At 35.9% G+C, this 54,140-nt stretch overlaps 1 protein-coding gene across 1 annotated transcript; it reads left to right on the top strand.

The window, feature by feature from the left end:
- Positions 1 to 5,152: 5,152 nt before the first annotated feature.
- ppl (glycine cleavage system H protein, mitochondrial) lies at positions 5,153 to 32,684 on the top strand. The gene is made up of 5 exons (XM_081764557.1): positions 5,153 to 5,411; positions 12,511 to 12,590; positions 19,068 to 19,131; positions 24,116 to 24,247; positions 31,031 to 32,684. Exons 1-5 carry the CDS (start codon positions 5,252 to 5,254, stop codon positions 31,126 to 31,128), a joined length of 534 nt encoding a protein of 177 aa, XP_081620683.1. The 5' UTR covers positions 5,153 to 5,251; the 3' UTR covers positions 31,129 to 32,684.
- The last annotated feature ends 21,456 nt before the right edge of the window (positions 32,685 to 54,140 follow it).

Here is a 54,140-nt window from a genome sequence, read left to right as displayed (position 1 = left end):
ATAAAGAAAATCATATTTCTAATTGGCATGTTAGTGTTTCTGTTGTGTAATCGGGGAGACATAGATTGGATTCAGGCTTCTAGTTGAGACAAATACAGAGACAGTACTTCAAATATATGCTTTATCTTCTATCTGATATAGGCCTATAAAATGAAATATACATTTGTTTATTTGTTCACTATCAAATCCACCCCGTTACTTTGACATACTTCTAGCTAACTGTAGAGAAGAGACCGTAGGGTTTTTGACTTTTTTTCTTTTAATTTCCAAACTATATTATGCATAAGTACTGAAAGACCTATAGAACATCAACGTCCAGGGGCGTAAATAAGGGCCCCGCATCGCGGGGGGCCTCAAGCCATCAGGGGCCCCAAATCGTGAAGTTGGACGTAGAGAAGGGGCCCCACTCCATGCTGGCTGCGGGGAGGCCCCCAAACCTTTAGTTACGCCACTGCCTACATCCATCCGTCTGTCTATATGTCGGCAAGTATCCGAGAGAAAACTGTAAGAAATATCGACAATATTTTTTAAAAATCGATTCAGCGTCACAGGAATAGGTCCCATCTCCTAGATTAACTCTTTTTTTAAATTAGAAATTGTAATTAACCATTTCAGATTTCAACGTTAATCACCACAAAATGAAAAATCGGTAGCACATAGTGACAAGCGCTTTTTTGAAATCAGTTCAGTGTCTGAAGAAGAGATACTCATCTTTAACCTTACCTCTCTACTAAAATCGGAAGTATTATAAATTTACTACTACTTTGCGTTTCAATACCCAGATATCTCCAGAGAGAAAAAACGTACCAACGAGGTACTGGAATCGGTTCAGTTCCAAACAATAGGTTCTATCTACTCCGTTAACCCTCTATACACACCGTAAGTGTTAGAAATTAACGATTTCCAGTTTCAACGTTGACCGCCACAGAGCAAAAACGGTAAGACGTTGTGGGAAATGGTTTCCTGTAAATGATTAAGTGTCCCACGATCACGAACATTTTCCATCTGCACCTAATTTTCTCTACTCAAATCGGAAGTGGTAGAAGTTTAACATTACATGTAATTTAATCTCCTTAATCCAGTTTGAACGTTATTTGTTTATATAGCTAAAACGTTAAGAGATAGCGAGAAGTGTTTCTGGGAAACGATTCATGGTTCTATGAATAGACCCTGTCACCTCCACCCTGTCACTCTATTCAAACCGGAAGTAGTAGGCACCAGCCATTTTCGGTTTTGACGAAGTTTCCTAGGATGAATTCACTATCGCAAAAATACGTTTTATCTTTGACTTTTAGTGCAACCGAAACTTGTCGAAATCTATTCGAACTTTTGGTTCTAATATTATTATTCTTAAAGCAGAAACGGGGGCCGCGGTGGCTCAGTGGTAGAGCATTCCCTTACGATTCCAGCTCGCGCCAAGTGAACTTTCTTGTGGACAAACACAGTGTGTGTTGGGGGGCGGAGTTCACCCGTTTCTTTTCATTTCATTTATGCCACTATTTCATTCATTCCCATCATCACAGTCTCCTTTAGCCAACACGGCTTAATCATAGCATAAAAAACTGAAAAATTTCATTTCATTTCATTTAAAGTAAAAACGTAAAAAGATAGCAATAAATGATTTTTTAAAACAAATATTGGATTGGATTTGAGTTTGGCGTGTCGTTGAGCAGCGAGGCTATATGAGACGTGGAACTATAACTTAACGTGGGATCCGAATCACACGAACTTCCGCCGGGAATCGAAATTTAGTCTCCCACGCCAAAGGCTTCAACGTTCCAAGAATAAAATCCATCTCTAACCTTACCCTTTTATTACAACTGGAAGTTACAGATCTATTACAACTTCTGTTTTTAGTATTGAGTTCGCATAGCTAGTAAGACTATCGAAGTTTCACTGTGGTGAAACGATACACACTTGTTTGTAAAACAAGTAAACAAAAAAAAGCACCAAGTCAATTAGGAGTGGAGAAATATTAAAGAAAATTCGAGGGGCACCATGAATCACGGGAAAATAGATACCCCAATTCGTAACCAAAGTTTAAGCTAAAGCTTCGAATCTTCAAAACTTTTGCGAATATTAGAATAAAGTTTAAAGCACTATCTTTAAAAATTTTCTTTTAATAATAATAATAATAATAATAATAATAATAATAATAATAATAATAATAATAATAATAATAATAATAATAATAATAATAATAATATATGTAAAAAATCTCTTTTTCGGGGAAAAACGGATATTTTGGAAATTTTGGCCTTTTTCGTTTTAATGATTTTTCTATCTAAATAGCTTTCCTAAAGTATACGCTATAGTTAAATAAGTTTTCATGACCTATGCGCCATATTTCTCTCTGGAATTCACCATCATGATGGATGGAGCACATGTTTTATGAATTAAAGTAAACATGAAGTACGTTGTAGGCTATTAGAGGGCAATTTTAGAGACTATTTACTTTATTTTAAGTTCTGTATTATCGACATTTTATCTTCTTTACATCATTTCATTTTAAGTCATCTGTGTTTCATTTCTTAGAGCTTAGTACTCTAGTTTCTAGCACATAGTTAAACTTATGTTGTTTTTTTATATATATCCGTCAGAGCGTGTGTTTTTTCATATATCCGTCAGAGCGTACTTCCACATTTCTGTTATAGTGTAGCTGTGCAATGATTATCAATAATCTTCCGGATACAGCCCTGAAGATCATTTCATACTGATAATCAGTGACGGATTTAGAAGAGTATTTTGGGAGGGTTTTCTTATTAATTAATGTTTAGTGTTTCTAAAAATTCCTAATTTTTATTTGAGGAGGACTTGAAGTTTATGAGCAAAATCATATTTCGTTTGTTTTAGAAATTCCGTAATTTCTAAAACAGGCTTCAGTTCCGAAAAATACCCACCCACCTAACTCCATTTGCAAATCGTCACTGGTGGTAATTAGTAACAATAAGAAAGGAAGTCGGCCAGGACCAGTGGCGCAACCATCTGTGAGCTTGGGGGGCCCAGGCCAGGGTTGCAGTCGAGGTACATGACGGTACACGCCGTATACCCTCTGGTTAATATTAGTCATTCGAGTGTATCTTCTGCTTCAAAGCGTGTAGTACTTTCTACTTCTGTTTTCTTTTATTTAATTGGGCTTTGGCTCCAATGATAACCCGGCGTCGGGTTGTTGTGACCCCATCGCTAGGGATGGGCATGCGGAAGAGTCGAGCTAAAACTCGACTCTACTCGAAACTCAAGTCGAGTCAAAGGTAATTTTCTCGAGGCGAGTTCCGAACCGAGTCGCTGTTTCTGAGATCAAGTTCCGAATCGAGTCGAGTTTGGTAAATGGCTCGCTCGTTCAGCTCGTTTTAACTAGTTTTGAAATCATTGCCTGATTAGACTAGAAAGCGAAATATAAGCAGTAATGTGGAATACTTTGTGTTGCTCACGAAAGGGGACACTGCTCGAGTGCTCGCATCTTGTATTGTCTCGATAACGAGACGACAATAGATTTTTTTTAACGAGACAGCCTCAAAATGTCGTGAATACCAATATAAGTATATACTGTAGCTCTTACCGTCAAGCCTGAGATCTACACGGTCGAATTTTTGAGCCCAAGCAGAAGCCCAACCAGGTAGTGATATCAACTGGCTCGGCTTGGTACAACTGAGCGAACAGCTCGAACCAGCTCGGTTGGGATGAGCCATGGGTACGGCTAAATTGTGCCCATGGTTGAGCCGGTTCGGTTGAGATGAGGCACAGACTGGGCTCTGGTGAATTATCGGCTCGAGCAGCTCGGTTGAAACGAATCCATCGGCTCGGGTCGACTTGACTCAACTGAGCCATGGTTCGAGCCGGCTTGGTTGGGGTGAGCAATCAGCTCGGTTCGATTCAGCTCAGGTGAGCCATCAACTTGAGCTGGCTCGGTTAGGATGAGCTACTGGCTCGGTTAGGCTCAATTCAGCTGAGAGCTCAAGCCGACTCGGTTGAGTGAGCTGTTGGATTGGCTCACTTCTCGGTTCGGCTCAATAGTGAATGAGATGTGAGCCGATGACAACGTTTTAAACGTTTTAACAATTTTTGGCTCGAGCCTGAATACTTGTTCCTCCGGAATTCAAACCCAGAACCCCACTTAGGAAGTGTGTCCTTGCCTCCTAGACTTCACGACTACCGAGGTCGGCAGTCAACTAGTATTTTGTATTCAACGTTCATACATGGTGTTATAATAATAATAATAATAATAATAATAATAATAATAATAATAATAATAATAATAATAATAATAATAATAATAATAATAATAATAATAATAATAATAATAATAATACTTATCCACTTCGTTGAAAGTGAGGTTGAAAAGACTAAAATGCGTTAATAAAGTGTTCTGAATAATGTGCTTTGCTCTTGCATTTTGCTAGGAAAGCTAACCCAGCTTAAACCTGTATAGGGCCTATAACACGGGAAATTAGTGATATTATTGTCGGGTGAAAGTCCAGCAGAAAAGTTAATGTACACGAAACATGTTTGACCTGTCTGACCTCCTGCATTGTTCTTTTGAGTTTGTATTAATCCAATATTCGAGAATATGCAAATATGTTGGTTTTGAACAAGAATTGTATGTAAACTGTATTCATAATTCAACTTAGTTTAATAATTATGAATCTTCAAATATGAGAACTCTCCATGTCGAAGCATTCCAATGAGATGTTTTTAACATATTATTATTTACATTCCCGTCTTCCTCTTCATCCCTTCGGATATGATGACTTCCCATCCAAACCTACAACTAATTCTAAATTCTAATACAGACTTTACTGGATTTTCAGTTGAGATTGAAATTTTCTTCCCGTATCTTATAGCGATAAAAATTTTAAAACTTTTTTTTATTTTTTTATTTATTTTTTTTAATGTGGCTTCTCTCAAACAGCTTACTTACTAGTTTTTGAGACATTAGCGGACTAAACATCGTACATGCATCATACAAAACCTACTCGATAAAGTTTTATTGAAGTAATTAGTTGCAGGATTGCAAGAAATTTCTGAATTATCTTCATTGTCCAGCAAGAAAGATTATAATATAATGGTGAGCCAATTATATTGTTCTATTGAAATAATTTTAGCCAATAACACGAGATTTAATTTGGCAACACTGAAACTGAGATCGAAGTTTGAACATTGGACGTGCGATCCGCGTGTTTGCGTGGAATCAGCTGTGTGGAGGGAGTGTGTGAAATCGGAGGAATTTGTAGTGAAGAAAATTTAGCAAAAAATGGCAGCTTGTGTTCGCTTATTTCAAAGTGTGACCCGTGTTTCTAATTTTTCTTCACATTTAGGGAGAATTACACGGACAAACAATAATTGTGCAACATTCGGTCGTGGACAATTACTAGTGCGGTATATTCATACGCCACTCAGGTCTTTGGCTACTGGTGCGTTAAAGCAATTAATTTTGTTGTTTGTGGAGAAATAACCCAACATCGTGATCATTGTAATGTACAAATCAATAGGATAAGGATTTTATTTTACCATAACATTTTAATACCAATTACTAGTATGGTAATAGTATACAACAGTGCCTCATGATCTGTGCGCGTGGATTCTTCCTACTGTTGCACTACGTATAAAAATGATTTTATTACATTTAGAAGTAGTAAGAAGCATCCACGTGCACGTGACATGCGATATGTGTTTCAAATCCCCCACATATACTCATACACTACGTACAAGGGCACATTATTATTCTTCGCATACCATAAAACACAACGAAACGCAACGCAAACCGACGTACATTTTATTTTATATTACTCAGTAATTAAATGAAAGTCGCATTTTTACCTCATTTTCAAGTTCCTATATCCTCAATGAATAATCCTTAAAAGACTGCACTTCGTGAGTCCTCGCTAAATGATGAGGCACTCTCGTATACTATATCCGTATGGGTATGTTACTTCTTAGAGCCAAGGTCGCCCAAGTTGCAAGATAAAAGGTTACTAAAAATTTTCAACAAAAACTGTATAAAAGGCACGAGACAAGTGGAGATAGCCATTGGCACCACTGAACACTAAAATAGCACATATTTTTAGAATAAATATATATAGTTACAATTATTGTTCTGTAAAAAGAAATCAATCGTAAAAGGTTGGTAGGGCCTAATCGATTGAAATATTGTCTATTTTCAGAACCAAAGTTACTGGAAATGACGCCCATTGTCTAAAGTAGGATCTGAACCCGCTGCTCGTTTCAGCTTCCATTGGGGTTGAACTTGTGTCCGTACAAATTAATTGGGGTACACGGCTGTGGTAGAGCGCTTATCTCTGCTGCATGGGGTCCGTGGTTCAATTCCGGCCAAGTAAGTTTGTGGTGGACAACATCGTGTCCGTGGATTTTCTCGAGGTATTCCCGTCTCCTACTGTCTCATTCCACCAGTTCTTCCGTCGTCATTCACTTACCCTAGTCATCCGTCTCCTTTAGACTAAAGGGCATAATTGCGGGACGTTAAGTTGGAATATTTCATTTTCACACAAATTAACTAGTTAGCCATGAAGGGGATACTTGTTCAGTTCGCCTCAGGCGCGAGGGGTTCTGGTTCGTTCCCAGACAATGTGAGCTTTTGGCAGAGAAAATCGTGACCGTGTAGTTTTTCTCAGTATTCACTCATAATTCACTTCCATTTAACATCCATCTTGAAGGGATATTCCTGCAAGATTGGAATGCGTTACTAGTTTCCATGTTAATAATTCAGTCACTGGTTGATTGTGCTCAAATGAAAACTAGCTCTTCGTATACTTGTTCCAGTAATTAGCTTGTATCGTTTAATTGTCGTATTTGGAAGTTGGTTACAAGCTGCGTACAAGTCTGTGCTCAATAGCGAAAGGTTCTAGGACACAGGTACCCCTTTGTAAAACTAATGAAACATGTTTTACGTATCTTTTTTTGGTTCCTTTTCGTTCCTTATTGTTTTCTGCGTTCTTTTCTTTCAATTAGGGGCCGCGGTGGTTCAGTGGTAGAGCGTTCACCTCTGGTGCATGGGGTCCCGGACTCAAACTCTACTCCCGCCAAATTAACTTTGTGGTGAACAACACTGTGTGCGTGGGTTTTTCGCGGGTTTCTTCCGTTTCCTCCTACTTTCTTCATTCCACTCATTTGTCGTCCCTTCCTTCTTTAGCCTAGCCGGCATAAACGTGGGAGGTAAAACTCAAAGATTCATTTTTTCGTCTAGTTTTTGGACTTTTTTTTATCGTTGAAATGTATTATTACGAAAACTAAGAACATTGAACTTAATCTTTGAACACTCCATTACCATGTTTCTTTACTTAAGCACACTAGTTATATGTGGTCTATTGTTTTATTCATAAAGTACCGGTAATAATAATGTTTTAATTAATTATAATTTTAGATAATAAAGTTTTTTTTATTTCTTTGATTTTACGTGCATATTTTTTTTTTTTTTTTAGTTGACTTTTTATTTCGTTGGAAATTCAATCAGTTTCGTTTTCGTATTCGGAGTCGATGTTGAATTGTTCATTGGCGGTAGACGTGATATGTGATTGTGTTGTGTGAATCTGTCCAAGTATTTATATATAGCAATATGTTGTTTTGCAATTCGTGTGTATTTAGATTTTATGGGTTTACAAGATGTATTTTGTGACATACAGTGTGATGTTCTTTGAAATTCATTTGTTCGCAATGGGTATATTGCTCTGCATTGTCTGGTATTATTGATGTTCCTAGTTACTATTTTTTGGGGGTCAAGTTGGGTAAATTATGATAAAATATATTATTCGAAATTATTAACCAAAATTCTACTTGCAATGAAAGATTTCTTCTAATAGCATATATTTTAAAATATGTTTGAGGTATGTGGTGGGTGGCACTGCCCTCCCTGTTATTTTATAACGTAGATTATTGGAAGAAATTCTTCTATAAAGTGGTATTTTGGTTAGTTTATAGTTTGAAATAGTTTACTCTGTCGTAATTCACCTATCGTGGCCCCCTAGAGGTGGACCTGTTTTCTAGAACCTTGTCGCTAACTAGTACTGATTATTGTATTGCAATATTACCGGCTCTTTTAGTGAAGTAGAATATCGAGCGTCTAAAATATAATCCTGGGACTTAAATAAAATAATTGAAAAGATAAAAAAAGAAAGGATCGGTATGTAGGAGACTAAAAAAAAAAAAGAAAAAGAACTATATTAATGATGAAGGATGTCACTTCGAAAGCACCCGAAATCACTTGATATGTGATAAACTTTGATTCTTGCGGGTTGTCGTGCTGCTAAAGTTAGTTCAGTCTTAGAACATAATAAAAGTACCTGATTTTCACATCGCCAACGAACTGTACGGTTTAAAAACAATACATATAATTAGGACAGTGTATATAATCGGGACGAACTGACGGATGCCCAGTAGCTTTTTCAGTTGGAATAGAGCATGAAACGATCACATTCGATTTATTATTAACATTATTGTTACGGTCATAGGCAAGTTTTTTGACTTTGACTTGGATACTCATTGGAACCTAATCTAACGTAAACTAACTTGAACGAAACTAAACCAACTTAGCCTAGCCTAACCTAATATACTTTAAATGAAGTGAAAACCAGCTTCTATGAAAACCAATTCCAGTCATTGTCCAAGTCAAAGTGAGATCTTACCCAATCATACAATTTCCTTCTCTTGTGTCATTGTATTGTGTCTGTGGGTTCTTTTTTTTTTTTTTTTTTTTTCGGTTCTTCACTTTCTCCCACGTTCTCACCCCGCCATTCATAATGTTTCATTATCATCATATTTTATTAATCTCTTATTTTATTTAGTCTACAGATCATTAAATATTGCTTTTTCTCCTGGTGTGGGTCGAAAATAACAATAATAAAAAATCCGTGGAATCGAAACGAGAAGCTTTTTTCTTTCTTAATGAACTTTAATGGTTAAGTCCCTAGTTCCTATCGCCAGTTTCGACAAGGTTTGTTAAATATTTTTAACAAGTATTTAACTTACCGTAAACCAAAGTTGATTAATTAAAATAAAGTGATTTAAATCATTAAATCGAATAATCTTTTAAAAATCTATGGCCTAATCAAATTTATTTTTCTTAAAAACGGAAATAAAATGCGATATTTACGATATATCTGACCATTCTGGGATAACATTCGAATGTAAGTGAAACTTGCATCTTGATTCGTAATGATGGGATCTTAGTAATGCAGGTTTAAACAAAGTGTATCGGTTTCTTGATTACAGAATGGTTCAAAAATTTTGACACTGTAGTAATCGTTTCATATTGCACAGAAGTCTTCAGAAAAAAGCTTGAATCCATTTAGTATTCAATACTCATACTTTTTAAGTTCAGAATTGTACATATCGTGTTAATACATGTTATGGCAAGTATTTTCTTCAGCAATTCATTCGTTATTTCAATTTTTTCGGTTCAGTGATTTGGTTCAGATCGTTCCAGTTTTTTGAACGAATCTGTTCCAGTCGCTACATCAGAGTGACTCTTGTCTACCAGAAAATAAGAAAGATCACGTAACTTTTGTAGCTTAGCAATGTTTAAAATAATTAATGATAGTAGGAACTACCTTGATGGCTAACCCGATTCCGTTTTGGAGGAACTGGTTCGTCGAAATATTGAAAGATCTGATTGCGAGGAATGTGTTCCTTTGTAATCGGAATCGTAATCATTGAGCAAATCACAAATAAATGAATTGGTTTAAAATAATAAAAACACACCGTAACTTGTTTACGTAACTGGAAAGTTTACTCTTCCACTTAGTCTGTGATCCTTTTTCAACAGATTAAGTCATTTAAACAAAGATTGATTCACTTTATAAAATAGATCTTGCTCTTTATGTCCAAAATTTCCAAAATTGAAAATAATGAACAATTGATATTATAAGAAGCTTGTTTTTGTAGAAAACAATTCTTGATGAAAGTACTGGAGATTTTACTAATTTTCCATAGACACTTACTGCGTGTAAGTCTCACTTAGGCTCATACAAATGAAATGATACTAACCGTTAGTTATACCCAGGCATAAACACACACACACACGCATAACCTAGTCAAGAGTGAAAGAAAGAAGCCAAACAAACACCTCTAAAGGCACCTCTGTACTTTTCCCGCTCGCTTACATTGTTGTAGAAGCAAGCAACTTTGAATTGTTTTAATTCAATGGGCAAGACAGAAATTTGAATATGAATTCCCTGGTTTTGTCCGGAATATTGGGATCTATAAGTGTAATGAACGTAATACGTATCTGATGTCTATTACGTTTGCTACCTATCTGTTTTTCAATGACTGATATCTTCATTAGTTCCGGAGATATGCGCCTTCGAAGCAACGTGTACGAAATAGAGTGGTCTCTTCATCGATATTTCGAACGATTGTTTGTCATGCCCCTTCTCAAAATATGGTCCTTTTCTCATGACATCCTATATATATATATATATATATATATATATATATATATATATATATATAACCGGTTGTTTAAAAATTCGAATAGCACCACTGATGAATTCATTTTCAAGGACCGTAGAGGCTTAAAAACATGTAGGAACAGGCTCTTCATATGCTAAAGTGATTTTTTTTATGTAACGTATTTTAACCAATTAACGAATTGTATGTGTGTATAGATGGAGGATGCTACTTTATGTATGCATTCTCTCTTCTCTGCAGTTAAGCTTAGTATAAGTGCGCATAACATCTGTAGAATTTTACTTATTACAATTTGTCATAGGTAAATACAAGTATTTCTATTCACTTCTCGATATGTCTTTAGTTTCCCACGTACACTCATGTCCAAAATGATTGTCGCATATCTATAACTGTCTTCTTGTAAGAATATAATTTGATAATGATTTTGCAGGGTACTTTTAATACTGATACGTGTAATCGGGAAACGTATATTTGTGGTAAATTTCATAGAAAAAGAATTATAAATACGAAAATTAGAATGAGTAAAACAAAATATTGTTAAATGGACAAGAAAGTTTTATTTTCGTTAAATTGTTCTTATTTACTGCTCTTTTGTCATGACATGAAGTGTCATTCTTAGTAATGACATGAAGTGCGAACGTGAAATAAAAGCAAGGATAGGAATGGCGAAAGAAGTCTTTAGGAAGAAGAAAAATCTGTTTTGTGGGACCCTGAATAAAGAGTTGAGAAGAAGACTCATAAAATGCTTCGTGTGGAGTGTTGTACTGTATGGGGCGGAAACATGGACTACGTAAAGGTGATGAAAATCGACTGGAAGCCTTCGAAATGTGGGTGTGGATAAGAATGGAAAGAATTATTTGGGTCGAGCGGAAAACGAATGAGTGGGTGTTAAAAATGGCGGGGGAGAAAAGAACACTTTTAGATATTGTTAAAAAGAGGAAGAGAAACTGGTTGGGACATTGCCTAAGAAGAAATTGTATCATGAGGGACTCCTAGAGGGTATGGTGACGGGAAAGAGAGGGAGGGCGAATGAGATTACAATTAATGGATGATTCAAAAAGAAAAAGATCATACGTGAAGACGAAGAGGTTAGCGGAGGACCGTGGAGTATGGAAGCTTCTCAGCTGTGACAAGTGACCTGCCAATAAGGGCAGAATACCTATGATGATGATTGTGATGAAATTTGCCACATACATGTCTTCGCCGATTATACACATTGTAAGAAATACTAAGCAAATTCGTTATCAAATTATATTGCTACAACAACGTATTTATAGGCATGCGACAATAATTTTGGACATGAGTGTACATGCTAAGGAATCCAAACGGCTGCAAAATAAATTATTGTAAGTAAAATTCTGTAAGTGTTAAGTACATTTACACTAAACTAAATTACAAAGAAAAGGAAACGCATATATAACCCCATAAAAATATACCGGTAATACTTTTTTTTTTTTTTTTTAAATAAAGATTTCTGTTGAAGTTGAGAACCTTAAGCGTGCTTATATTTGAAGCCTCTACGCTGCTTATGACAGTGAATACGCGATATTATCGAAATATCGGATATTATATCCTGAGAAATTCAAAGAAAGTTAGTGCTATATATTTTTTTTTACTAATATGTATTTCATTCGCTCGGTTAGTTATTAAATTCGAAAAACTTCTAAAAACATTAAAATGAACAAATTGTTTCCAAATTAGACTTACACATAGTTCGTGCCTATAGAAGATTAGTGAAATCTGTTGCACTTCCATCAAGAAGACTCTATAACATTATTTACTTATTATTTTTCCCTACAGAAATTAATTTATCAAGAGATCATTTGTTCAGTTTCACAATTTGAGAAACACTTAGATCTAAAGAACAAGATGTTTTCATAAGTGATTGTCTTCATTCGAATGACTTAACCTGTTGAAAAACTACACACAATAGTTGCTTAAACCGTACTGGAAAAGTCTTAAATAAAACATTACAAATAAAGTAGGTGATCTCTATCACTTTCTAAAATAATACGGAAATATAAGTTTCTGTATGAAAATACTAGTAAATGTCAAATAGTTTCTTCCCACTGATGATTTTTCTTCTTTCAGAACGCCTATATACAGACAAGCATGAATGGATCAAAATTGAAGGAAACGTTGGAACAATAGGAATTACGCAATATGCACAGGTAAGATAAGTACAATAGCACATTGATCATTCCAGGACAAATCAACCACAAGAAGTGGGCTTCGACATTCATATTATTTACTCTGATTTCACTGAAATTTATTACATTTAATCACTTCAAACTCTCAAGCAACCAAGTTGTCACCCCGTGCTTTTGGTACTAAAATGATTATTTATACTAATATAATATTTAATCAAGATCGATGAATATAAATTTCTCGCTGATGTCACGCGAGAGTTGTAATGACGTCATACAGGGAAAATAAGTACCGTTTTCCTTGGCCAGGCGTTAACTGAACAGATTAATATGTAAATATTTAGAGATTATATTACTTTCAGTAAGTATAAGTGTATATAATTGTGTATATCCGAATATATCGTTCGTATATCCGAATCCAGTATTTTTATGTTAATTGTCTGCTTACACAGTAAAAAATAAATAAAATAGCGAAATGTAAGTCAAGAAAGCCAGAAATGATAACCGTGAAAACCGATATCCTAGTTACATTATCATCGAGTTTAAAACGTACGCCTTCTCCCAGGTCGGAACCCTGCATGGACGAATCACAGTGTATTACGTATTTCAGAAAATTCCCTGCTGAACTACGCAAAATGTTAATTGCCAAAAAGAGACATAGTTGGCAAAAACCATGGATTTTATTGAAAAGAAAATATATTTTTTTTTATTTTTTAATTATTATTATTATTATTATTTGTTTATAGCCTGTTTTTATGGTTTAAACCAGGTTTATTTGGTTTAAATAATTTGTTCTGTGTATTTATGTTACATATGGACGCAAATAAGTTTGTTTCGCCTTCGTGTCATTATGCAGCAAAGGGGTTGTGCTGGGAGGTGTCACGTAAGCTTAAAGCGAAATCCAAACTGCTTCTCAGCTTACATCCGAGAGAAATTGTTCTCTATTTGGACTCGAAACTGGGACTAATTGGCCACAAATGCGATGAGTCTGCCGACTCACTCACGAAGGACTCCTGATAAAAATACGTTGTACTGATCTTGACATCTTGTTAATATAATTGTGAGGGGCCTTTCAGAAGGACAAAAAGATAAACAGTTGCACAAATGAAACCATTATATAGAATTATATATAAATCGGGAAACTCCGCCTTAACCATTGGGGAAAATCCTGTTATTACTTTAAATGCAAAGCAATGGAAAAATTCCCTTGTTGCTTGGCATGTAAAATTTTATGGTCAATGTATCATAATCAGTATGCTAAAACTGAGATATTAAATTACAATTTAGTATGTAGATACCATTCAATTAAATTAAAACTGAAAGACCAAACCGAGCTAATGTTGGAAGCTATATAGGCAGTTGATAAATTTTGCCAATTTCTATCAATATATTTAAACAACCGTTGCTTCTTAATAAAAAACAACAGACATTCAGGCATACAATTTAGTTTCGTTTCGTGGCTTAACATTCTTTCGTTGTTGGTATTTTTTTTTTTTTTTTTAACCCAGCTGGTTTAAACCAGCCAACCCTAAAAAGAGATAATGCTAAAATACCGAATTTTACTTAAGGCCCATGAAGATTTATTGATCTTTCATATCTGCTGCTTTAATAATGTTCGTTTTTAGTAAAGCCAAATGAAGAACTGGATTTTATGGTAGGTCTATCACGAGAATACTTAAAAAAAAAAAAAAAAAAAAAAAAAAAAAGTTCGGTGTGTTCCTTTGACGCAATAAACTGTATGGAGACACTACTAACAGTGATTTTATAAAATGCTCTTTCGTCGTGACGAAAGAAAAAAAAATTAAAGATTCAGAAATTAATTATGTTTAATGTATATACTTGTATATTAACGATCAGATCATTTGTTGAATGCTCTTATTTATGTGTTATTGTATAAACGTGTTTTTAAATATGTTCTCATCTTTGAAAAATAAGTTTAAAGTATATTCTTAGCGCCTGAATAGAAGAAATTAGTTTCTTATACGAGTCACGAAGTAATTGACTTTAGGCGCAGCTGAGAAACTTCGTGATGTTCTTACAGTAGACATACCTAAAACTGAAGATTTTATTGTTATTTAGTAGATCATCTCAATAATCTGGAAATTAGTGTAGATTTAAGACTTTTTTTTTTTTTTTTTTAAATCTCAGCATAAAAGTATGACCTGTTAACTTAAAGAAGAACTTTGTGTATGTCTGATACCTTCAAACAAATAGTGCTTTTTTTTTCTGTTTATTTATGTAATCATTATTTTAGACACAATGTTCACACAACTAATTAACGGAATCTGGAGTTTTGTATAGCATAGAAATCGAGGTAAACAGTCAGCTCGAGATTGTAAATTTGGCACATATTGACTACACAATGCGGTTAAAATAAATAAATAAATAAATAAATAATAAAAGAGCAAACATTATGTACGTTTTCACGCAACTTTATTGCGAAACGTATGAGTTCCCAGGTCCTCGTTAAGGCACCTGGGATTCTTCTGTATTGGAGCTCCTTCGTTTGTAAGCAGTTAGCGTACGCGCCTTTGATGTGGGAGACCCGGGTTCGATTCCCAGCGGGAGCTCATGTGGTTCGAATTCCCTGTTAATCAGTAGGTCCCGTCTGATATAACCTCGCTGCTGAAAGGGACGGTAAACTCAAAATCAATTCATTTCTTCTGTATTATCCCTTCTAATTTCAAGAAACAGCTCCTTCCGTCCACGTTTTCCAGGACATGAGGGTTTGTCGTGGATAACTTCATGTTCATAGGTTAACCCTTTTTACTACCACATTTGCATTCCACCAATTCTTTCATAATCTTTTTCATTAATCATCCGCTTCCTTTAGCTTAAAGAGCACAAGGATGGGATGTGACACTAGAATATTTAATTTCATTTCCACCCTGCGCAGTAAAGGGAGTTGTAAAGAAATCTATAGAAGAGGAATATAACGAGCCTTGGTATGTAGCTCCCAATAACCATGGAATTCTATAGTTTAACAAGTACTTAGTCATCTGAACCATCATTTGATTCGTTGTACTGTTGGGATTTACAAAGAATAATAGGAAACTATTAACAGCATTCACAACATACAATCTACGAAGGTGGTTCTTACCTGATTTCCTCTTCACTGACTTTTGAGGAACATTAGAAAATTTTGAGAGCGGATCCTTTTACGTTTCTCAGAACGAATTATGACGTACACACCCATATACTTTTCAGGTGCACTAGATACAGCAGTGAATTTAACATTAGGGCGTAGGAATATATTTTCAAAGTTCCAAACAGACAGGTAGAAAGTGGCTAGCTTCCAGAGAAATTAATAATACTTATAGAAAATAATATGAACTGATGGACTTACAAAGTTTTAAATTTCTTTTTAAAACTTATTTTCGAATACTACTGTGCTACATTTTTGGTTCTGTTTAAGGAAAAAACAAAACATAACAAGCAGCTATTATTTTAAGAAACATATTCCAGTTGTATTTACCTTTTTCTCAAAGGATTTTCTTAACACGTGCATGAACGCATCAATGTTCATGTTGAACAGCAATTTGCCAAATAGACATTTTTTAAGAAAATAGAAGGGTTTCCTAAAATGTGAGTTTATTTAAAATTCACCTTTTGTAGGAAACATCAAAATTGGTGAAACATAAAATCTGACTGTTTTGAATACCGATAAAATTTGAGCTAGTTGAGGGAAAGGGGAAAAAATTAAAACTCTAAAACTCTGTGTGTTGAAGTAGTTGATCTGATATCTTGGTTGTACTGGATTTTTGCTAAACTTTCAGCACCAAGGCCGTATGAGATATGTACCTATGGTTTAAGGTGGAATCCATTGTCAAATTTCAATGCTCTTCCATCGAGAATCGAACCCGAAACTCGGTGTGCACCAAAAGTGCACACACTAGCCACTATCCCAGTTGGGAGGGCCGTCTGTGTTCTAAAGAGAGAGATTATTATTGTTAACTTTAAAACACTAGAGATAGTTCATAATAGTTTGCCTAATCCAACAAAGAGTTTTCAGATATGTAAAGACAAAAAAATTTAATCAAAATATATCAAAAGCTTCTTCCGTATCATCTTTGGTTTTGAGTTTAGGGTCCTTTCCAGTAGCGAGGCTATTTGAGACCTAGACCTCCTACAGCTTATCGCAGGGTCCGAACCACATGAGTTCCCACCTGGAATGGAACCCGGGTATCCCATGTCAGAGATACGTACGCCAACCATATATCCACGAAGTAGCTCAAGATACGAGGTAGTGTATCAAATACTAACATATTGTACCTTTCCTTCATAGTTCGCTCAAAGATATTTTTTGACCCAAACTGTTGACCAGTCATGCTGTACATTTACTAGATATCAGTGTTCAGTACTGTTGATGATGCTAAAACATATCAGGGTGCATTTCTCTGGTATGCTGTAAAGTATAAGAGCTATCAGACATGTTAAGATTAGTTACTCTAGGATAGGTCAGTACATTCATCTTAAGCGACAATTATACAGCCTGTGCGTGGGGTTCCTGGTTCGATCCCCGACCAGGTAAGTTTGCGGTGAACAACATCCTGTCCGTGGGTTTTCTTGGGGTACTCCCGTTTCCTCCCACAGTCTCATTCTACCATTTCTTTCATCATTTACTTGCTTTAATCATAGCCTTTTTTAGCCTAAAGGTTATTATTGTGGGACGATAAATTGAAAAATTTCATTTTATTTCAGTTTCAATTATACGACCTGTACGAGCACAACGTTTATTCATATAACCCTGAATTTCTACTTCAAAATAGAAACTCTCCTATTACCAATTTGTATATACAGGACACGTCCTAATTATACCATCATATATTCAAACCTGATAAACGTTTAATCTGGTTATCATTTTTTGTCCTTTGTCTTTTCCATTACTGTAACAATAAACAACAGACCATTCATCTACAAAGAGTTTTCAAGTGTGTAAAGACGAAAAACTTTATTCAAAATGCACCCAAAGCGTAGGCGTACGACTCGGTTAGGAGAGAAATATACAACGTTCTTACAGAACTTGGAATACCGAGAAAGCTAATTAGATTAATTAAGATATGTTTAATCCCAAAGTAAAGTCCGGGTAGGAAAATTTTTGTCCACGAACTTTCACGTCGAAAATGGCCTGAAACAAGGAGATGCGTTGTCGCCATTATTATTTAACTTTGTTCTGGAATACGCTATAAGAAAATTCAAAGATAGCAACCAGGGCCTAGAGTTGAACGGTATTCACCAGGTTATGGCATATGCTGATGATGTAAATTTAATAGGGGACGATAGGAGAACAATAGACAGAAATGCAGAGATCTTATTAAACAGGGACATGGGTTTAGAAGTAAATGCAGGGACATGGGTTTAGAAGTAAATGCAAAGAAAACTAAATACATGGAAGTGCGTCGGGACCGTAATACAGCAAATTATGGATGTGTTAAAATATTAAATAATACTTTTGATAAAATGGATAGTTTCAAATATCTAGGATCAGTATTAACAGAGGAAAACCATATTCACGAAGAAATTAAATGTCGACTAAAAGTAGGGAATGAATCTCGCAGAGATTGGAATACAAAGTAGAAACTGGATGCAGTTAGCTAAGGATGGAAGTCAATGGAGAGCTTTTGTGAACGCGTCATTGAACCTCCGGGTTCCTTAGGCCATAGAGTTAGTGAATTTAGTTTAGCACTCAAAGCTACTACCATATCTTTTTGGTTTTGAGTTTAGTGTCCATGGCTCTAATATCAACAACTTACCAGATAATTTATCAATAATCTTCCTAACAAATATAGCGAAACTTTTTCGGTGTTTAACTCTGTGGAAATATGTGCATGTGTAAAAATAAATAAATTTTTGATCAATGTTGCTATAGATCACATGTTTTGGCTCTTTATTTTTGCCCGTTTCTAATATTTAAGTAAGTAACAACTTCGTATATAAATATTTCTGGTGTTTTAAAGTGTACAATATGCATTGCTAACAGAAGATATTTTAATATCAATGGTAAAGAAGAATCTTGTTTCTGGAGGTTTTTTTTTTTTTTTTTTTTTTTTTTTTTTCTTATCCTTGCTATTTGTTGTTGTCTTAAAATTGTTTCATGAATTGTACGACCAGTGGCTACTCATAGTAAAAGTTACGGTTGTGTTGTTACAAGTTTTGGAAATTAATACACATTTTATTCCTACAAGCTGCATGTACAAGAATTAGTAAATATTTTGTTTTCTTACCGGTGCTTGTACTGATAAAATGTTCTTACCGATTTGTCTTCTTTGAAGATCCGCCACTGTTTTCGACTATCTTCTATATTAAAGCTATATTTATTACAACCATCCTGCTTCTTTTAAAGAATGAAACTTTAGAAATATATAAATATAAATAATACATACAGACTTAGTTTTTATTAAATGTAGCGAAGCTGTCAGTTCCAGCTACATTTGCATTTTCTTCTGTCGTTTTTATTCAGTATTGCTAGCTTATTAATGTTCCGTTTTCACTTTCTTCAAGGATGCATTAGGCGATGTTGTCTACGCTCAACTTCCAGATGTTGGTTCTAAGTTTAACCAAATGGGTAAGTTTTTGTATTATTTAAGAATAAAACATGTCATTTCATACATAGTGTCATTGGGTGATATGCATAAAGATAAGTAAGTACTAGTGAGTACATCTCACCAGTCGAATGAAGTTAATTTACTAGTTAGTCACAAACTTTTGGCTTTGACTGTAGAACTTGTTGTGCAGGTGGCAAGGTACAATTTAGCTCAAGGTCAGCCCTGGCCAGTGTGTGTCGAACAGGGAAAGAGAACGGGTGAATCTGCTTCGCTTAAGCATGGAGTGGGGTGAGTACGAAAATAGAGTTGCAGTGATTGCCTTGCATAAGGGTGGAAATTCACGAAGTGGGGTTTTCAAACTGCTGAAACATCTGAAAATCAGCAAACGATTTGTTTGCCGGACAATCCAACGGTTTACTGATACCGGCAGTGTACGTGACCGGCCAAGGGGTGGACCTCCTCGCAGTGTGAGAACAGTGGCTGCCCGTGTGCGGCGAAATCCACTCCGGAAGCAGAAGATCATGGCACGGGAGCTCATCAAGGTCCAGGTTACTTTCTGAAGACCTGAATATCAAAGCTTATGGGCGGAGCACGGGGCATTTCTTGACACCATAGCTGAAGCAGCAGAGGAAACTGAAAGCAAGACAGCTCCTACAGCGGTAACGCCAACAATGAACATCGGCAAATCCTCTTTACCAACGAGGACATCTTTACCATTGAAGAGAGCTTTAACCGGCAAAATGATAGGATATATATGCGGCAAGCTCTCGAGAAGCTCGTGCAAGAGTTCCTAAGGTTCAGAGAGGTCACCACCCCTCCTCAGTCATGGTTAGGTGGAGGGTGAGCTATGAAGGCCATACCAGATTTCACTTTTGTGAGCAAGGTGTAAAAACAAGTGCCATGGTATATGTGGAAACTGTTCTGGAGCTTACTGTGAAGGACTTGAGTGACACCATGTTTAACAATGATCACTGGACCTTCCAGCAGGATTCTGCGCCAGCTCAAAAGGCAAGGGTGACACAACAGTGGTTGGAAGCCAATGTACCAGATTTCATCTCTAGTTCTGAGTGGCCTTCTGGTGGCCCCGAGTTAAACCCTCTGGAATACAAACTGCGGGCAGTGTTAGAAGACATGGTCTGCAAGAAAAGACACCCTTCACTTGAAAGTTTGAAGCATTCCTTGGTGGCAGCAGTGGCGGATTTTCCGATTGATACTCTCCGTACTGCAATAGATGACTGGCCCAAGAGACTCAAAACCTGTGTGCGTGCCAATGGTGGACATTTTGAAGTTTGTTAGGTGCCAATTGTAAAGAATGTATGTGGTTAACATATTAAAATAAAATTGAAAAATCTCAAACCGTATTTCATATATTCACAAAAAAGTGTGTAACAGAATTTATTTCTAGACTAGATAGTTCTTACTCGTAATTCGTATACAAAAAAAGAAGGAATAGCGAATTAGATTGTTCTCACTGTGACATGCAGTTCCGTCTCATGTAAACTTGGATTTGATGACGTTTCATATAGAAATGACGTAATGAAGGCGGGAGTATTTATTTCCTTTTTTTCTTTCTAAATCAGGAATTTATAGGTGTGCAGCGAGTGAAAACATGTGAGTAAAATTAAAATCAGTAGCGTTATTTATCCAGCATTAAGGCACGATGTTTGTTTTATGTTGAATATTCCAGCAATATAAAACGGTGACGACCAACTTCTTAGTACTATCCGGCCGCAACTCCGTTTCAACTTTGAGGAGCTAATTTGTATTGGATAACATAAAAAATGGGAACATTTTTGCATTTGTGATGGGAAAACAAAATGAAAGTGCAAACACATGCAACGGCTTTCCGGGAATTTTGAAAAAAAAATGGCTATCTTGGTTTCCCAAAAACATCGAGAAAGGGTTAAAGAACGGGAGTCAAAGGTTTTTTTCTTTTTTCTTTAAAAAAAAAAAAACAGATTGAGTAGTTCCAAAATTATAGGAGAGAGAAAAATGATCAAGTGCAGTCTTGTTCCTCATAAAAAGTTACATCTAATCACACAGAGAAAGTACTAAAGCGCATGTGTTGAAATTGGAAGTAAAGGGGGCACCGGAGCCCCTAAGATGGTGTCCACTATGAATTGCTAAAGAACAAGAAGTGATTTCTTCTTACATCATCATGTATTTATTTTTTAATATGTTATTTTTTATTATTGAGAGTGCAACGTGATAGGTTTTGCTATTCTAGGCACTGCACTGTTTCTTCAAGTATTCCAGCTTCAATTATTCTGGAACAACTGTTGTACAGTACTTTCAGGGAAGCTCATGAAGGTAACAATTATCTCATAGTTACAATGAATGAAAAAAAAAAGTAGTAAGACAAATTACACTGTCTCTGTTTATATGCAGTGGATCTTCTTCCATTCGAATCATTTGAATACCAGTTGAGAAAATTCATTGGCGATGTATTTTCGATTGACACAAATGAACGACGAACAAAACTAACATGGACAAATACAGCGAAACAGAAATTAAAAGCGTTCCAACATGTCCTTTTGGAGAACTAAATTTATATTTTGTTTTTCAAATCTATATAGACGTTTGTAGTCATGCAAATCAGTCTCTCCGAACTTTGCATGCTTTTCCTTTTGGCTCCACATCCATAAATTCAGGCACTTTGATCCACTCTCACACACTGTGAGACAAGTACTGAGATGGTTCACGCAATTTGCAGATTAATCTCAGCTAGTTGAGATGATACTCAACTTTATGCATAGAAAACTGAGAGATCACAGTGTAATTCATAAGTTCTAAGCATTTACTCAGGTGTCTTAGGTTAAAACTGAGGACGTCACGTTGTGTAGCATTTTATACATACAACCTTGAGATTAATCTCAAAATCTTGAGCAAAGTGTAAGATCTCACTTTATGCATATCACCCATTATTAACAAATGTATCATTAAAAAATCGAGTCGATCCCAGTTTATTTACTAGTGAATGCTATAGAATGCATTCACAAAATTTAAAAGACAAACATAAAACAATCAAGATATAAGACAATTCAAAAAGACAAAGATAACTTAACATCCTTGTTTTACTTTAACACAAACGGTTTCAAGGCTTCTCTTTATCCCTTCTTCAGCGTGTAATATTCGTCATATCGTAAGTTCAGCAGTGTAATGAAATATTACACAATGAAGGAGAGTCAGCAAAACCTTCAAAGTAGTTTGTGTTAAAATAAAGACGTTACGATAAAATATCTTTGTCTTTTAAATATAAGTTCCGTTTATTTATTGCCTTACATTAGCTACTTTGACCTTTTATTATTGTATTATTATTCTTCTACCAATTCTCGGACGATTGAGGAAATAGTTCAGTTAGAGTAACCGGCTGTTGAGTTCAAACCCTAGATCTCGCAATTAGAAAGCCCGAATCGTATGCCCGGAAGAATGGTTGGCATTTTCACTTTGCAGTCTGATAATTTTAGTCTCAAATGACTCAATCTATTATCCTAAATGAGGTTCTCATTATCATCAGCCGAATCTTGAGATGATACCTTAAAATACAGGGTGTTTCAAAATGAATATCGAGATTTTAAGACCTTGTAGTATTTATTGCATTTAACGTACGATTATAAATAATACATCAAACGAAAGAGCATATCAAACAAGTTTTTGCTACAAGTGTTCAACATGAACTCCATTCGTCACACGGTAACATCGAGTCGATAGGCGAGTTCTTCCCAAACTATGATCAGTGTGTTCGGAGTAATTATTGCAACATTTCCTTCAATCCTCTTTCTTTATCATCCTCCTTAAAATTCTCCCCACAGACGACAATGGAATTGCTAATTCACTACTAGCCTTTCGAAATGATTTCTTGGGGCTACGCATGAAAGACTCACTCTCTCTCGTTTAACACGTCACTCTCGGTCGTCCCGTACTCTTTCCTTTGCACAGACAGCCGGTGTTTTCAAACTGATAATTCCATATACAAACGTTATCATCACTTGGTGGATTGCAATTAAACTTAACATGGAAAAGTAAGTTGCACTGTATCTACAAATTCAGTGTTTGCAAAATGTAAAACATAAAAAGCTTTCTGCTCACTAGTCGCAATCTTTACCACTAGCGTTTTCTAACGGCAGACAGAGAAAACAGTACATCATATGCGTGCGTACAAAACTGTTTGAGTTACTCTTCCCTTTAGTGTATTATTTATGATTGTAAGTTTATTGTAATAAATTAATTATAATTGTACAAAGCCTTAAAACCCCGTACTGTAGCTTGCTGAAATATTATTCCTCCGTGTTTAATTAATATTTGCTTCCAATGTAAATGGTTTATTCGTTGTGTCCGGAACTACATTAATAATAAATCTCCTTAAATTTAATATAGCTTTCAATGAAGATGAATTTGTAATTCATTTTCTCTTTAAGATATGAATTTTAAGCATTAACTTATTATTTTATTTAGGTAAGTGCTGGGGTAAAAGTCCGGGGAGACGCCGTCCCTCCACCTCCAAAAAATATGTATGCCGTCCCCCTGCACTTCCTAAAAAATGTATGTCGTCCGCCAATTCCTAAAAAAATTACAATGGGCAAAGATAGGCAGGGGCTCGGCGTGACGTCATGCCGCTACGTACCATCCCCTTATCTTTTCAGATCCACTTTTACCCCTGGGTAAGTGATGAGTTGAACTAAATTCATTTGGTAGCTGCGTGCTCTTAAATGAAAAAGAGAATAATCGGGTAGAATTAGTGCAAAGTACTTGAGCTTAGAGCAGGAGTTCTCAATTTTTCCCATCGGCCAACCACCAAAGCATATTAATATTAATTATTAATACGAGCAGTAATTGTACATACTATCAACAGCGGCTCGCGTACCACAGGCTGAGAAACTATAGCTTAAGAATACTTAAGTTAAATTACTTTAATATATATATTATGCCCAAAAGTGTTTAAGTAAATTTATTTAACTGTAAAAAAATTAAAGAATTCATTGTATTTGTTGTTCTATTTTTCAGATGAATGTGGTGCCCTGGAAAGTGTAAAAGCTGCTAGTGAGCTTTATTGTCCGCTTTCTGGCTCCATAGTAGAAAAGAATCCTGCCGTAGAGGAAAGTCCAGGACTAATTAACAAGTCTTGTTACGAAGAAGGTTAGAACATGTTCTTAATACAGGAATCATTTTGGTTAAAGTAAGGCTAGAATTCTACATGAATATTAGCGTTTAATGAATATCTATCTATCTATCTATATATATATATATATATATATATATATATATATATATAGCGTTTTTTAAAGCGGTATCGCATCGGAAAATGCGATACACTTTCGGTCGTAATTTAATTACCGACGTGGGCTACTTTTGCAACAACAACATTATTTCATTATTTTTTCTTCAACACAGAAGGATTCTTTCTATGTCACATATACTAGTAAACATTTAGTAATAGATATACCTACGCTCAAAAATCCAACATTTTCTCTTAGGGTATATTTAAAGTTCTCAATGGTACAAACAAATCTATTACGGATTGCACATCATATTATTGGAGATTGGTCATAGAATGGACGAAAGAGAGATCTTGTGTACTTCGATATTATATTGAATCTGTAAATAAAGCGCCTTAATAAGATTTCGAGATGCTAGAGCCAATCTTACGTTTCGGAAACAAGATCACTAGCAAGAACGTCTTTAGCTTTACTCTCTTTTCTGCCCTTCTATCTTTTCATAATTGTTTCAAGTTCTGATGTGTTATTTAGCATTGGTCAACAAATATTCTTTTTGCTAAACCTTTTCACTTTCCATTGAAAATGGAGACAGAAAATTAGTATTTGGTTTAGAACTATTAGAAAAGAGGGAAAATGAACTGGATTCGACTTGAGTTGATTTTAACGTCTCTTTCAGCAGCGAGACTATATGAGACGAGAGTTACTGATTAACGTAGTATCCGAACCACATGAGTTCCCGCTGGGAATCGAAACTGGGTCTCCCTCGCCAAAGGCGCGTACACTAACCGCTTAGTCACGAAGGAACTTGGAACTAGATTCGAGTATAGCATTCGGGTCCAATATTAATTAGGAAATGAGTATTTGTGTGAAATTAACTTATTGTATCTTTATCGTAAAAATGAAGGTTGTATTGATTTCATAACTCCAACTATTCATTTTGTGACAGCGTTACAGGTTCAGTACTTAATAAAAAACTCGATATGGACGCATTCAAAACCAGCTACCGGCTTAGACAATCTATGCAACGATAAAAACACGTGATATTGCATTTTCTATGCGTTGCTTTTCATTGTTATTATTATTGTTTCTGATGTTTTATTTACAATTTCCTATCCACATAAAACAGTAAAATGAAATAATAGCAATAATAATTTCCTAAACTGGCGAAAATGCGATACAAAACTAAACTAACAGTCGGAGAAACAATTTCACGTTCAAAGACAACCACCAACAATAAATTTAAAAAAAAAAATGTGAGAAAGTGAAAATTGGAACTCATATTTCAAAAACTATTAATCCGTAGAGTTGATGTTTTATTGTGTCGGATCGGAAATGATGTTAACAATTATTTGTTTAATTTCTCAAATCACAATAAATTAATTTGTTTCTGAGAAATTTATTACAATTGCTGCCGTTGGGGAATACTATTTGCCGCTCTTGTGTAAGATTATAAGTGTCACCGTTTTAACTTATTTTCGATTTAGACTCATACTGCTGGAAATATAGGTCTCCAAATATCATTCACACATTTTGACAGCCTGTAATTCCTTAAATGTGAATTTTCTTTCAAATTATTAGTTACGGGCTATTTCTCTCTAGCTTTTGCTTGTAGATATACACTTGCAAAAGTATGGAAGATTCACCCTTAAACACCATGTTTATATCGAATTCTCGAGTCAGCCGCATATGTGCCCTTAAGTAAAGGAAAAAAAAAACTCCTGTGGGTAGACAGTAAAGTACTACCACAACCAATATCATTTTTTAAAATTTTATTTTGTGAAAACAACTAAAATAAAAGCGTATCCTATAATACCCTACTTACTCTATATACTCGGATAAAATTTATTAGAATCTTGGTAGAGCTTCTTCGTGGCTAAGCAGTTAGCGTACGCGCCCTTGGCGTGGAAGACCCGGGTTCGATTCCTGGCGGGAGCTCATGTGGTTCGAATTCCACGTTAATCAGTAGGTCCATGTCTCATATAGTCTCGCTGCTAAAAGGGACGTTAAACTCAAAATCAACTCAACTAGAGTCCCAGTATTCCAACAGTTTGCCAGTTTGACGCAACCTCCGCTCCACTAAATGTACAGTTGCAGCTGCTAGGCAAACGGAAAGTCTGAGAATTCGAGATGTATGCAATTGCTGCCAACTAGTAATAAAGAAAATCGCTAATCATTCGCATTCGCAATTTTCACGGTGTGGCTATTTTTCTTTAGTTTTATAGAAATAAATTAAATGAAAGTTTCAAGTATTCAACCCTTTAATATATTTCTTTCTGCTCAAATTTACTCACTTGTGTGGTGTATGTTTAAATAAGAACATCTCTCTTTTTGAGTTGTTCAAAAAATACATTGATACAAATTATAAAGAGGAATACTCAGGAAACCGAAAAGTAAAATTAAAACCTGTTGCTTCACGTATTTGTCCTGATAGCGAAATTCATTGTATACATTGCTGCAGACATATTACAACAAGTAAGATTAGTATCAGGCGAAGAAATAGTTTTAAAATTTTTTCCGGCTTTTACCAATATTTCCGAACAAAAGATTTTTTCTAATGAGTTCAAAATTTCCGGAAATTTTACACAGCACAAGGAAGATATCTCTATAAAATATATATTTAATTTTAATATATGTCTAAAATTATTCTGTACCCGTTGTTTTACCATTTCCCTGCCATCAAGTGGGAACTTCATAAGATTGCTTAAGACAATTTAAATGCGTCTATATTAACTAATCTAACTAGGATTATATTTCAGTTTCTGTTTCCACAGTAACTGCATTCTATCACGGTGCTAACTTCAAAGTGTTTGGATGAGTGGTGTACATATATTTGTTGCCAAAAGTTTCCCTATTCTAATAGAAGGAACATAAGTACTCAATGATCTTAACTGTAAATTAGTAAATATAGAATAATTTTCATTTTAAAAGCATAATATAGTAAAATTTTTGAAAATTTAAATTTTTCCCAAAATTTCCGTTTTTTTTTTTTTTTTTTTTTTTTTTTTTTTTTTTTTTTTTTTTTTTGTCTGAGCCTTCACAACACTATCCCAGAGTAACATTTCTTGTGCTTATTTCGTGTAACATTTGGTACTTAATGTGCAAATATGAACAATTTTCAAGATAGAGCAGTTGCTTAAAAGCGAGGAAAATATTTGTGATTAAAATTTAGCGTGTCAATATATGATTATAAAAGCAAACTAAAGACGACAACATATCTTACAGTAATAGAAAGAAAATATAAAATCTGAAATAATCAACGCGCATTTTGACAAGTGCAGCAGTTTAAATTCTACAATGACTTTTGTTCAAGGAGCTGATGAAAACTGTGATTGTAACATATACCACTCACGTATTTTGTAATGACTTCTTAACATTGAATTAATGCAAAACATATACTTTTTAAGTATTTATATATGTGTGTTCACAGTTTGAGTAAACAAACGTTTCACCAAATTTGAAGAATATCTGTGTTAGTGGATGTATTTTTTTTTTTTTAAAGAAAGATATTGGTTGAATTGACATGGAATGACCTATATATCAATCAACAGATGGCATTGAACTGATCAAAATGGCATGCTTTGAGGGCAAAGTCTCATACGTAGCCTTTGATGATAAGAAGAGTGATCGGAAAGTAAGTTTACAAAGCCTGCAGTGAAACGTGAATATATTATTTCATACAACCAATACAGCCAACAGATAGTACATACATTAAGTTATTTTTCGACATAGTTTCCATATCGGTTGAGGCACTTGTCGCATCATGCGATGAGTTTAAAGATTCCCTCCTGGTAAAAATCCTGTCCTTGCGTCTTCAGCCACGTTGTCACGAAGTGTTTCATGTCTTCATCTGAAGCGAAGCGGCAGCCTCCTAGCTCTCCTTCAAGTACGAAAACAGGTGAAAGTCGCTTGGAGCGAGGTCCGGGCTCTAGGGAGGGTGGTCGTTGATGTCCCAGCGAAACTGCTTCAACAGCGTGCTGGGTCGGCCAGGGCGCTTCTCGTCGGCGACGGTTTCTTTACCGGCCGCAAACTTTCGCCAACATTCAGCGACATGCTGACGAGACATTACAATCTCTCCGCAAACCTGTACCAGCTACCGGTGAATTTCAGCCGCGGTTACATGTTTCGCCCCTAGAAATCGAATAACTGAGCAAAATTCTTCGGGAGGCCAGTTTTCCAAACGAGTCGCCATCGGGATTTACATACAACTAGCACCATAGCTGGCTGAAACTCTGCACAGTTGCTAACTCCATGTATTAAAATTGCCGCACACTCCTCATGCCTGTATGACAAGCGAAACTCCATAAATATCTGGCTTGTAACCTTAATTTTTGATTTTCCCTCGTAATAGGGGCAATCCAAATGAAATCGACCAATTTCCAGGTCAAAGGTTGCTGACAAAATTTATGTATTTTTTAATTTTTTACGTAACATTGTACCACATTCAGGAAGTTGAAAACGGGGATTCATTTACATTTTAGCCGAGCAGGTTTGTTTGTAGCGGCCATTTTGTATAGGCGCCTCAGCGTATTTTGCACTTTTCAGCGGATTCCGTTAAACGCTGTAACTTTTTAGGTTTTAAAGATTATGAGTTCAAACCAAAATCGTATGAAAGTTAATGGAATGGACAACATTCTGTGTTCTGTGCACATTTCGACGTACTTCAAAACGTCGAAAGAAAAAGCTCTGAACATTGAGGTTGGAAACGGCCATTTTGGAATGCACATTTTGAAATGAAATAAATGGAGACACCTTCATTTTTTTGTCTACATAGAGACTACATAATAGACGACGTCCCAAACAAGTTTCAGATCTGAGAACCATATACTTGATTTTTTGGAAATTTTTAAACATTGCAAATTTTCGAAAATCGTGTATTTTCACTATCAAATATCTCAGGAAAGACACAAGTGAAAAATCTCAAATTTGCACAAAATAGACTATAGTTGTTCAGTATCAAGTGGGTAAAATTGCATTACTGAGACTTGCGTAGTTTCTAAGTTATAAGTTGTTGCAACGATGTGAAATTCACTATTTTAACAACTGAATAGATGTATAGGTTTTGTGTTGATAGTATTTCAGGCATACAATTTATCTGTTTCATCAGGAGAAGTGCAGTCAAATAGCAAGAAATTCGAGATTTGCTACTTGTAGAAGAATTCTCAATGTCAAATCATATCACAGATCTGTACCTCTGACCCAAACACAAATCAGATGTTATGAATACTTACAATCAGATGAATTTACTGATTGCAGTACTTCAGTACTTCCAGAACATAGCATGTTGTCATTTGCACCTAATGATAACGTAGCCTGTATTTACGACGAGAAATGGTGGATTGGGAGAATTAAAGACATCAGTCAGGAAAATAACGATCTTTTCGATCACTTTTTCCATCCCTATGGCCCAAGAACCTCTTTTAAACTATGTACGAATGACAAAATGTGGATGCCAATCACTAAGGTTCGCCGGAAACACACCTACAGAGTTCACAACTCCTACAGGTCGTACTTTCAATATCAGTGCCAAACTCTGTGCACAAATTAGTCAACTGTTTACCTCACTGATGTCTTAACAGCAGCGTTATAGGTAGAAAAGAAATAACACAGAAATTTCGTTTTTTGTTTAAGATATGACTCATAAATTATGCATACTTTACCCATTAAGCATTTCTGTCGTGTTATTTTGACTTTTGCTACGAAGTTTATATGCACGGCTCATGGCGTTTCATGATATTAAGTCCCAGCAAAGAAAAAAAAAACTTATAACTCAGAAACTACTCAAGTCTCAGTGATGCAATTTCACTCACTTGTTACTAAAGAACTGTCGTTTATTTTGTGCAAATTTGAGATTTTTCACTTGTGTCCTTCCTGAGATATTTGATAGTGAAAATACACGATTTTCGAAAATTTGCAATGTTTAAAAATTTCCAGAAAATCAAGTATATGGTTCTCAGACCTGAAACTTGTTTGGGACGTTGTCTATTATGTAGTCTCTATGTAGACAAAAAATTGAAGGTGAGTCTCATTTATATCGTTTCAAAATGTACATTTCAAAATGGTCATTTCTAGGTTTCCAACCTCAATATTCAGAGCTTTTTCTTTCGACGTTCTGAAGTACGTCGAAATGTGCACAGAACGCAATGTTGTCCATTCAATTAACTTTCATTCGATTTTGGTTTGAACTCATAAATTTTAAAATCTAAAAAGTTACAGCGTTTAACGGAATACTCTGAAAGTGCAAAATACGCTCAGGCGCCTATACAATATGGCCACTACAAACAAACCTGCGCGGCTAAAAAATAAATGAATCCCCGTTTTCAACTCCCTGAATGTAGTACAAACTTAGGTAAAAAGTTAAGAAAAAACTAAATTTTGTCAGCAACCATCATTGGTCGTCGATTTCATTTGGATTGCTCCAATAGAGAAAATCTTAATTTTTATGTCCCTAAAGAGTATGTCCTTCATTTTCGACAATTGATATATATATATATATATATATATATATATATATATATATATATATATATATATATATATATATATATATATATATATATATTCTTGTTAGAACAAATTATTTATGTACTGTCTGTGTAAAAAAAATGCTGTTAATTAACAAACTATATATGTTGCTGTTTCAGTTTTTAACGGTGACACATGCACATTATTTGTAACTTCTAATAAGACAATACTCTATTTCTAGGTTGGTTGTTTAAAGTTGAGCTCTCCAGTCCAGACGAGTTGAAAACTTTGATGAATGAAGAGGCTTACGAAAAATTCTTGAAGTCTGGTTCTCACTAGAAGTGTTTTGTAAATTGCTTACTTATTGATGTTTAGCAAGTTGATATGCGAGCAATTTGTAAAAGAGATGTAATATTTTTTTATATTATAGAAAGGAATATAGCGTGTTCTTTATGTATTTATTAAACGGTATGTGTGCTCATTTAGTCATACAGGAAGTCTGTGTAGTTCTGCAAACAATTAGGTATATTAAAGATTTTTTTTTTTTTTACATGGGATACTACTAGAAACAATGAAAATGTCATTATTTGACTATCTATAATGTTCAAGAACCTGTATATTTTTGTGTGAACTGCTTGATGAATCTCATAATACTCGGAGGAAATACTAGAAATTAATTTGTTTTTTTTTCTAATTTTCTTCCTTTTTTGAAAATGTCATTTATGATTTATATTGTACAACGGATATTTAATAATTTGTTTGTAGTTAAGTACAGTGCCATAATTTCTTTATATAAAAAAGAAAGTATCATACAAGCTGAATGAGTATGTAATTGTTCCATAAAATTATCAAATGCCATGTCCATAAAATTATCAAATGCACATCATATACAAATCGCTGCAGAGTGCTTGGTATGCGTTCAATCGTTTTCAGTTCAGTGGAGAAGAAAATGGTGGAATAATGAAGAAAAGTGCTTGTAAAGAGATGATCTTAAAAGCTTTCTTCTATCTCATGTTATTATAACTTCTGATATGATCTGTCAGTTCTGATTGCTGCTATTTTCGTTCTTCAGTCTATCAAGGAGCAAGTGTTCCTTTGTTATTCGTCAGACTAAATTTATATCTTGATAAAACAAGCGCATGGATGTTGTTTTGTTTCATTTTGTCCCTCTGAAGTCAATCAAGAAAATGAAATTCGTAAAAACTACTTTCTTTGTGCAGAGCTTATGTACAGTGAATCTTGTCCAAACCGAATAACATTTGCAGCCTAACTTTAACAAAAAAGCTGTATTTTGTTGAATGATGCCAAAGAAACTTGATTGATACCAAAGTAATCCAAACAGGTCACTTTGAGCAAGTGTTACTGTATTTTTTTGTCAGAATAGATAAATCATAGATTGTATTATTCTTCTCAAATTTAAAATAGATGATAAGTAATATTATGTAAAGCCAACTATGATAATTACTTCTTATTTCGCGTACTCAGATTAAAAGTTCAGATATACCTTTGACACAAAATAGAGTACATGTTAATCAAATTAGAGTAAAACTTAACAATTCATACTTAGTTCACCAAAAAACGTGTAGTTGATACAAGTAGATAACACACTTTGTTTGTTTGTTTGTTTGTTTCACATAACTATGTGATTCAGCGGATATGAAGGCAAATTATCAAATAGCCAGTTATCTGATCAAATTTACTAGATACGGAACAAGAGAAGTTTCGAATGTGTACATTTCCTAAGTAGTGTTAACTTCATCAGGAGGAGAATGCTTATTGTTGTTGTGTTTTATATGAAACTGTTTACTTTTTTATACTATATCTAATGTATACTCATCTATAGGTTGTAAAGTGATAGATATTTTAAGGCCCTAAAATATACGCGTTAAAGTTGATATCATAGCTTTTTTGAAATTAATTTTTATTGAAAATATTTAATTACCTTAATAGTAATATACATCATCTCCAGCTTAGGAGCGATTGTAAACTAAGAGAAGTTATATTATATTGAAATCCAGACCGCACATACATATCTTCATATAATGCTATTTGTCTGTGAAGTTGCTAGAGATATGGTGATTCGGTGACAGAACCTCAGTCTTAGTGCGAATGGTCCCTGGTTCGATTCCTGGAGCCCGAACCCGGAGCTCCTACGTCAAAGGTGAGTATGCTAACCGCTTGGCCACGAGGAAGCTCTCGCTATACCAAAAAAAAAAAAAAAAAAATACATGGGCTAGATAAAAAAAAGGTACTGGCAACGTTGCTATAATTAGTGACTTACTTTATGCGTAGAACAACACCTGTTACATTTCTTCAATGTACGAGTAATCGTCTCTCAACTCTGTCCTCCTCTGCCACACGTGTGAAGTGTCACACACCGTCAACGCGCCAATCTTTGTTGATATCTCGCAGGAACCGCCATATGGCACGAACGATGGCTTCTTTTATGTCGTGGTGTTTCCTGGGAAGTGGTTCCGTCATTGTGGTGAAAAGGATCTCATGAAGTTCCTGAAAACTTCTTGTTTACCGCGCCCACGAGACACTTGAATCTTGGTCCCCGCACTTTGTTCGTCTTTTCGAAACATAATATTATAGCGCTTCTACTTCGCGACACTAATACACAGTCGTTATCACTCGCAACACTTCATCATCTCATATTCTCTTATAAGCTACGAAACTCTTGTAGTACTGAGACACAGCCCTGTGGCATGAGAACAGTGTTGCCACTAATTTTTATCCAACCTTTGCAAATTATCGTACGGGTATCACATACACACCATCTAAACATCTCTCCGAGAATGCTAAATTTAGTGTAAGAGACGTACATATTGAGGCAGTATGCTAAGGGTCTTAAAGGGAGCCTAACTAATTATATATATATACGACGAGAGGAGAGGAAAAGAAACAAAACATTGTCTCCAATTATTATTATTATTCAAACATCTCGAAAATCGCCTGAAATTTCCCTTCAGTGCAAAATAATTCTTTAAAAAAAAGCATGTAAAAGTTTGCTTTCAATACAAAGTAGTTTAAATTCTTTTCTCAATGTAAATTCTTTCCACATTTTGCATTCGGTACAAACACTTTTATATAAAGATAAAAGGAAAGTTCTTTCGCTTTTTCACTCATCACCTTCGAACACTGATATGTCACCTAAGACGTACTGGAAGAACAAAAATAGTCTCCATCAGCATCGACGAACTTCTACCAACGTTCTGGAAGACCATGGATTCCATCGCAATAGAACTTGGTAGGTCGTGTAGCGAAGAAGGTATCAAGTGCATTTTGCTCCTCTACTAAGGATTTGAACTGGTCCTCTAAGGTGATTGTCCAAGGAATGGAATAGGTAATAATCGGACGGTGCAATGTCTGGGGAGTATGGCGGATCCAATAGTGTTTCACATCCAAGGCGTAGAATAGTGTCCCGGTCATCCTAGCCACATAGGGCTTAGCATTGGCCTGGACCCCTTTGCGATTCGGAAGTGCTGGCTCTAGTTATCAGTTTTTCTTGAACACGGCTCAACTGCTGACACTACACAGTTGTATTGATGCTCTGGCCCGCTGGTAGCAGTTTCCGATACACGATGCCGCGAGCAGCCCACAAATACAGGAGAACCTTCTTCTGGTGCAGTGCTGGCTTCGGCTGTTTTGAAACCGGTTCATGGGATGCTAACCAATGATGACGGCGCCATGGAGCTTCGTACAGGACCCACTTCTCATCACATGTCAACATCCTGTACAGAAATTGCTCCTTCCTCTAACGAGAAAGCAAAGAAACACAGGTGTCTGCTCGCGTTGCCTTCTGGCTTGAAGTCAAATCATGTGGGACCTAATTTGTAGTGCTTCCCAAGTAGATGCCGAATGATTTCTCCATTCACACTGAATTGTAGTCCCAGTTCCTCACATGTCTGGCCACAATTCGCCTCAATTGCTGCCTGAAGATCTTCATTTTGTACAGTTGTTCGTCTTCCGGCACGTGGTGCGTTTTCGAGTGTGTGGTCACCGTCCTTAAACTTGTTTAACCACCGCTGCACTACTAGCGTAGTCACGACACCCTCACCAAAGGCCTGGCATTTCTTCTGCTCCGCTGCAGCGGCGTTTGGCCCCACTTTGAACTCGTACAGCATACACGCTCTTAAGGCGCTCTGCGGAAGTCCCATATTCACTCTGTCCTTACGCAAGTTCATGGTGTAACTAAACTGCCACAACCAGGTAGTATGTTGAATATACGCACACCAACAACTGATCTTCGCCTTATCTCCATTCGCATTGAACTCACTTGATTAAAAAAAAAAAAAAAAAAAAAAAAAAAAAAAAAAAAACAACGACAGAACGTTCTTGGTTGCCTTTATATAAGACAAAGAGGTATAATTTTGCTTTCAATACGAAATAATTCAACTGAATGTAAATAATTAGTCTAAATTTCATGTAATCATGAAAATCTAAGTTTTGCTGTCATCACTTTTTTTTTTTTTTCAAAATTGTGAAAATTATTTGGAATTTGGTTACAGTTCGAAATATTAAAATGCTAGGTTTATATATTTACCTCCAATCCTTTCGACAGTGACTACTCGAAAACCACAATTTCTACAAACGTGCCATTTTCGCTGGTCGATTCCAAATTTTGTGTAGATTGTACAGTTGTAATTGAATATATATATATATATATATATATATATATATATATATATATATATATAATATTAAAAAAGCATGACCGTTATTTCTTTATCACATTTTTAAGGGTACACTGGAAGTGTTGAAATTTTTAAAAAAGCATTGTATCCTATGAGTTATACATTCCAACAAAACATCGTTGGGTACAAGGGTTGCATATCTCTCAGGCCTTTGTTTCATGACCAAATGATGATGAAAAACGAAGGGTAATCATTTCTCCAGGCTAAGATGAATCTTTTTTGTTTGGAGTGGTGTGTCCAATAAACAGCATATATCACTGACATTATAATTAAGTGTATATGTAATGCATTTGCTTATTACATACTGCATTCAAGAAGAAAGAAAACACTGATCATTCATGAATTAGAAACTTCCAACAGGAAGTAGGCTCAAATCTTGCAAGCTGTGTGAGAGAAAAAAATAATCGAAAAAAATATCCCATTTATGGTACCCGTTGCCAATTTTTATCAAGGTGTCTTTCACTTGTGTCTAAAGGGACATGTACAGATGTTTTGAGGAATTACAAGGAGATCCATGTTCTTATGTGAATGATGCAGGGGTGTAGCCAAGGGGGGGCCATCGGGGCCGGGCCCCCCAAATGGTTTCCTGTCCCCCCCCAAATGACCAGCTTTTAAAACATCATAGTAAAATTATCTCGCTTCATTCATTTAAAAGTAACAAAGTTTATTGACAATTAATAATTTATGGTAAAATAGTAAGGAGAAATATTGTTTTTTTTCAATACCGATCGAAAAATAGCATAGTATCTCTTCCTTATACCGATCAAAAAATAGGATACTTTTTTTTTTTTTTTTTTTTTTTTTTTGTGACAGCATATTACACAATTTACTGCGATTTATATTTGACAGTTTGAAGATAAACGTTTTAACAAGGTACTACAAATACTACAAATACAGCCATAAAACAAAGGTATTAGTGATTTGTAAGTACAGTATATTTTTATATGCTTTAACAAGTGTTTTAAAAGACATAGAGGATGTAAAATTTGGTGAGAAACAATGCTTTTACTCAATTTGGATTCCATTCGCTCTCTCTCTTATTTCTACTCACTGTAATATTTTTTTTTTTTTTTTTTTTTTTTTAGTCACGAATAATAAACATTTTTGTCAGGAAACCGTAAAGCAATTAAGTGAAAATTCACAGAAAATCAATCTTGTGTAGATAGGTTCTGTATACAAGGTCTTAAATTTAAATATAAAGGTAACCAAGAAAAGTTTTGTTGCTTTTTCGCCCACCACCTTCGAACATCGATATGTCACCTAACCTGGAAGATCAAAAATAGTCCACATCAGCATCGACGATCTTCTGAAAACGTTCTGGAAGGCCATGGAATCCATCGCGGTAGAACTTGGTGGGCCGTGAAACGAAGAAAGTATCAGGTGCATTTTGTTCTTTTACTACGGATTTGAACTGGCGTCCTCTAAGGTGATTGTTCAAAGAATGGAACAGGTGATAATCGGACGGTACAATACCCGGGGAATATAGTGGTTGCAATATTGTTTCCCATCCAAGGCTTAAAATGGTGTCCTGAGTCATCTTAGCCACGTGGGACTTAGCGTTGTCCCGTAAACGAGGACCCATTTGCAATTCAGAAGTGATGGCTCCAGAGTTTTTGAGTTTTTGTTGAGCAGAGCTCAACTGCTGACACTACACAGTTGCATTGATACTCTGACCAGCTGGTAGCAGTTCCCGATGCACGGTGCACCAAACACACAGAAGGACCTTATTCTGGTACAGTGCTGGTTTCGGCTGTTTTGAAATCGGTTCATGGAATGCTAACCAATGATGACGGCGCCGTGGAGCTTCGTATAGGACACACTTTTTATCACATGTCAACGCCCTGTCCAGAAATGGCTCCGAAACAGTAAATAGACACAGGCGACTGCCGCGTTGCCTTCTGGCCCGGAGTCAAAACATGTGAGACCCATTAACCCAACTTGTTGTGCTTCACAAGTTGATGGATGTGCTGCCGAATGGTTTCTCCACACACAGAATTGTAGTCCCAGTTTCTCTTTGTACATGTGTTGGTCTTCTGGCACGCGGTGTTTTCGGGTGTTTCGTCATCGTCCTTAAACTTGTTAAACCATCGCTACAATGTCCGCGTCGTCACGACACCCTCACCAAAGGCCTGGCATATCTTCTGTCCCGCTACAGCGGCGTTTGACCTCAATTTGAACTCGTTCAGCATACATGCTCTTATGACGCTCTGTGGATGTCCCATGTTCCCTCTGTCTTTACGCAAGTTCACGGTGTGTCTGAATTGCCACAACCAGGTAGTATGTTGGATATACCCACACCAACAACTGACGTTCGCCTTATCTCCACTCGCATTCAACTCACGGTGTGAGGTCCAATTGAACACAGACCTCCACGAAAAGGGACACAACTTTCTTGGTTACCTTTATAGTTATGCACAAAAGTATAGCGTTTGGTTCCGGGCAGTAGTTCTTGATTAAGCATAATAAAAACTATCTTGAATATAATTTATGGATAATAATAATAATAATAATAAGAAGAAGAAGAAGAAGAAGAAGCTAAAATAGTGTTTTTAGTTTTCCAGAAGATAACCAAAATTTTCCTTTCTTTCAGGCCTCAAAAACACTAGCAGCAACACTTTTTTTTGGCTTTGTACATTGTAGCTGCCCCCCCCCCCTCAAAAACGACGGCTTCCCCCTCCACAAACCTGCTGGCTACACCCCTGGAATGATGCACTGTGTTGAGAGCGCAAGTTGAGCTAGTATATATATTTTAAAGATTGTGAAAATCGTCCGAAATTTTGCATTTAGTACAAAATAATCTGTTTTGTCTTCATAAATTGTGTGAAATTTTATGTTTAGTGTAAAATAATTCTTTTTTTATTTTCAAAAATACTTGAAAAATTACCCGACATCTTTGATTTTTCAATATAATTCAATTAACCTTGCAGTGTAGGCGCTTCTTCATTCCCGGAATCCAGAAACTTATAGTAGGTAGCACTGCAAGGTTTTTCACAAATTATTGATTTTTTTTTTTTTTTTTTTTTTAAAGATTGTGAAACTCAGCTGAAATTTGTTTTAACTTCTAAAATATAATTCCTATAGTGTATTAGGTCATCCAACTTCGCTGAAGATTAGAACTAGTTTCATACGACAATTTTGAAAATCAAAGAACTTTCTCTGGTGAAGCAGCTAATTCTGGTCAGGGGCGGATCCAGGACCGACTTCTGGGGGGGGGGCGGTGGGTTGTCATACTGCTACTTTTAAGGGCTCGAAACTTGGGGATAGGTTTTATTTATATATATATATATAATAAGAAATTTTCCTCTTCTGGGGGGCGATTGCCCCCCCCTGGATCCTCCCCTAATTCTGGTTCATGCACTTGTTGCATCATTCAACAAGTAAAATCGCAAAAGAGAAATCTAGTTTCAAGTTGGATACGGAGCTACAAAAGAATCATTTCCATATTTCGAAATTTGGAAATTTAATAGCAACTAATTACAACCTATATTTTTTTTTTTTTTTTTTAAAAAAAAAGAGAACTTCTCTAAAACTTTTAGTACGCTTTAATTTAATCATCACTAGCTGAACCTGCGCTCTCTACACAGCGCATTATTCGCATATGAGCATAAATCGCCTTATCATTCCTTACATCTGTACATGTCTCTTTACAGACACAAGTTAAAGACGTATTGATTAAAAAATAGCCAAGGGGTATCATAAAGGGGAGATTTTTCGATTAGTTTTCTGAATATCTCGCACCGTTTGCAAGATTTGAGCCTACTTCCGGTTGGAGTTTCTAATTCATGTATGACCAGTGTTTTCTTTCTTCTTGCATGCAGTATGTAATAAGCAAATACATTACATACAAAATTAATATAATGTCAGTTATATATGGTGTTCATTGGGCAAAACACTCCAAAGAAAGGTTCATCTTAGACTGGAGAAATGGTTATCATATCCTTCCTTTTCCATTATTATTTGGCTATGAAACAAATGCTGGAGACATATACAACCCCTATATACAACAGTGCGGTGTTGGAATGTATAATTAGGATGTGATGTTTTATTTTATTTTTTTTTTAAATTTCAACACTTCCAATGCACCCATAAAAATGTAATAAAGAAATAGTGCCCATGTTTTTTAAATATTCAATTAGAACTGGACAATCTACATGAAATTTGCAATCGATCAGTGGAAACGTCATCTTTCTAGAGCCTGTAGTTTCTGAGATCTCATTGTCGAAAGGATAGGCCGCAAATATATATGCGTATTTTAAAAGAGCTCCAAAGATGGCAGCACAATTCATTTGCATTTATTTCGGAGAAGGCTTACTAAAGGCAAAGGCCTTTGAACAATAATTTAAAAGGATAAACTTTGTGAAAAATATTTCTTTATGTAATTTATTTAAAGTACACTCTTTTAAAAATATTTGTCTTTGTTATAAACGTGAAATCACAAATAACCGTAAATCAAAGGTTTGAATGCTAAGGTTATAGGTTAGAGCTCGGTCGCTCTTAAATGTTACTGTAGCATTTTAATAGATAGATTGCTATGTACTATCCGTTGCCAACGATGTGAAAATCATAACTAGTTGATACAAAACTGTCAAAATCAAAACTACGTACAGTGCCACAAGATTCACTTCCCTGGGATTACTTCAAGGCAGTTATTAAGCACAATTTTGTTTTCGATCTCATTCTAGAATTAAAAGACTAAGCTCATATTATTAGTTTTGTAGTCAATGTAATTCTAGCAGAAGAAAATGAAGACAATGGTTGACAATAAATGGATTTAAAATCAATTAGGGACGAAACAAAATACACAAGTTTTCCTTCAGCTAGATTCATGTCTAAATTGAATTCGTTAATTAGTTGAAATAGAGAAATACAAAAGATCCAGCCTATGTGCTAAAAATTGGGAAATTCCTACAAATTTTATCGGAAATAATCACACTTTTAACGTGATTGAATAAATGTGTTTTCTACCTATCTCATTGCAGCTGGCGGGAGAGAATAGGGGATGGATTGGCAAGGTGGAACTGAGCCTCAGCTTGTACTGATTTTGCGCGCTGTACACAAAGGTGGTAGGAAAGACCTGTCTGTCGCGGAAATAGACTGACATATTTTTTCAATGACGAGACGATTTCGTAGTACATTTTCGATACATTCTTTGCGACGTTCATATGTATAAAAGTATTTAAAACGATTTCGGAATATTTTTACGACATCTGATATATGTTAATACAGCTATTTCTTTTTTCAGGCATTTAAGGAAGGAATGAAAATTCTTGAACTACGTTTGAAATTGATTTACGCCTGAAATTTTATTGTGAAAACAAGTGTGCGAAGCCACATAAAAATATGTGTTACACTTATAACTCAATTAATTATAACATTCCAAAATGAAATTAAATGAAATCTTTGAGTTTTACGAACCCACGGCCATGCCGGCTAGGCTAAAGGAGACGGTGATGATGAGAAATGAATGAAATGGTGTAATGAAGAAAGTGGAAGGAAACGGGAGAACCCCGAGGAAACCCACGCACACGATGTTTGTCCATCACAAAGTCCACTTGGCGGAGCTGGGATTGAACCCGGGACCCCATGCATCAAAGGTGAATGCTCTGCCATTGAGCCACCACGGCCCTCTATAAAATTCCAGTAAGTAGTTACACTTAATGTGGATTTCCGCTAAAATATGGGTTTAATATTTAAAATTATAAAATGAAAACATTGATACAAATTGTACTTTAAAAATTTCTTTAAACACTTTTCAATATTTTTAGATATCAAGAAAAGAATTGTCGTCCGAATTCTCTCTCTCTCTCTCTCTCTCTTTCTCTTTCTCTGGGAAAAACAACTCAGTCCGTGCAGTGACCGTGCAGTCTACGTCTGTCTTTGCCCAGCATAGATAGTATGAGAAACTACATGATTATAAATTTATACAATACTTCAGACAAAAGCTGCTTTATGCAGTCTTTTTGACGTATGATTAGAGTCATACTAAATGCGTGACTACTACAGGAAACATGTTGGTACAACTCTTTAGTATTACACTAATCACGGATCAGAACGACTCTGCATAAGGCTCCAGATATCTATATAGTTAGGGGAGAAAGATTTCTGAAAACTGATCTTCCATCAATTTCGATTATTGTGCTTAAAAGAAAATAGGAAGAGTACTAAAGCAAATGTATTAGGTTTCTTACACACACCAAGAACCTCTCATAATGAGAGGGAATAAACTGAACTGAAGGACGAAGAGGTAAGTCCTCCCCTCTTGTCTAATGGCTAGCGTGGGTGCCTTCGGTGCACATGGTTTCGATTTCCGATGGGAGAGCACAAAAATTTAATTACATGATTATTTTCTTTCAGTAAGCATCCGTCTTTGATTTAAGGGACGTTAAATTGATTTCATTTCGTTTTTTAACGAAGAAGTGAACTAGCTACCTATGTGTAGAATTTGTTCAAAGACAACCCGAAGTTCATGTTATTAGTTATATTTAATTATCGGTCTTTTTTTTTTAATCAAATCTCTATAGGGGCCAGAGTGGTTTAGTGGTAGAGGTTTAGTGGCATTATCTCTGGTGCATATGGAGTCCCTGGTTCAATGTCAGCTCGCACCAAGTGAGCTTTGTGGTGAATAATAATCGTGCGTGTAAGTTTGTTCTGGGTTCTCTCGTTTCCTCCTGCTTCATTCATTCTCTTCATTGCAGTCTCTTTTAGCTTCCATGATATAACCATGGCACGTAAAACTGAAACATTTCATTATCTGGAATTTAGTAATAGCCAGATATTTAATATCAAATCTACTTTGTTTGCTTTGTGAATTAGGTTTATTTCACAATATTTTACGATGCAAAAGTGAAATAGTGTATTTTTCTTGTACACTTTGTGCGTAGTGTAAACTGATTTATATTTCACGAAATAAGAGCTTAACTCGTTTGCTGCCATTTGACGCCATGTGGCATCATTTAAACCTATTGATATGTACCATTGACACCATATGGCGTGTTTCGTACCTAATGCTGTGTGCCATTGATGCCATTTGGCGTCAAGAGGTAGTTCTCATTGTAGACATTCTCTGTAAAGTGGCACGCAAGTATAGAGCTTTTATTCTCTGGTGGCACACAGTGTTGGCCTGGTCATTTTCTGTAGTGTGCTTGGTTTTCGCTAGATATAGCTAGTTTGTTGCAAAAGGTTATCCGCCTTATGCAGAGTCGTTTTGACACATGATTAGTGTCATACTAAAGACCTGACTACTACAGGAAACATATGTTAGTCGAACTCTTTAGCATGTCACTAATCACACGTCAAAACGACTCTGCATAAGGCCCTATATGTTTTCAAAAGTATTGGTGGCACATTGGGTTGGGATACTGAAAACAAGGTGGCAGCGAAAGAGTTTCTTGGAAGCCAATATAAATTAGCTGCGATAATGGAGAGCTAATTTGTTAACAAATCGTTCGTAATAAGTTAGATTCGACATCTTTACAGTTCGTATATGGAATAATTAAATATTGCAGACAGTGAGGAGATTTAATAGCTAGTATTGTAACCAGTGGCGTATTTAGGGGGGGGGGCTTCCGGGCTTAAGCCCCCCCCCGAAATCTTACTTACTATAGTAAAGTATATGAAATATCTTGCACAATTTTCAGATTTTCATGCAAAGCCCCCCCCCCCCCGAAACTTAGCAAAGCCCTCCCCGAAACAAAATCGTAAATACGCCACTGATTGTAACATAATTTAAGCCTGTCTCGGTAATCGTAAAATTAGCGAAGCGCGGCGTACTCATATCAAACTCACCCAATTCATTTATGAGTGCTATAATAATTATTACTATTGTTATTACGGCAAGAGTGACTTTGCTTCAATGTAGGCTGCAGAAAGCAAATTTATTATACATGCAATTTTACAATACGTTTCGAAATTTAAAAAAAATCAACCACCCACTGCTCTATATCAAGACGACTCCTTAGACTTGTTCTATAACAACAGGGATGGTTTTATAATAGGAATGTCGTAACCATAAGCCATCTCGACTATTACTCTATAATTGCTAATTATTTTAAAAAAATGTTTTAAAACAAAATTTTTATACACTTTAATTATCATGATCGCAACCGAAGTTGCAATCAAAATGGCGCAGGCATAGAGCCCAAAGTCGTCCGTGTTAATCAGTTTGTCATATAGCTAACTTTTCGTTATATTGAAAATTAGTTGTACTAGAATTGTCCACACTCTTTCAAGTTAGTAACAAACATGAAATGAACTAAAATTAACACTTGTAAAAAAAATATAATGTATAAAACTGGAGTTCAAACTGGTTCGTTTGGAAACTGGTCTCGCGAAATGCTGCCTATCACGACGCCATGTTGCCCGAAGCCAATTCCTTAGACTTCCGAAAGACTCATGTGCACTACTTACTCATTTCCGCAGAAACATTGCGTGGGGTGATTTTCGGTGGACAGGTCTTAAAGTACTTTTCAGATTTATTTATTCCGCATGCTCTTTATTTATTTATTTATTTAATGGAAAATTGGAAATTCCATTGCCAACTCATATAAGTTAGATTTAAGGCGGAGGAAGCTCACGGGGGTTCAGTAAGTTTGATCTCGCTAGACTTGTGGGATTTCAGTTATTTTGGAGCTTCCTCGTGGATATACGGTTAGCAAACGCGTCTTCACACTAGATACCAGGGTTTTATTTCAGTAAAAGCATGTGAGTTGAATTCTACGTTATAGAGTAGTGCTACGTCTTCACTTCACTTACACTCATTCTTGAGAGCACCAGACAATGTCCATGTGTGCTAAAACTACACATAAGCGAAGCTATAACACAGGCACGAATCAAGAGACGGTTGAAGTAAAATAAATCAATGTTACTATGTATTATTCTTGATTTACTTATCCAGGCTTGCTATCATCCTTTGTTCGGATTTCCTTTATGGCTACGTCTTGAATGATTGAATGACTGAAAATGAATGATTGAATGAAATCCTCATTTACTTTACAAACAATTAAAATCGAATGGACACTTGAATTTCATGAAAATATTATCGTGTGCTATTTTACAAGTTAACAAATATTATAAATATACGATAAATGAAACTAGTTCACCTTTCAATCATTATTTACTTTCTTTTGAATACGTTTTGAATCACACTGTTTTAATAAGTATACATATTAACGGTTATGAACAAAATAATTTTACTGAATCTATTGAAAAATTGGAAGTGAAAACAAAATGTTTTGCCCAGTGTTGGCAACATCAATTATTTTCCACTTCTTGAATACCTAGAATTCTTTGTACTGAGTAAAATATGTATAATTGAGTTAAATAATTCTTTATGTGAAGCATATACTGGAAATATGATTAAGCAGTGATAAATTCGTTATTTTTCCTGTAATATTTGTAATTACCTCACATCCATTGACCTACGCAGAATTTCATCAATGGGAAGTCCAAACACTCAATCTCCTACTTTTCACGACACATGTGATTATTGTATACATATGTTTTTTTTTTTTTTTTTTTTTTTTTTTTTTTTTTTTTTTACGAGGGAGGATTAAAACGAAGGTTACAAGGCCGATATATCTGGAGTATTGTCTGTTATAGCCCTTTCGGGATCTTATCGTACAATTTGTACGATACGGGTGTTTCATGGTACATTGCGTTATAACTCTCCTATTTGAGCGTTTTCGTTCGTTTTTTTTTTTTTTCAAGTCCAGAGGCATTGTAGAACACGTTACGTATGGTTTCACACCTTCCTGCGTCGAAACATAGGAGGTGGTGACGTCATAATTTTAAACAATATATATTTTTTATTAAGCCTATGTTCATTTTTTTTGGGCGGGCTTATTTTTGCACGTAGAAGATTGAAACTTTGCACAAACATTCAGTCCACCCACATTTTTTCAGATTTCTGCGTTAGCAGAAGGGGGATCCATGGTGGCAAAAAGGTAAAAAAAAAAAAAAAGGATTTTTTTTTTTACCAAAAACCCCTTTTTCACTATTTTTACGCCTCAGATACATGATGAAGACACGTAAATGGTACCGCCTGAAAGGCAGCTCTATCCTGAAGAGAATGATGTGCAAACCATGATCCTTGGATAATTAGGGATGTCTCAGGGATTTTTTACAAAATATCCTTCTGTATACGGGAATATGGGACATTGTCGGTATATATATTTTTTGGTGGGTTTACTTTTACACCTAGAAGATTGAAATTGATCATAAACATTCAACCCACCTAGTAGTATTTATTAGTTTTTTTCCAGATCTCTGCGTTAAAACAGGGGGTCCAGAGGGTCAAATAGTTGGGAAAAAGATATTTTAACCCAAAAATCCCTTTCTTCGGGATTTTCCCGCCTCAGATACGTGATGGAGACACGTGAGTCGTATCGTCTGAAAGGGAGTTCTATTCTGAATAGAATGATTGGCGGATTATAGTCCTAGGGTAAATAGAGATGTCTCAGGAAATTTTTTACCTGAGATGAGGGTCTTTTGCGGTAATTTGGGGCATTGTGGGGATTCTTGATAAAATTTCTCCCGCCCTTACTATTCAAGATAGAAACTTGAAATTTGGCACACACATTCAGCGTACCGAGTACTATTTATCAGATTTTTTTGAGATCTCTACGTTCACACAGGGCCGTTCCAGAGGGACCCAAAGTGTGGAAAAATTTCCCCCCGAAAGTTTCCCTTTGACATCACTTTTCCCTCTCCTGGTATATGGTATGGGCATGTAAGTGATACCATTTGACAAAATTCAAGGAATTCAGATTATGTTGGTAAATGATTTTTTTAAAAAAATAATGTTAAATCAGATATTTTATTAATGATCAGGCCACGGCTAAGTAAAATTTATTTATTTCATAAGGACAACACAACAGGCTTAACTCTAGAAACACCAGGGGGGGGCTCTTACGCACACACCCATTAGTTTTTAATGTAATACAAAATAACTTGATGTTCCTAGAGTTTTAATGCCCAGTTATAGTGTCGTGTAGATAATTATCTATCATACACTATTATACAAACATAAATATGCATCGTTTAATTATGCAGAATTATTGCCTGACAATTGTTTTGAACTTATTTTCGGACTTACTAAATACATCTACTACATGAAATATAATTATTTCATTATATAAAGAACAGAACATTCTCCACAGAGGAGACGTACGTAATATGTTAGTTCTTGCTTTTCTACAATAGAATGTCCCAGTGTTTACTGTTTTAATCTTACCTATTTGGACACACAATAATACTTCTGAAACCAATTCTGGACAGTCAGTTTTACCGTTTAATAATTTATGCAAGAACAACATATCAAACACCTATCTCCTTTTTTTTTTTTTTTTTTTTCTAATGTTTGAAAATTGAAATTCGTTACTATGTCTTCGCAGGGAACATTCTTTGGGTAGAAACCGGCTTGCTTGCATGCAAGCATTTTTAAGAATTTAAACTGTAGACCCTATATTTTCTATTGAATCAGAGTATTTAGTGACATTTGGTGTCCAATCAGTACAACAGTATTCTAATGTTGACCTCACATATGAAAAATATAACCTTATAGATGTTGATTCTTTGTAGAAATCCTGTCCTATCCTATAAATTAAACGTAGGTTTCTATATGCGCTACTCGTAATTGCGTCAATGCGTTGAGCAAAGGTTAATTTGCTATCAAATCTAACTTCTAGTTCTTTGATAGTAGACCCCCTGTGTGGGGTAGACAAAGAAATGCCATATTGTGAAAGTAATGTTAATTGGATTTTCTTTTCTCGTGAAACATACATATTTACATTTGGACATATTCAGGACTACTTTATTCTTATCACACGATAATGAACTCTTTGTAGATCCCTGGGGCCGCGGTGGCTCAGTGGTAGAGCGTTCACATCTGGTGCTTGGGGTCTCGGGTTCAAACCCTGCTCCCGCCAAGTGAACTTTGTGGTGGACAAACACTGTGTGCGTGGGTTTTCTCGGGGTTCTCCCGTTTCCTCCCACTTTCTTCATTCCACCATTTCATTCATTACTTATTTTAACCGTCTCCTTTAGCCTAACCGGCATAACCGTGGGACGTAAAACTCACAAATTTCATTTTCTTTGTAGATCCCATTGAACTTTCCCGCAGTCATCAATTGAATTTACTTGGAGTATAATTTGAGACTGTTGGCAAAAAGAAGTTGAGAAATTTTAATACACACAGGAATATCATTAGTAACAAGAACAAACAAAAGGGGACCTAGATTATATTCTTGAGGGACTCCCGATAAAGTATTGAACTTGAAAATTACCGGTAATGTAAAACATCGTCTAGGATTATTCAACTGGAACTATCTCCAGCCCTCTGTGAGAAGATTGTCATATATATATTCTATGCTATTAATATGTTGATGTGTATCAAGTTCAAAATAAACAAGAATAGCATTCGATTTCAATAATTCAAAACCGTTTTTTCATTACCTTTTATGTTTTAACTACAAAGGCCATTCACTTTAAAATATTGACATAATACTAACTTCTTTTATCTTACACTATGATATTAAATTCCGTGTTTAAATCTAGAAGTACAGAATAAACTTTAGTTTATTCTCATAACACACTGGGGAGGGGGGGCTTGGAATTCTCACCCCGGTCGCTTGAAAGCCACGCGACGGTCCTGCTTGGAATATTACTTGCATGTACTTAAATGCTGTTCCTGGTCCTATAAAGTTACTCATGTTAAGAAAATGCATGTACACATATATCAGTGATGCCCCCCCCTCATGTCCATGACGCACCCCCCCCCTCAACTGTCTATCCGTAGGTGTTCTTCCATGAAGAAAAATCTTTTCGATTAATTTTTACACCCCCTCAAACGTATTTATTTATAATTTTTTACCCCCCCCCAAATATTTCAATGACGCAGTTTGCGTCATAGCTCCCCTTTGTGGGCAACCCTGCATATATAAAATGAAAGGAGGAGAGCTCAAAATCAAGGAAATGCAGGGTTCATTTTTTGAAGATTTTCTTGGCGCTTTGCGGCTGGTCTGTCCACCTCACTCATATATACGGGAGCACCGTAGTATACTCTCGTCCCGGGCGCTGTTTTTCCACGGCACAGCACTGATGAAACTAGAAATTTCATTTTATTTTGTATACTAATATTTATATCATGAAGATAATAACGGCGTACAGTGGTACTGCAAAATAAACTACCGCAAGTGTTGCTGGGGAAGGAAGCACAGATTTCTCTTTATTTATTTATTTTTATACTGAACGCGAAGGTCAGATCACAATAATTGTCAGAACAGATTAAATTTGCTTGCGTGTGCAGGAAGTGCGTGAAAAATTGCTTCTAGCTGTTTCTTATTTGTTGTAATGTTGCTGACTAGCCGAACAGTCTACATCACTTTGAAATACAACATAAAAATTGTTCTCTTTCGTATATATACCGTTTGGCTTCTCATCTCACTACATACTCAGTCGAATATTTTCGAGTCGCGTCAAGTTAATTATAAATAAGGAAATAAGGTAACTTTATCTTGATTGCATCCCAATGACAAGCAATTTGTTCTCATCATTAAGACAAAAGTACTAAAAGCGTTTTTTTTTTCTTTCTTTAAAAAAAAATATATGTTAGAGATATGACGGGAAACACAAAACTTAGCTTTCCGTCGCTTAGCAATCTGTATAATGGAAAACAATGTAATTGGAAAACAATTGAGATAACAGTTATCTTCTCTTCTTTTTATCTACTTAACTTGGCTCTGCTCTCCGATACAAGAGTGGCTTTTAGTTCGCTTGAATCTATATGAAATTCGCTTGGTTACTTTTAAATGATGCTAATGAAAATCAATTCCATTAATTCGTTAAAAGCTAAATAAGAGTACAATTTTATTAGGAATACTTAAGCAGTAGATAAAAGTATACTCTTAATAATAATTCTCAATAAAAATTGCGTGATTTTTTCCCCCTGAAGCACAGTGGCGACTCGATTTACGAGATGAGCCTCATTTTGCCACACATCCACACATATGATTATATGTACAGAATGTTCCTCAAGATCGTACAAGGGTTTAGAAGCAAGAAAAAAATTCAGTAAACATTTCCCAGGATCGCGTGGTTTCATAGATTCAGGCTGAACTTTGAAACTTAATATTTTCAAAATACCAACCATAGACTTGGACCGACATGTTATCGTTTTAGAGTTGTTAGCCTGCTCTATCAAGAAATGAATCATTCAGAATAGTTCAGTGGCGGCGCAAGGGATTCCCCAAAGGAAGTGAGATGCTCCCGAATATTCAGTTAGGAATGGTGGATCCGATTGATAACATTCGGAATAACGTCCCAACAATTAACAAATGTTTGTGGCAGGCAATCAATATCTCGAACAGAATTGCTTGCCTCACTTTGGCGTAGCCCGTGTGTGTGTGGGTAAAGGGGTGCTCTACCACTGAGAAGCCGTTTTCCCTCGTAACGAACGAAAAATCGGTGACAAAGAATGGACGATATTATACATGGAAGAAAATCAAGTAAACAGAAAAAAGATGCTACGAAAAAAAAACTGCTAAAGGAGAAAGACACTTCGGGAATTGTTGAAATATCTATGACTTTTCGAGGCGAATAGTGGAGAGGCATACTCCACACACACACACACACACAAAGTTGAGAATGCTCCAAGAGCATTGGCAGAATGAATTAAAAAAGAATGGAGATATGGAGCACGAAGCATAACTGTCATTGTTCCTAGATGTAAAAGTAAATCATTTCATCCGCATCACCTTCTCTCTCGCAAAAATTAGCAAAATATCGTCTCTCTATGACTCACAGTTCTCGAGATATGGCTGCTTAAATATCTAGAAATTCGAACCTTTTTGGCCAATATCTGGGGAACAGTGGCCAGTAGACAGTTAATCAATGGCCACCTGTTACTATTTGGTACCAAAATATTTACCATCCTCTTAGGTATTGATCGACATCAATATCATCTCTCTACAACTTATGGCTCCCGAGCTATGGCTCGTTAAATATGTAGAAATTGGCCATTTTTTGGCCAATATCACGGGATCAGTAAGTCATAGAGAGATGATATTCGTGTTAATCAGTACTTAAGAGTATGGTAAACATTTTGGTACCGATAATGGGTGGGCACTAGCGATCTGGCCATTGGCCAAACCACTGGTCAGTTGGACAGTGGCCACCGATTACTATTTGGTACCAAAATATTTACCATCCTCTTAGGTATTGATCGACATCAATATCATCTCTCTACAACTTATGGCTCGTTAAATATGTAGAAATTGGCCATTTTTGGCCAATATCACGGAATAATAATTCATAGAGAGATGATATTGGTGGTAATCAATCCCTAATAGAATGTTCGTACTAATATTAACTGGTGGCCACTGGCCAAACCACTGGCCAGTTGGACAGTGGCCACCTGTTACTATTTGGTACCAAAATGTTTACCATCCTTTTAGATATTAATCAACACCAATATGATTTCTCTATGACTTACGGTTCCCGAGATATGGGTCCTTAAATTTCTGGAAATCGGCCATTTTTTTTTGTCCAATATCTCGGAAACGGTAAGAGTGACGCGAAAAATTTAATCACTTTCTCTGTTAGTTGTTGATGCCCTATCGAATGCAGTGTTCAAAATTTAAAAAAATCGCAAATAACAGACAGACAGACAGACATAGAGAATTCAGTAACGGACTTTTTTAAGTTCGTTGAATATAGCATGTACTTTAGAAAGATGCAAAGAACGAACACATGTAATAAGTTTCCTCCCTATCACTGTGTTGGTAGCCATAGTTCTTACCTTTTTCGTGATCTTCCCAGAGCTTTTATCAGAATGTTCTATTAGCAATTGATCAGTGACTGCGATTCCAATACGACGGCGTATCAGCACATTTTGACGTTGATTTCATAATCGTTGCAATCTATTCGCAAAACGTTGGATTGGCCAGAGTGGGTCTGCGTACTGGCGAACAATATTGTTCCGTTGAATTTATTTCTGGGGAGTAAGATGAAACGTCTCTTGTATATACAATAGTCGAAGACCTCATTCCTCGTGCCATGATGGCAGCTATCATAGTGATCAGAAATGAAGGCATGTTTGACAGCACCACCAGATTCGCCGACGTCACCTGTATGATGAGGACAATGACAGACAATTTCAGCACCCTTTTTGAGACGTTCCTCGTTTCACTTCTTCTGGTACAGGTAAGTAACTTTACAATACAATTTAGGAGCTTATCCAGAGGGGAATTCTTTCGCCATGGTGGTGCGGAGATGGACTCATTCTACATATCTGATCTTTGTTCTTACAGCTCATATTGTGTTTTGTGGGCAGTTTGCCACTGCATTTTCGTAGTCGTCTCTCGTACCGCCAATCTTCTGGAAATATAGAAAATGTCTCCATGATTTCCAAGGTGTCTACCTCTTTAATACAGCCGTTATCTGAATTTTGAAACAGCATTTTTGTTGTTGATTAATTGTCAACCATATTTTTTTACATTGCGGAGGTATACGGTAGCTCAGTGACTTTTGGTGTAAAGGGTCCCACGGTAAGTGAATTGAAGTGAAGTGTAATTCACTCACATCTGGTCTCAGCCTAAGTGAATTGAAAGTGAACATCTGGTCCCAGCAGTAGCGTAGCCAGGATGTGTGTTTGGGGGGGGGGGCAAGTGCTGTTATAGGTACATATAGAAACATTACAAACAAAAAAATATATAAACATAAAAATATATAAAAAATTACAAACGTCAAAGTACATTGTCGGACCTCTTTTGGGGGGGCGGCCCCTCTGGGCCCCGCTTCCCTACGCCACTGGGTCCCAGTCTAAGTGAATTGAAAGTGAACATCTGGTCCCAGTCTAAGTGGATTGAAAGTGAACATCTGGTCCTAGTCTACTAAATGAATTGAAAATGGGCATCTGGTCCATGAGTTTGTTGGAGACTTGTTTCCTTTCACATTCTTATTCCAACCATTCTTCTACAATTACATAGATAATCAACTATTTTCATTAGCCAATGTTTCCTTTAGTCCATAGGACATAATCGTAGCACGTTAAACTAAAGATTTCACTTACTTCACTATATCTCATTCGCTAGTGTAGTTCTGCAATTACGCACAATGCTCAATAAATTCGTTGCCACCTTGATTCTGTTCGAGATATGGATATCCTGCAAACGAACATCTGTTAATTATTGGGATGTCGTTCCATATGTCATGAATTGGACTCACTTTTTCCTCTGCAATATCCGGGAATCCTTCATTTTTTTTGGGGGGGGATACCTTGTACTGCCATTAAACTATTCTGAACGGTGTATCATTGGGTAGAGAAGGCCAGAATTGTAAGATGACAACATGGATAGTATTTGGATTGAAGACGGTAACGCCGAAGGTGTTGATCTTCGATATCTATTTCACTCATTCCTTTACTTTTAACGAAAGCGTGGCAAGTGAGGAGTAGGGTTGAGAAGGGGGTGACCTTACGAATTTTTATCATTACATTTTATTGGACGGGTATCCTAAGGGGGAAGGATTCCATATACCTCTCCATCTACTTCAAAGCCATTCTCTTCACCCGAATAGTTATATCGCCTTTTCAAACCTTTTGCCACATTGGAATTAAATCTAGCTCCTCTTCCAAACTTTTGTTTTCTTGAGAGAAACTCGGGCTCAAATTTTCAGGCGGAGACTGTGGAAAGGAAGATATTGGCTTGGAAGTAGATAGAGATGACACAAAGACCAAAGTCAAAAGGTATCTTGATTGAACCAAACAGATTCATTCTTGGTGTCAGGTACTTTATCATTAGCTCTATAGGGTTGATAATAGCGCCTCACTCTGTGAGGAAAAATGTAGTTTACCTTTGATCTCTTGTTTGACCGGGTTGCGGTCACTTCTTGAGGTCGAGATTAGCTATTTTATTCATTAAAAAATATATGGACCATGGTTACTCCACTTTAATCCATATATCGACAGTCAAGTATCAATCCTCGCTTTATTTCAACAAAATCAAATCTGCGCCTCGTAAAATTTACTGCTAACAAAATAAAGCATAGAAATATGAAAAGAGATGAATTTAAGATTGAAGTTTCCGTTGGGAATAAACAATGCCAAATTACTTTAACAAAAGATTATTATAATATAAGGTTACTTATGATAATACGAATTTGATTGTGAACGACAGAACAGTATTTCAAGTTTTAGATGAAATGTAGTTAAACTCAAATAACAATCTATATAATAACAATCTATATACAGTGAAACCTCTCTAAAGCAGACAGCCGTGGGGAATCAAAAATTGGCTGCTATAGAGAGGTGTCCGCCTTACAGAGGTTTCAATATTTTCTTACGTAAATTAATAAACAAGGTAATATGCAATTAGAAAAAATATTTTTGCATGAATCACATATTTATGAATATTACCAAAATGTTGCTGTACCTGCATTAGCTTGCGTCATCCAATTCCCTATGTTCGAGGCACAACATGGGAATAAGATGTTATAGTTCTCTGCATTTTACATTTATTGCTACTTACTACGTTTTCGGTGTGTTGCTTTAATTTGAGAGTTAATTACAGTCCAGTAATGACTTTTTTAAAAGACAATATGCGTACCCGTGGTAAAAATACCAAACTTGTCTTCTGCTTGGTTAGAGATTCCAGCCAGACA

The sequence above is a fragment of the Thermobia domestica genome, chromosome 7 (genome assembly GCF_964235325.1).
Source record: "Thermobia domestica chromosome 7, izTheDome1.hap1.1, whole genome shotgun sequence".
Lineage (NCBI taxonomy): Eukaryota > Metazoa > Arthropoda > Insecta > Zygentoma > Lepismatidae > Thermobia > Thermobia domestica.
The sequence above is the reverse complement of the archived record's forward strand: the minus strand, read 5'-3'. Positions and strand labels throughout refer to the sequence as shown.

Coding starts and splice junctions, on each gene's coding strand:
- ppl (XM_081764557.1), top strand. CDS start 5,252: ATGGCAGCTTGTGTTCGCTTATTTCAAAGTGTGACCCGTGTTTCTAAT. Junction 12,591..19,067: donor GAATTACGCAATATGCACAG/GTAAGATAAGTA, acceptor ACTTTCTTCAAG/GATGCATTAGGCGATGTTGT. Junction 19,132..24,115: donor TTCTAAGTTTAACCAAATGG/GTAAGTTTTTGT, acceptor TCTATTTTTCAG/ATGAATGTGGTGCCCTGGAA.